At 36.3% G+C, this 72,089-nt stretch overlaps 1 long non-coding RNA gene across 2 annotated transcripts; it reads left to right on the top strand.

Moving 5' to 3' along the window:
* Positions 1-23,888: 23,888 nt before the first annotated feature.
* LOC123814032 lies at positions 23,889-66,114 on the top strand. 2 transcript variants are annotated; one of them, XR_006784827.1, is made up of 4 exons: positions 23,889-24,132; positions 44,202-44,304; positions 50,713-50,816; positions 65,984-66,104. It is a non-coding gene; the product is annotated as an uncharacterized LOC123814032 (long non-coding RNA). The 2 variants fall into 2 exon arrangements; XR_006784828.1 differs by lacking the exon at positions 50,713-50,816 and having other exon boundaries at positions 65,984-66,114.
* The last annotated feature ends 5,975 nt before the right edge of the window (positions 66,115-72,089 follow it).

Genomic DNA, 72,089 nt, shown 5'->3' with positions numbered 1-72,089 from the left:
CAATTTGTTAAGTATATGATTGTCTGACCACTGTGCTGTACATCTGAGACCAATACAAACTAATGTTGAATGTGAACTGTAATTGAAAAATAAAATTTAAAAAATCACAGTGAGATATCATCTTATACCTGTCAGGATGGCTATCATCAATAAATCAACAAACAACTGCTGTCAAGGATGTGGAGAAAGGGGAACCCTTCTGCCCTGTCAGTGGGAATGTAGACTGGTGCAGCCACTGTGGAAAGCAATATGGAGATACCTCCAAAAATTAAAAATGTATCTGCCTTCTGACCCAGCAGTCTCACTTGGGGGAACATATCGAAGAAACCCCAAACACTAATTCAAAAGGACATAAGCACCTCTATGTTCATCGCAGCATTATTTACATCGCCCAACATATGGAAGCAGCCCAAGTGTCCATAAGTAGATGAGTAGATGGAACAACTATGGGAAATTTACACAATGGAATACTACTCAGGCATAAAAAAGAAGAAAATTTTCCCCTTTTCAACAGCATAGATGGACTTGGAGAACATGAAGCTAAGTGAAATAAGATAGTCAGAGATAGACAAATACCATGTGGTTTCACTTATATGTGGAATCTAATGAACAAACTGAACTAACAATCAAAATAGAAACAGACTCATAGATACAGAGTAAGATGACAGCTGGTGGGGAGGTTAAGGGGTGAAGGGATCAAGAAGCAAGAAGAAAAAGGACTTAGGGACATGGAAAATAGTGTGTTAATGTGGGGGGAGTGAGAGAGAAGTAGGTTAAATGGTAATTGAAAAAATACAATAAAAAATTTTAAAAAGAAAATGAAAAATGTGCATATTAATTTTTAGAAAAAAATTATATGGATTTTTTGCTTAGTCTAATATTTATATATGCAAATAGAGGTAGAGATACAGATATAGATACTGATACAGATGTACAGTTAGATACAGATATCATACATACACAAACACACACACACACACACACACACACACACTAATCCAATAATTTGGAATCCATTTTGTGCTTTCAAAGGCAACAGTACTGGCATATCTAAACTGGCTGAGCTTGCTTATGCTTTAAGGTGATAAAGGGTGATTCTGTAAAGGGTGATTTATGTAAAAATGGCCTCTAGAGTAGGCATGGGATAATCCTAGAACTTCAGCGAGATGATGGGTCCTTCAAATGTTACCTATATGCCAATTGCTTCATTGACAAATACAGCAATCAAAGTGTACAGGAAAGTATTTGACAAGTATTTTTCACCCATCACATCAGAAGTCAATATTTGTGTTCTCACAATTGTCAGATAGCAAGTGCTGGTCATTCCCAGCACCTTAGTAGATAAATATGTGATAGTAGGCATTTAACTCAGGAAAAATTGACATAAATAGCTATTGACACTGGCCACCAGTTAAGAAGAATGAAAGATCTTTTGTGGAGCATATCTAGGACCTAACTTTATTCAGTATGTGATTAACACAGACTGCAGACAGCTCTAGCATCTGTGTATGCACTGTATCATTGCTAATTTTTTCTTATTACATAGATTAGTAGATTTGCCAACATTAAACATTATTCTCCAAATTATATGAAGGCTTGAGAGTTCTTGGGTCATTCTTTGTGATCTTCAGAAATCTGTTATAGCCTTGGGACTGCATTCCTGCAATATCACTGAAAGGTTTGTACAGTTCAAATTATCACACCATGAACTACAGCAAATCATAATTTAAGTAGCATTGCTGATAATCATTTACAAAATTATTTTTAAATATATTTTGTTGATTATGCTATTACAGTTGTCCCAATTTTCCCCCTTTACTCCACTCCACATAATACCCCTCATTCTCCCCAGCAATCTCCTGTTAGTTCATGTCCATGGGCCCCACATATAAATTCTTTAGCTTCTCCACTCCCTATACTGTTCTTAACATCCCCTTGTCTATTCTGTACCTACCAATTTGTACTTCTCAATCCCTGTGCCTTTTCCCCCATTTTATCCCCCTCTTCCCTCCCAACTGATAACCATTCAAATGATCACCAGATCTGTGATTCTGTTTCTGTTCTCCTAGTTTGCTTAGTTTTATTTTTAGATTAAAGTGTTGATGGCTGTGAATTTATTGCCACTTTAATGTTCATTGTTTTGATCTTCTTCTTCTTTTTTTAATATAATTCCTATTAGCATTTCATATTATACTGGCTTGATGATAAGGAACTCCTATAGTTTTACCTTGTCTGGGAAGCTCTTTATCTGCCCTTCAATTGTAAATTATAGGCTTACTGGATAGAGCAACCTAAGTTGTAGGTCCTTGCTTTCATCATTGTGGATACTTCTTGCCAGTTCCTTCTGGCCTGCAAAGTTTCTTTTGAGAAATTGGCTGAGAGTCTAATGGGAACTCCTTTGTAGGTAACTCTCTTCTCTTGCTGCTTTTAAGATTCTTTCTTTATCCTTAGCCTTTTGCATTTTAATTATGATGTGTCTTGGTGTGGTCCTTTTTCTGTGCATCTTGTTTGGGACTCTCTGTGCTTCCTGAACTTGTATGTCTATTTCCTTCACCAAATTAGGGAAGTATTTTTTCATTATTTTTTCAAATAAGTTTTCAATTTCTTCTTCTTTCTCTTTTCCTCCTGGCACCCTTATGATTTGAATATTGGTATGTTTGAACTTGTCCCAGAGGCTCCTTAGCCTTTCCTGTTTTTTGTTTGTTTGTTTGTTTGTTGGATTATTTTTTCTTCTTACTGTTCTGATTGAATATTTTATTTTCCTTATGTTCCAAATCATTGATTTGATTCTCAGCTTCATTCATTCCACTGTTGATTCACTGTAAATTTTTCTTTATTTCATTTAGTTTAAACTTATTTCTGCCTGGGTCTTTTTTATGCTGTTGAAGTACCCCATGATATTCTTGAGCTTCATAATAACCAGTGTTTTGAACTATGCACCTGCTAGATTGTTTATGTCCATTTTGTTTAGTTCTTTTTCTGGCATTTTGTTCTGCTTTTTCATTTGGACCATATTTCTTTGTCTCCTCACTTCAGCAGCTTCCCTGTATTTATCTCTTTGTATTAGATAGAGCTGTGTTGGCTCCTTGTCTTACAGATGTGGCCTATTGTACAAAAGCATACCCATAAATTCAATGGGGTGGAGCCTTAGGTAATTGCCAGGTCAGGGCAATGTGTGTGACTCAGGTTGATGGAATCTTTGATATGGTGTCACCACTCTGTGGTTCTCAGTGGGGAAAGGCTCAGAAAGGACACAGTGCTGCTGATTTACCTCTGGAGTTTTTTCCAGGGGGAAGCTATTCTCCAGCATTTGCTCTGATGCCAGACTCTCCAATTTTTCCCTACATTCCACTGGTGCAGTTCCAGCTGCTGCTTGGTGCTGAACCCCAGAGAGATTGAGTCTGTGTAAGTCTTGTCTGTTATGGGCCATTTAAGAGGAGTCTCCTCAGAATCCCACAATTTCTTCCACCAGCCCAACCCCCACTGGTTTTTAGAATCAGGAGTTATGGAGACTTATCTTCCTGGTAGTGGAACCCTGGGATGGGTGGTCTGGTGTGGGGCTGGGCTCCTTTGCTCCCAAGGTATCCCTCTAGATTTTTACCCACTACACATGAGTGTGGGGTCCGAATCCCATGTCTCTGGGTCTCCACACCTCTCCATACACCTCCATGTTTCTGCTCCTCCTACCCATCTGGATGAATGTGACTTTAATACCCTGGTTGTCTAATTTCCATACAGCTTGATTTTCTGATGATTCTGCATGATATTTTTTTGGAGTCTAGTTGTAAATTTTGCTGTGGTTGTGCAAGTAGGTGAGCCATGTTTACCTATGTCTCCATCTTGACCAGAAGCCTTACAAAATTCTTTAAGAATAACTTTCACTCTTTAGGTGTTTGGGACTTGAAATTCCTAAATAAATGGTATCTTATTTGAATATATCATTAATTATCTGATATTGCCACATGTCAGAAAACCACAAACATTTGAATCTTGCCCCCATCTCCAAATTCTTTGGATGGATACCTTTCTAAAAATGACTTAAAGTCTAAATCAAGGTGTCTTCCTTGCTGCTTATTTTAACTTGCACATACTTTGTAATTATCTTAATCCCACAGCAATTACTCTTTGTACCATTTATTTAGATACTTAATTATGAAGTGCTTTGTATTAATACTTAACACTGTACAAGTGTCACTTCAGTTTTCCTGAAATTGCAAGTTCCTTGAGTTCAGCTCCTATGACATATTCTTTTGTACCACTTTGTCAGCAAATACAATCCTAATTTCACAGTATGTGCTTAGTAAATAGCTATTAAATTAGTCTGGTTGCATAGGCAAAGGAGAAATACTAAATCCTCACTCTTCTCCTCATTTGGAATAATGTGTAGTGGGATGTTGAGAGTAACTTTTCTTATTGCTTTGAAATTGGCTCTAGAGTAGGGATTAGTAAATTCTTCTCTAAATAGCCAGGTAGTAAATATTTCTGGCTTTTTCATTAAAGTTTTGTTTTTTTTTTGAATAACCCTTTAGAAACCATTCTTACCTCACAGGCCATAGAAAAATAGGCTACAAACCATATTCACATCATATCACAGGTCATATATAATTTGTCAATCTGTGCCCTACAGCACACAGATGAAAAAACATGTGCTCAGCACCCCTGTCACAAACACCACCAACAATGGGAGCCAAACTCATCTCCTTGGGGCTTATTAAAGGGAGCAAAATCTACTCATCTATCTATCTATCTATCTATCTATCTATCTATCTATTTATCTTTCTATCTATCATCAGTTATCTTTCCATCTATTTATCTCTCATCTATCAAGCAATCATATAACTGTATGATTTATCTATCATTTATCATCTATAATAAGCAAAACTCAAATATCTATTATATGTCATCTACGTATTATCAATCATATATCCATTGGTCATCTATTGACTAGTCATCTATCTACATATCATTTATCTATTATTTATCATTTGTTATTGAGCAAAACTCAACTATCTACCATTTTCTATCTAATTATTGACTCAGGCATGGGGAGAGAAGAGGGAGTCAACAGCATCTTTGGCCTGGCTTATATGGAATGCTATATTGGTTTTGAGATTATTTCATACCTTCTCTAAAGTGGGAGGAGGGTCTGGACATGAAGACTCCAAGAGAATCTTTTACAGAAATGGGAAGATGCCTCCAAAAAAGGATGCTGGATGTCTGCTTAGGGACAGACATCCAAATAGAAACTTGCTGATGAACTTGCTGATCTGCCCTGAGCCTACACTCAGGAGAGAAGAGTAATAGAAGAAAAACAATAAAATTCCCATTGGTTAAAGGAAACCTATGGGATGTAGCTGGGTTTAGGTCAAGAGACTAACACTCCATCTGGGACTTAAAAGCAAGAGTTTTTGGAGTATACTTCAGAGGCAGAAAATAATATTTTAATAGATTTTAATATAGTGCTATAATACATAGCATTATAGCCAGCTTTCCCATGGAGAGCTGTGCAGTTGGAGGCTTTGCAATGACCTCTAAGGAACTTACCCTTGTGTCCCTGTCAGCCAGCATGACCTGGCTGGTACATTAGTCCCTGCACCTTGTCAGGGCTACTCAAAGAAGAGGTGGCTAGCAACAGAATGAAGACTGTACCAGGGGAGAGTAAGTTTGGGAATGTTCATTATTTTCTCTCACTCTCCTCCCCACCAGAGTCAACAGACAGAAAGAACTTAACTTGTACAAAAGGGTGGAAGATATGTCTAGAAACATCTACTGTTGTGCACACATACACACTCCTCAAGGACTTATCCTAGCTGAAGACTGCCCTGCAGGTAAAGGAAAAGATGCATTCTAAAATAAGATGGAGACTTATTTTAAACTAGATTAATTGCTGTTAACTGCCTAAGATGTTAAGGGAGAAAAGCAGGGGCAGATTTCACAGCACATAGTTGCAAACAGTGATTGGGAAAAAACAGTGTTTCAGATCTGTACACCCACTAAGTAGAACCATACATATTTTCTTTCTTTGTCTTCCTTCCTTCTTTCTTTCTTTTCTGCTTTTGTTCATTCATTTGTTCTTTCTCTCTTCTGGTCCTTCAGCTTAATCTTTTCATGAAATCTATTTGTCATTGCTAGGACCTGATGTCTCTTAGAAAATCCAGGAGATATATTGTCTCACATTAGTTTCCCAGAATCCAATATGAGGGGAAATTTCCTGTTTAAGTGATTTATTAACAAAGCACTTCCAGGGGTAGCCTGTCAGGGAACAGAAAAAGGAATGGGGAAAGCAAAACAGGGAAGAGGAAGAAGCCAAGCAAGGGGTTTTCTCAGGCAAAGTCTCCCAAAGACTAGCTTCAGCCTGATCCTGAAGACAACTATGGACTGTGAATTCTGCTTCTGAGAGTTTTCTCTCAAGTCGAGGGTTGCTGGGGCTGTCACACTACCACACCAGAGAGTCATTGGTTAAGGGCCAGCCTTGGGGGATGTAAGGACCCAGAACTTCTGGCTATAAGCCCTGGAAAAGAGGGCTCTAGGAGCCCACAGGCAGTCCTCCAATGGGGAAACAAAAACTGTAAAAATGAGATCCAGGAGGAATGGACAGAAAATCAACATTATCTGCAACCCACATTGGAAAATGGTAGAGTGGAAGAGCCCTTGGAGGTTGCAAGACCATGGAATACCTTGATTAGTTGTAAATTGTATGTCACACACACACATGCACTCATGCATCTGTGTTGTTACCAATAATAAAGAACAAAAATTTATAAATTGTTTTTCCAAATAACCTGTTTAGAATTCAAGGTTATTTTTATAATAGTGTCACTCACTAGTAATTTCATGTGCTTTTTTATTGGGAAAGACTTGGAGGTACAACTAGGCCTCAGAATGGCATGTGCCTCAGGGACTGGCTTATTCTGCTTCAGTTTACCCTAAGGTAACATGACTGTGGTTCTGATGATTGTTGTGGCCATTGGAAATGGTTTAGAACTTATGACTTGTGGCTTTATAACTACTTTGGATGTTTTAAAATTTATTTATGAATAAATTAAGATTTATTTCTAAATAGGCCTATATATGAAGGTATACTTCTTGCCAAAAAAATATGCTAAATATTATTATTTTAGTAGAATCCATCAAGCAGCCTGGTAAAGAAGTAAGAAAGAATGTATTAATGATTAAAAGTGTGCAGTTAAATTGCCTGAGGTCAAATCCTAGTTTTGCTAGTAAGAAATTGTTCTTCAGTGGACAATTTGATTAACATTTTATAGCTAAATACCCTCATCTATAAATTGAAATATGATGGAAACTGCTTCAGCAGGTCGTTGGAGATTAAAGGAGATAATATGTGTGGAGTGCTTAGGAATGGTGCTAGCATATAGCAAGTACTCCATACATGTTCATTTTTATTAAAACCATGGTTTCAAGAGTTGGAAGGACCTCTGCTAATTCTATCTCTGCCCTTGAGCCAGTGAGCCCATGTTCTCAGGAAAGTGGATATAATTTTAGGATGACTGGATTTCTGTGGGAATTAAATGCATAATATATAAAATACCTAGCAAACCTAAAGTGCATAATAGATACACCGTTTTTTTAATTGATTACACAAGTACTCTCCACCCATGTAGGAGAAATGGTTGTACAACCTTAGCTTGAATGCTTTCAGATTCACTCCGTCATTCAATGCAGCTTTGCATACATACAAATGGAAGTCTATATTAATCTTATGACTTTGAGAATAAAACAGTAGGGACCTCCACAAAGTTCTAGTATATGCTCCCTTAAATTAAATTGATATTTGACTCTATCTAACCACAAACTTATTTTTTCCTAGAGCAATATAAATTTGAGCTCTTCTTGAGTTAATGCAGTTGGCTAAAAGAACTGAGAAGTTTCCCTTATATTTCCCTTATATTAAGGACATTTTAACAGAGAATAAGTGTTCATGGGTTTGGCAACACATTAGGTGGAGTATTTCCTGTGCCTTGACTGTTGCAAGGCTTCAGTGCAAAAAAAGGCAAAGGATTCACAGGGCACTTAATACTGTTATAAAAGCCAGGCAAAGCTAGTCTTTTGAGTCTGCTCTGTAGCTTATGGCTGGTTGATCTCCAGATCTCATTTTTGGGTGTTCAAAACGGTCTGGATGTTATTAACTGAACTGAGTTGAGGCTGGGGTTGGACAATTAGATAGTTCCTTTTAAAAAGTGTTTGATTTGGGGTGAAGGTTGTTGCTTAGAGTATGAAGCATGAAAAAGTCACGTGTTTTATTTTCAATTGCATTAAGGGCTTAGAACAAAACATTACACAGGGAGCAAGTTCAGGGTCTCTATTTGAATTGTAGCAGCAGCCCCATGAAAAGTGGATGCCCTCTGTGTTAATGGCTTTGAGCACTAGTGTGGCAGGCAAGACAATGAGAATATGCTCCCTGGTTTATCCCTGCCTTCCAGGAGACTCATGTTTATTGCAGCATTATTCACAACAGCCAAAATGTGGAAAAAAACTGTCCATTAACAGAAAAATGAATAAAGAAAATATGGTATATACATACAATGAATTTATCCAGCCTTAGAAAAAGAAATTCTGAAGTATGCAACAACACAGATTTCACTTATATGAAATATCTAAAATAATCCAACACATAGAAGCAGACAAAGCTAACAAAAGCAAAAATAAATATGTGAGGTGATATCAAACTAAAAGTTTCTATACAGCAAAGGAAACCATCAACAAAATGAAAAAGTAACATGGAATGGGAGAAAATATTTGCAAACTACATATTTGATAAGGGATTAATACCCAAAATATAAAAAATCATACAACTCAATAGCCAAAAAATAATAATAACAATAACCAGATTTAAAAATGGACAAAGGATCTGAATAGATAATTTTTTTCCAAAAAAGATACACAAATGGCCCGGAGGTACATGCAAAGATCATCAAAATCACTAATCATCAGGCAAATGCAAATCAAAACCACAATGAGATATTACCTGCCACCCATCAGAATGTGTGTTATCAAAAAGTCAAGAGATAACCTATGCTGATAAGGACGTACAGAGAAGGGAGCACTTGGGCACTGCTGGTGGGAATGTAAACCAGCATAGCTGCTGTGGAAAACAAGATGGAGTTTCCTCAAAAACTTTAAAAATAGAACTATCATATGATCCAGTAATCCTATTTCTAGATAGATATCTAAAAGAAACAAAACCATTATCTAGAAGAGGTATCTGTACACCTTTGTATATTGCAGCATTATTCTTAATAGTCAAAGTATGGAAACAACCCAAGTGTCCATCAAAAATTAAGTGAATAAAGAAAATGTGTCATATGTATAATAAGAGGCTTTAAGGGGATTGATTGTCTCAGTCAAGAATCTTCCAGCAGCAAATGGCCTTAAAACTGGCCTGAAATGAATGTATTAGCTCTTATAAACTGGAAATGCAAAGAAAGAGAAAATTGGAGCAAAGAATAAATTAAAAGTGTAAGCACCCCTCCCTGCACCACAACAAACAAACGAACAAACAAACAAAAATATACCACCTAGAAGCAGAGTATAGAATGGTGGTTGCCAGGGGTTGGGGGGGAGGGGATACTGGGAATTGTTAATCAGTGGGTATAAAGTTTTGGGTATGCAAGATGAGTAAGTCCTGGAGGTCTGGTCTCCAACATTGTGCCTATAGTTAACACTACTGCATTGTACACCAAAAGCTGTGTTAACAGGGTAGATCTCACATTAAATGTTCTTAACCACAATTTTTGTTTGTTTGTTTGTTTTAAGAAATCTCTATTGAAATCTCAATGGGGACCATGAGAAGAGGTCTCAGGGAAGGTTACCAGCAGGGACCTTTGCTCTGCACTCACATTTCCTTTTTCTTTCAGACAAATGGAGTGACCTCTCACTTTCTTCCATCCATCCTCTCAACATCTGGTTCAGTTACACACCAATATATAAAAATATATCATATATCAAAGACAGTCACATAGTTAGCTGACTTTTTTCTTCCTTTTACCAGCATTGACCAATTTCTCCATTTTTTATCTCTATGACAACAACCAGGAGAAGGTGACTAGTGTGACATGTTAAAATTCCAAGGTTGCCTTGTCCAAACAAGCGAAAGCACACATACACAAAAACCCTCATAAATGGAAATTTCTGGTTCTACCCTAAAACAAAGTGCATTTGTGCAACCCCAAGTTGCTTCATTAAGCATACAGCATCCTCCAAATTATTTCTTGCTTCCATAATAAAGTGCAGTCTTAGTCTGAACAGAGACAAAAAAAATCTTTCTGTTTCCAGGATAGTTTCTGTAATTGTGTTTCCATAGCTGTTTGCCTTTGTTTTTGTTTATACCTCATAACCCCTTTGCCAACTGCTGTTTTAAGACAAGTGGAGTACAATACCAATTCCATTGGTGTTGGAAAAGACCCTGGAGACATTCTCATTCACAAAGGAGGAACCTAAAACCTACAGAAGGTAAGAATTTACCCTGAACAGTTACACAATTATAAACAGCAAAACTATTTTGAGATGTCAAAGTTTTATAATGTCCACTTCTCCATCCAGATAGATGCGCATTATTTTGGTTGACATTGCTGCATCTGGGTCCTTCCCTTGTTGATGTGGCTTTCTACCCCAGGCTTTGGTAACTCTTGCTGAGCACTACAGGCACAGGGGCTTTGGGTCCCAATTATATTTTCTGATATATAGCTTTTTCTCTTTCATCCTCCTTGTTTCATAACTGCTAAACCCAGAAATCACACCATGCCTTCTCTTCAAGGAAGCACATAGTCTTCTACTAAGAAGCACCCTGGACAAGCCCTCAGATGGAATCAGTCTCTTTTCCTACTTTTGACCTATGCTTTTGTCTTCCTCAAAGCTGCTCCTAAACGTCCTGTTCCTTGGTTTCTGCCTTTCTCAAAACAGGCTGCAGAGTCCATCACAGTATTTTAGCATCTTCTACATCATCACTGACTTTGGACACAAGCAAAACAATCCTTTTCAGTTTAAGAAGACAGAAGATGAGTATGAGAAAGTATTAAATCCCAGAACATCACAAAGTTCTCCCAAGTCCTGTTTCCAATTAAGTTGAAGCCAGTTAAATTCTAGATTTTTCTTTTTCTTTCTTTTTTTTTTTTGCCTGAGCCAGGAGAGTCCCAAGAGCCATCCAGATTTTTCTTACTTTCTGCATTATGAATAAGCACATATATTTCTTCTATCAGAAACCTCCTTTCTGAACAGATAGGATTAAAGAAAAAACTGGGGCAGAAGAACAGCGTGCTGCTGTTAACATGCATCTTAATAATTTTAGTGGGTATGAATATTGTGCCTTTAGATATTTTTCATTCTCTTAACTAAAGTAAACCAATACTTTTGTCTTTCTACAGTAATACTTTTGTAAAACACTCTTATTTTTAAGTGGGGGAATAGACTGTATTAAACTTTGCTCTTGAAAATTCAAAGAATATATAAACACAGTCTAGGCTCTGAGCAGTTCTGCCACAAACTTGGTAACTTTGTTTGAACTCTATGTACTCACTCTACTTCATTGACGTTGAAAAATCTGGAATATGGGATATTTGTGCATGTTAACAGTTGAAACTATATATTCTTGGAATCATTTCTCTAATACAAAGGCAGTACTAAGTTGCTATAAATATTTCTTTTCTGTAATCCCACACTTTGCTCCTCCAGAAAATAATTTCTCCACCTGAAATGTTTAGTCTCATTTGATCCATATTTTCTATATACAAGATATAATGTTAAGATAGTTTTGTTATTTTCATTAAATAGACAAAGACCTTTAGATAAAACTATATATTGTTTATGAAGTTTTGACTATAAATAAGAGAAATCTCAATGTACAGTGTTCTAAGCAATTATGGGAGATTTTACCACATCCAGCAAAACATCTTAAGGCAGAATGGCTCTAGGACTAATTAACTTATCAGCTTAATGACATCGTAAACAAGCTGGAATGTTTCCATCTTTCTGTCCTCCCATCTTCAGCATTGCTGCTTTATCAAAGACCAGTTGAGCTCATGGTCACAATTGTGCCATGCAGATGTGAAAATGTATAGTAAATAAAGAGAAAAAATAGAGCCTTTCTTTGGCTTCTTTTCAAAAGTAAAGATTTTTTTCCTATAAGACCCTATCACTAATGAAAAAGAAAAGAAAAACTCAGACTACTCATAATCAGCTATCACTACAGGTTTGGTAGCTGGAGAAACAAAGTTAAAATGTCAACAAAATAAATGATTCTTAATTTTTTACTGGACCAACTATAACCCCTTTTACACACTTATGGTCATATTATTCAAACATTATTTTGCACCACTAGCCATCAGAGAGATGCAAATTAAAACCAAAATGAGATACCACTTCACACTGGTCAGAATGGCCATCATAAACAAAGCAACAAACAACAAGTGTTGGAGAGGTTGTGGAGAAAAGGGGACCCTAGTGCACTGTTGGTGGCAATGCAGCCTGGGGCAGCCACTGTGGAAAACAGTATGGAATTTCTTCAGAAAACTAAAAGTGGATCTGCCTTTTGACCCAGCAATTCAACTGCTGGAATTATATCCTAAGAATCCTGAAACAACAATCCAAAAGAACCTACACACACCAATGTTCACAGCAGTGCAATTTATAATAACCAAGAGCTGGAAGCAACCTAAGTTGAGTGGATCAAAACACTGTGGTACATTGACACAATAGAATATTATGCAGCAGAAAGAAAGAAAGAGCTCCTATCATTCACAACACCATAGATGGAACTGGAGAGCATTATGCTAAATGAAATAAGCCAGGAGATGAGAGACAAATACCATATGATCTCACTTATAAGTGGAACTTAATCAACAAAACAAACAAATGAGCAAAATAGAACCAGAGACACAGAAATAAAGAAGAAACTCACAATAACCATAGGGGAGGTGGAAGATGAAAAAAGGGGAAGGAAGAGGAAGGGTCATTAAGGAACATGCATAAAGGACCCATGGACAAAGGCAAAGGAGGGTAGGATTGAGGGAAGGAGCTGGGGGTGGGGGGGGTGGGGGAAAGTTGTGGTGGGAAATTGGACACAACCATATTGAACAACAATAAAAAAAAGAAAACCCAAGAAAAAAAATTTCTTAATATCACTACAAGGTTGATGGATTTATAGAGAATACAAAGCCTTTTAATTTACAATTATATATAAAAAATTTTAAAGGCTAACATCTACCTCTTCTGCCATGGCTTTCTGCTTTCTCCCACCTGTTTGCAAAGCTCCTCTTCTGTAGTGACCACAGGCAATTCTTTGAGGAGGTCTTAGGTTGTGCCAGTGGGTAAAAGAAAGTCTATAATTATGATGTCTTAAAGAAGTGGGGTTAATGGACCACTAGCTACTGGCTGGTTTAGCATTTTCTTTCTTCCTTCTCACAATGAATTCTTACTGAACAATAAGGTCTGATTCTAAATTCTTAGTTTGTAGTGTAATTTTCCAAAACATTGGCTGAGGTCTTTTAGTGTTTCATTAGACAGACCTGCATACCAGGACTATGACAATGCAATCACTGTAGAGGGGAATGACCTCAGGCCTAGCATTACCATGGAAATGGAAAGAGTCAGTTCTCCTTTCCTTTTCTGTGTAAGTCATAGAGCAAAAACAGAACTGGGATTTTATCAGCAAAAGAAAAGTGAGGAGTGGCTGTTTGATAGCCATCCAGTAAAACTTTCTATATTTTATTATCTGAGTGTTAAGTACAAAAAGATAGTTGGTCCCTTGAAAATGCATGGCCATATCTTCCCATCTACATTTCTGTGCAACTGTCTTAAACTTAAACTGAGTACTTGGGCATTGAAGGAGCAGTCTTACTCTTCCAGGGCCCCAATAACAAGATGAACTACAAGATGAACCTCTGACCATTAGTGTTATAATATTACCAAAATTTACTAGTAAATACTTACATCATAATTCCTTCAGAGTTTAAATAACATCAACTTTAATCATACAGATATCAAAGGCAGTGCAATGATAAATAAGAGTTACTTCAGGGAAAGCTATCCCAACCCAAGAATTTGTAGCTTAAAATATACATTTAAAAAAAAAAGTGACCCAGACACAGGTCATTTTTTCCCTGGTTCAGTCCAACTGGATTGAAATTTATTGGCACAATTCACAAACCTAAAAGATTTTGTGTCTTGAAGCATGAAAGCCCCAGATGGTTTTATTGGCTCAGACATCTTTCTATGATTATATTTTGTTAGAGCAGTCACCTAAGACTATAACTAACACTCATTTAAGTTTGTTCCTTCCAATTGTGTCCAAAAATGATTGCATCAAAGAGGAAAATAAGGCAATAACAAGTGGATGTTTTATTGTGAAATGCAAAATGAACCACATAATTCAATAAAATTTCAGGGCCAGAAATAACTTACATGGCAGTGGGTTGCAGACATTGGTTTAATTTGATGCAAAAAATTATTGGGTGAAAGATGATTTAGAGATGATCCAGACTTTCACTAGCTTCCAAATACTTACACTTAGAGAAATGGAAAATCTATATGTTAAACATTTCTCCAAGTCCACTTAACCATCAAAAGCTGTCAGTCTAAGAACCAAAATGGAGTATTCTAGTGATAGCAGGAAATTAAAATTTTTGTGGGTTTTGCACCTTTTTCAGAGACATCTGTTTATAGTCATCCTTATGGTTCACTATTTCCATAATTTTAAAACAACTATTTTCAATTTGGGGGCCAAAGCATGTTTTCTTCCTTCCTGCCCATCTGTATTTTTTGGAGAGTTGGGCAGAATGCTAAGTTAATATGAAATAGAACTCACCAAACAGGCGATCATAGCCACAACTGGAAAACAGGATTAGCTTGCTTTCTTCAGAGTCTCCAAAAAAATCCATCTGCTTGACTTCTGTATGTCTCTTTTCGCTTTTGGTTAGAGAGTTTTGTCCTTAACAAAATCTCTTCTTTAGAGAAGAAACACAGACACATGTAATATACACACAGATACACACATAGTGTACATGTATAATTACATCAGTCATTTACATCCTAATTTTAATGAATATTTGCATTAAAATGTTTATATATAATTGTAATTTAAAAGGCTTTATTTTATGTGTAAATTAAATATAATCCAAATGTCTCTGGACCACCAATTTATCAAGCTACATTAATTATTAGAGCATGAATTTTACATGTCTTGCCCCATCTGCTAATCAGGACTTTTCATCTGCAAATTCTTTCCCATATGCCCAATAATCCCTAACAGGTATCTCCTGTGTGTTTGTGAACAGGTCCATCAGACATAATCACTATGTGGTGTTTTCCACATTCTTCCTTCCTGCCTCTTTCTGATCAGTGTCCATTCCTTCTAAGAATTTGGCATGATTAACCTCAGCCAAGTCTTATGTGGCCCACTGGGAGAATGCTAATGCTATGCTGAGACTATACCGCCAATGGTCTATGCCCTCAAATTTTCCATCCTTGAGGTGCTTACCATGTGTTGGTGTTTAGTAGAAAGTGAATGGTTCCCTCTGTTTGAGACACACTATGACATCCAGGAATCCTAAACATCATCCTTATGTTGCCCTAATTTTATTCTTCTTCTGTACCCATTTATTAATTCCCTCAATTTCTTTAGTTAAAGTAAATACACAAGATCCCCATTTAAGTCAATTCTTATAATTAGGAACTTGAGGGAGTACCTTCTGATGTCAGGGATTTACCATCTTGTAGGAAGACAGGAGTAAAACATACCAAAATAAATGTAATAAAATTACATTTATAAAAGACTACTATTTAATAAATATTACTATTTAATAAAAGACTACTGTGTGGTCTTAGAATAGTGTGCACTTAGTGGCATAAACAAGGAAAAAATTTGGGGGCTAACTAAGATGAAGAGACTTGAAAGATTGAAGTTTAATAAAGAGAATCAGAACAGCAGCCCACTTTGAGTGGACTAGAGTGGACAGCATGAATAAATGAACAGAGGTAGGAGATGCTGTCTGTGTGTTGTGGGGGGTGGGGAGGGACACTGAGTCCTCTTATGTGAGTCCTGGTGTCACTGAAGAAAATTCAGTTGACTTTCTTCTGTGGCAATCATATTCACTACAGTATCTGTCATGCCCCCGGCTCAATGGCATTCCAACTTGGTGTTTCAGATCCAAACATCTTGAAAAGGAAAAATTGTTTTCCACGATTGCTTATTTATACTGGAATAATGTAATCACCAGAAGCTGCCCAGGATAGATTCCTGTTGATTTTTTAAATACTTGTGGATACAGATGTGTTCTCATTTACTATTCTTCTAAAAAGGTATTGCTTTGGAAATGAGAGTAAGGTATAAGTAATGTGTAGCAAAGTGTTTTGCAAATAGTGAATGCTCAAAAAATATCCAGAAAAGAAAGAAATTGCCATAAAAAGACATTGCTTAACTCGATCTTGTCTTGAAAAACTGGTTTGCAAGCTATGCTCCACAAGGGAGCTTGAGCCATGGAGGAGTCACCTAGGGAAGACCTTTTTCCCCCACCACACACTCACATTCTTCAACTAGAAAATGTTCTCTTTGATGTGTTTAGTATAAAAGGGCTCTGGATGAGATTTCCTTTAAGGGAAATAAGGATCCAATGGTTTAAAAGTGTTGAAAATTATATTCTTACCATAATTGAATTTGGTCCCCTGAAGAGGGACAAGGAACATTTTAAAATTCTGAGGGAATTGTGATTCCAGAAGACTCAGTAACTGGATTAAGACAGCTTTAAAGTAATGTTTTCAAGAAAAGGAAAAGGGAAGTATTATGATGAACAATAAAGTAAGTAAAGATGACTGTAGAGGAGATTAGTGGTAAGTTAACAGAAAATAAGAAGTACTTGTCTTCTTTAATATTTATAGGCTACCCAGTGACTAAATGTTTTAACAGTTAAAATTAAATTTTAGGACTTCTGGCCAAAATGGAGGCACAGGTGGACACACTGTACCTCCTTGTACAACCAAAAGAAAAACAACAATTTAAAAACAAAAAACAACCAGAACTGACAGAAAATCGAACTATATGGAAGTCTGATAACCAAGGAGTTAAAAAAGAAACATCCATCCAGACCAGTAGGAGGGGCAGAGACAGGCAGTTGGGCAGAGAGGACTTGCAGCAAGTCTGCAGCTGACAGACCCAAAAAAGCAACGAATTGTGGAGCGGGTCAGGCAAGGCTGCAGCTGGCCAGCAAAGCAGCAGGTGGTGGACTGGCAAGGCAGAGGCTGCTGGATCCGGTGATCCCACATTCCTGTGCAGATAAACTGGGAGGGACACCTGGGGAGTAAGACAGGCCTCACAACTCCGAGTTCCAGCATGAGGAAATAAAGCCTCAAACCACCAACTGAAAACACCTCTGGGGGTTGAGGCAGCAGCAGGAAAAACTCCCCGCCTCACAGAACAGTTCATTGGAGAGACCTCCAGGGTTCTAGAATGTACACAAGCCCACCCACCTGGGAATCAGCACCAGAAGGGCCCATTTTGCCTGTAGGTACCTGGGGAAGTGGCTGAAATCTGGCAGAAAGCAGAGTAAGCGCCATTGTTCCCTCTCGGATCCCTCCCCACATACAGCATCACAAAACAGCCACGAGGTTTGCCCAGCCCTGGTGAACACCTAAGGCTCGACCCCTTATATGTAGCAGGCGCACCAAGACCAAAAAAAAAAAAAAATGGCCCAAATGAAAGGACAGATCAAAGCTCCAAAAAAAAAAATACAACTAAACAAAAAAGAGATAGCCAACTTAGTAGACACACAGTTCAAAACACTGGTAATCAGGATGCTCACAGGATTGGTTGAATTTGGTCAAAAATTAGATGAAAAACTGAAGGCTATGCTAAGGGAAATAAAGGAAAGTGTACAGGGAACCAATAGTGATGGGAAGGAAACTGGGACTCTAATCAATGAAGTGGACCAGAAGGAAGGAAGAAACAACCAAACAGAAAGGAATGAAGAAATAAGAATTCAAAAAATGAGGAGAGGCTTAGGAACCTCCAGGACATCTTTAAACGTTCCAACATCAGAATTATAGGGGTACCAGAAGGAGAAGAGGAAGAACAAATAGTAAAGGAGAACTTCCCCAATCTAGCAAAGGAAATAGACTTCCAGGAAGTCCAGGAAGCTCAGAGAGTCCCAAAGAACTTGGACCCAAGAGGAACACACCAAGGCACATCACAATTACATTACCCAAGATTAAAATGAAGGAGAGAATCCTAGAAGCAGCAAGAGATAAGGAGACAGTTATCTACAAAGGAGTTCCCATCAGACTGTCAGCCAATTTCTCAACAGAGACCTTACAGGCAAGAAGGAGCTGGAAAGAAGTATTCCAAATCATGAAAGGCAAGGACCTACATACAAGATTGCTCTATCCAGCAAAGCTTTCATTTAGAATGGAAGGTCAGATAAAGTGCTTCTCAGATAAGGTCAAGTTAAAGGAGTTCATCATCACCAAGCCCTTATTATATGAAATGTCAAAGGGATTTATTTAAGAAAAAGAAGATAAAAAATATGAAAAGTAAAATGACAGCAAACTCACAGTTATTAACAACCACATCTAAAACAAAAACAAAAGCAAAGTAAGCAAACTAAAACAGGAACAGAACCACAGAAATGGAGATCACATGGAAGATTATCAACAGGAGAGTGGGAGGGGGAGAGGGGGGGAAGGTACAAAGAATAAGTAGCATAAATGGTAGGTAGAAAGTAGATGGGAGGGTTAAGAATAGTATAGGAAATGTAGAAGCCAAAGTACTTATATGTATGACCCATGGACATGAGCTAAAGAGGGGGAATGTGGGTGGAAGTGGGTATGTAGGGCAGAGGAAAATGAAGGGGGGGGGGAATGGGACAACTGTAATAGCATAATTAATAAAAATATATTAAAAAATTAAATTTTAGATTCTAACAAATACTATCTTATGTAACTCAGACAATTTATAGTAAGATTCATCATTAGGAATGTAGACTAGGAGAATCTTTTTAGACAGAAACAGATCTATTAATGGGAAAGTAATTAATAGTGCTATGCTATACATCAAATACCCTATTGGGAATGGTTAGAAGGGATGTAACAATACATTTGAGCAAATATGAGAAAAAAGCCTTGGAAGAGGTTAAATTGTACAATGAGAAATGTCAAATAAAAGTAAGAACCAGATGGAAATAATAACTGTATTGAGATTAGCTTGGCCCATGGGAAAGAATTTGGAATAAGATATATAATCACAATATAAGTTGGAATCATAAATAAAAAATGAATATAGAATAGAAAAAGATACATTTTGGTGAAGATTTAGCCAACTGTGGGATTGGTTTTGTCATTTATTGTGAGCATTTAAAGAATAAATTTTGAACAAAATTATTATAGTTATCTTAACCAATAATCATGATGGTTTATAATAATAATACAGTTAATGCAAGAATTTGCAAACTAATTTGTTATTAGAAACAAAGTATGATTATGATTATGTTTTGCAAACTAATTTGTTATTAAAATTTGCAAACTAATTTGTTATTAAAAATAAAATATGATTATGTTTTATCAATTAGAAATTTTTATTTGGAATATGGTTGTTGGTATTTATCTTTTGAGTACTAGGAATATAATAAAATATGTAATAATTATATCATTCTTGTGGCATGAAAAGGTAAGTGGTAAGTGATGCTCCTGTTTTTTCCCTATGAGAAGCAAAAAATAATAACAAATAAATACCCTTTCTGTATGATACTTACCCTTGAGGATCTTTAGGCAATACTTAAAAGATGGATTGAAAAAATGGTAAAATAAATTTAAACTATAATTATTAACCTGGTGTTGTTAATCAGGATGCATTAATGTTGGAGACTTTATTAACAGCCTGAAATATTTGGCTACTGTTGTGAAAGTGATTCACATCATCATACTTGAGAATTTAAATCATTTTGCCAAGAAGTGTCATCAGGATAGAAGAGCAGAATATGGACTTCTTTCATATGATGCAGAGAAAAGGGATTTTTAATACAAACTTGATTAACTTTTGACAGGCCCCTCAACCCCCACCCAGCCACCATATTTTTTTTATTTGATAGAAGAAATCTACACATAGAACCATTTGGCATTATGAATTGGCTCATTTGACAATTTTTTGGCCACAGGAAATATATAGAACTTATAATAAAGCCCTACGATCAGCATATAGATACTGTGTTAAAACTATGAGATATTTTGACCAAACAGACATTGTGGGACAAAAGATGGGAGACAATCAATTCTGAAAATTCTCCTTTGCTTAAGAAAGTGAATCTATAGGCTGAAATCAAAAGAAAACCAGTGGGACTACATCAAACTAAAAAGCTTTTACACAGCAAAGGAAACCATCAAGAAAATTACAAGACAACCTAATGAATGGAAGAAGATATTTGTCAATGATACACCTGATATGGAGTTAATATCCAAGATTTATAAAGTACTTACAAATCTCAATACCAGAAAACAAACAAACAACTCAACTGAAAAATGGGCAGAAGACCTGAATAGACAGTTCTCCAAAGATGACATATGGAAGGCCAATGGACATATGAAAAGATGCTCAACATCACTAGTCATCAGATAAATGCATATTAAAACCACAATGAGATATAACCTCATATTTGTCACAATGGCTAACATCAATAAATCAACAAAAACCAAATGTTGGTGATGTTGTGGGGAAAAGGAGCCCCTATGCACTGTTGGTGGGAATGCAGACTGGGGCATTCCAATTAAAAATGGAACTGCCTTACTACTCAGCAAGCCCACTTCTGGGTATATATGTGAAAAAACCTGAAACACTACTTTGAAAGAATATATGCAACCCTATGTTCATTGCAGTGTTACTTACAACAGCCAAGGTATAAAATCAATCCAAGTTCCCATCAGTAGATGAGTATATAAAAAGGTGGTGGTACATATATACAATGGAATATTACTCAGCCCTAAGAAAGAGTAAAATTCACATTTGCGACAGCATGGGTGGACCTAGAGGATATTATGCCAAGTAAATAAGTCAGACAAAGAAAAGCAAATACCATATGACTTCAATTATATGTGGAATCTAAAAAACAAAATAAATGAAGAAACAAATTGAAACAGACTCATACAGAGAACAAACTAATGGTTATGAGAGGGGAGAGGTGATGGGGGACTGGATAAAAAAGCTGAAGGGATAAAGAGGTACAGATTAGTAGCTACAAAATAGTCATGGGAATGTAAAGTACAGCATAGGGAATATAATCAATAATATTGTAATAATGTATTGTAATATATAGTGGATACTGGAAATATCAGGGAAATCACTTCGTAAAATATATGATTATCTAACCACTATGATGTACACCTGAAACTAATAAAAATAATATTGAATGTAAACTGTACTTGAAAAAATTTTTAACATATGTAAATCCTTGCAATATTTCAGAAACTTAAATAAAACAAGACATGTAGTCACCAATGGAAAAAGTTAGATTGAAATATAATAAAGATGACTTTCCACAGGAAAAGAAAAGCAGCAAAGCCCTGTCAATTTTTAAGCAAACTGAAATTTACAGACACCTGGAAACACCACAGAATTTTCTAGGTTATTTTCTTCTTAAATGCCCTGAAAATGAGATGTGGATTTATAGTCCTTACTTTGCTGACTTGCAGGACTTATGAAAGTTTACCTCCTTGACGTGAGAGCAAAGGATGTGATATAATATAAATTCTACCTGAAGACTGGAAATTTTGCTGCTCCTTGAAATAAATCTATTCTAATCTAGCAAAATAAGTAACAGGCATTCTGATTTGTGTTAGTGTTACAGACATTTGTCGGTCAGTATTTCCAATATTTTAGGTAGAGGAATGAAAACTCAAAATTGATTAATAAAAGATGATTTTTCACAGAGCCACATAAGTTCATTCCACAGTATTCACTTCTTATTGGAGCCAATAATTAGCTGTGTTCTTATTTAAATTTAAAATTTACCATGATTACAATTTACATTTTGCTTATATGCACAATTTACCTTGTTATAATTTTTAAAGCAAGTAAATTTTTCACATTAAATTGAGAATGAGTGGCTTTTTAAAGGAAAACACATTTTATATTCTGTCTCTACAAAGAAAATGAATATCCAACGCAATAAAAAAGATAGTATGAAGTAGTGTGTGTGCATGTGTGTGCATATTACCAGGGAAGGAATAAATACCTCTCATAAGATTCTCAGAGATTCATGACCCGAAAAAGTCAAGGCTGCCAACAAAAAGTAAGTTCACAGTCATGTCCTTGGTTCCAGTCTATCCAACTTTGTAATAAATATTAGGTTGAATTATATACAACTGTCAATATACAAATGGCTATTTGACCTACAAAAACAGCAGTTTCACAGGGCCCAGCCTAATATCTCAAATGAATTGGTAGGAAGCATGAAAAACTAAGAATAATATGTTAGATCCAGGATCAAGTTTGAAAGAAATCTGGGCATTCTGAAGTATGAGACAGAAAGTTATTTCAATAGAAAAGGAGAAATATAAATGTGAAGTCCTACACTGAGCTGGATAAACAGAATTTTTCAAGTATAAGATGGCAGGAGTTATTTCACCATGCAGGTAAAAGAAACTTCAAAGACTTAAATGACAATAAACTCAATAATGGCATGGCATGGATGCTTATGAATGTCAAAGCAATCTTAGCATAAGAATCATAAACGTACACTTAGTATTCTCATTGTGCAGGACTTTGTCTCAGGTATTTTTAGCTTTACTTTCTGATTCAATTCTTACAACAGCAGTTTGAAGTAAGTATTAATGACTCCATTGTATAGGTAATGAAACCAAGCCTCAAAACACCTGCATAACTCATCCATAGCTAGGAAGTTTCAGTGCCCAAAAATGTGATAACCATACTTATTAATAATAATCATTGCTAAAATTTACTTAGCTCCTCCTGGAAGTGAGAAATGGTGAAAAGCATGTTTCTTACATTATTTCACTTAATACTGACATTAATACTTACACAACTTTACTAGGTTATTATAGCCATTTTACAAATGAGGACATTAAGGTTCAGAAATCTCATCTAGCTTGATAAGGTCTTTATACTCCAGCACGAGACACAAAGAGGACGCCCTCAGAGTGTTTAACCAGCTCCATGACTAAGAAAGGTCAAATCTCTTATTTCACATATATCTGCAAAAGGTTCTACTTCTTTGACCAAATTATGACTGATAGACATGTATAATCTTATCTATGTTTAGGTTTATATCAAATTCTGAGAGATTACACACCAAAATGTACATCAGTGGTTATATCTGAGAAACAGAGTTTGCAGCGATTTTTGAGTTATGTTTGCTCATATGTATACTCTAAATTCTTAACAGCCAACATTATCATTTAAGGCCTAATAACTTTTATAATGAGATAACTTTTAATTCTTCTCATTACTGAGTTCATTTATTAGAAAAAAATAGTATACCTGAATTCATCAATTTGAGTTCTAACATGGTACTGTCAGAGTATGCCAGCTCTTCAATTTGAGACAAATCAATAAAGTATGTGGAAAAGGGTAACAAAAGCTAAATTTTGTACTTAAAAAAGCAAACTAGTGGAGCCAGAATAGTTATCTGCCTTATAAAGGTACAAGCACAGTTGTATCATTTCTTTCTGTGAATGCCCTGGGGGTGGACTGGGGTGGGAGGTTCGTGCTGCAGCCATGTGCTTCCGCGAGCAGGAGGCCTGGACTGGAGAGCCTGCTCCTGCAGGACAGGACCAGTTCACACCACAAGGCTGAGGGTGTGGCCTAAGGGGAATTGCCTGCTGTGGCTGGAAGCAGAGAAGGGTGAAAGGCAAGTCGTAGTGACACATTCAAGCAGGTGATCCCAAGGTTAGTGCCAGCAAACAAACAGTAAAGGAAAAAAATGGGAATGAGAGAATCAAGTAAGAAGTTCAGAGAGAAGGAGGAAATTAGATGAAGGCAAAAAAATGGGAGGAAATGGATGGCAGAGGGCAACTGAGCAGGTTGCAGGTAAAGCAGGAGAAGTGAGGAGAAGAGGATAAGCAACAAAGAAAACTGTGAGGAACAGAGCTCACCCTCTCATCGCACATCATTTCCTGACTCAGGTAAAAAACTACTCCCTTTCTGTGTTTCTCACTTTGATCCTTTCCTTTCATCTCTCACCCTCCTCACTCCACTAGTTCCCTTTTGTCCTGTGAAATCTAAAATTGGCAAAGTAGGGAAAGAAAGGGGGTATAGGAGAGGAAAGAGGTAAGGAGACTCTGAAACTGTACCACGTCAGTATAATGAATTAAAAATTTGTAAATGAAACTACAAATAAAACACATGCATAATACATAGAAACTTAAGGTAGGGCTTGGTTGAGTCCTGAACACCACTGTGACCCATTCCTCTTTGCTTGTCTAGGGCTCCATCACATATGTGGAAAGAGCACAGTCTTCATTGGGGCAGAGTTGGATGTACTCACAAGCTTGTGTTCATTGAAAACAGAAGTGTAATTTAGGCACAATCCCCTTGGCTAAAATAATGTTAGAATGTTATATACATGTAAGCATAATATATATATGTAGATATAATGTTATTTCATTATCTATAGTATATGATTTTAAAATAAAATTATTATTTAGGGCAGCAGTCAGCAACTATAGCTCAAGAGTCAAATAGTACTCTGTTTTTCTACAACCAAAAAGCTAAAAATTTTTATACGTTTAATGGTTGAAAGAAAAATCAAAAGAAGGATAATATTTTCGGGCACATAAAAATAATAGGAAATTCAAATTTCTGAGTCCAAAAATAAATACTAGAAGAGAGTCACACCATTCATTTACATATTGTCTATGGCTGCTTTCACCTGACAATGGTAGAGCTGTGTGTGGTACTGGCAAGAGAGACTGTATGGCCCACCAAATGCAATATATTTGCTATCTGGCCCATTACAGAAAATGTTTGCCAACCCCTGACTTAGGGCATTGCTTGTTGAAAGAAAAAGGTATATTTTCCTACATTGATTCTCATGGTCTGGAAGAAATAAGGTACCTCCAAAAGTCAGTGTGTCCCTGTCTCAGTGTCTCCTATTGGAGTGTCTGCCTCTTTTCCACTCAAAGAGCTGTTTCAGAAAAAAAAAATCTATGGGTGTATTAGGCTACCTTGAAGATTTAATTTAGTTTTTTGCCCCTAAACAACAGCACCCAGACTTTAATCCTGGTGTTATTGTCTTTATTTGGTAAAATGGATTTGATAGCGAGTGAGTTAAGAATATATGAGTTTAAATGCCAAGTACATCCTGTTTTTGATTCTCATGTTCACTCTGACTTTTCTGGAGGCTGATACATCAACAAACCCAAGTGAAAACTGCCTTCTCAGACAAATACCCTAGGCAGTAATAAAATTAAGTCTTAATTACTCAGCTCATGAACTAGATTTTCTTGAATGACTAAGGTTCTTTTGGAATATTAAGCAGAATTTTATACTAAATGAAAATACATAGCAACCTTCATAAGGACCTTGGAATCTTTATGTTCAGCATAGAAGATGTTGCAAGTAAATTAGCTACAATTTCAACACAGAGTTTCTGTAGAATTTTTGAAAACAAAAAATAATGTTAAAAATATAGATTATGTGATTTTTATTTAGTTTACAACTATAGGAAGGAGATTTCAGAAACCATAAAAGTAATGAATGCTTTAAATTATAGTCTTTTCAGAAGACTAACTGAACACTTCACTTACACTCACTTTTTATTTTTTATTTTTTTACACTCACTTTAAAAAATATATTGATTTTAGACAGAGAGGAAGGGAGAGAGAAAGAGAGGGAGAGAAACATCAATGTGTGGTTGCTTCTTGTGTGTCCCCCACTGGGACATGACCTGACCCTCAACCCAGGCACGTGCGCTGACTGGGAATCAAACTGGTGACCCTTTCGTTCACAGGCCAGTGCTCAATCCACTGAGCCACACCAGGCAGGGCACTTAAACTCACTTTTTGAGTTACACAGGAAATCTTTTTCAATAATAAAATTACTATTTATTACTATACCTTTTAAATCAAAAAGTTATAATTTAAAAAATTATTCTGATATTTTCATCTTAACAAATGTCCCTCTTGGTCATAGATATACTCACATTTTACTCAGTGAAATTATTGGTATATTAAAATTCACTGAGGAGAATTCTATCTGATTGTATAAAGTAAGTATCACAGCTATTTGAAAATCAAACTCAGCATATAAATTCAACTAAAGAAATACGTAACTAATATTTCTCTATTTTGAAATGGTAAGTATGCAGCACTACAAATACACCATTAAATACTTTCACAGCTGCCTTTGTGAAACTTCCTATTTTGTTATTCAAATTTATTGGTTTCCTGTAGATGAGACTATGCTATAATGCTATGCTATGCTATAAACAAAGCATGATGTTGATACCAGAAAATGAAAGCCAAAATAATTTTTCTTTCATACATTTGTTTTTTAAACTGATTGCTTCTTGGCATCCATCCTTCAAATAAGTGAAGCAGCAGATCTAGTAAGCAATATCAAAATAATCAGAATTATAAAAAGCATAAGTAAAGCTAAAGTAGAAGGTTCAGACACTGTTTCACTCATAGCTTCAACCTATTATCCTGCTAGAAGCTGAATTACCCCATTTACCACCAACATTCCAATTAGAGCTTTGGGGGTAACCTTTTATAATTAATACAATATTTAAAAATAACTGGTAATTATGTAATTTATGAAAGTCACCACTGTTTATGACAAAGCTAGTCAGGGGAGACAGGAAACACACATAATGTAACATAACAGGGTGGTTGTAAAAATGGTCCAGCCACTTCTCTGCTATTACCATTTGCAGAACAATTAGTAATGGTTCAGTTCAGTCTCAAGCTCATCACTTAACGACATGCTTATCTCTCACACTGCTGGTTCAGGTCTTTCTAAGAGAACTAGTTGATGATGTTAATGCAGTAAAAAATGTGACATTCTTAGACCTTTTCTCAGAATTAGTGTGAAACAAGTTAGGGTCCAATCCATCAAAAAGAAGATTGCTTCCACAATGGGTTGATGCCATAATTAAGAGCAAATGTCTGTGGACAGAAAGGATGTTGCTGTAATTTGAGAGACACACTGGTGGCTTTCTCATTCAGTTATTGACTCTGTACACAGTGGGTTGGTGAAGATGTCCTATTTTGTATGGAGAGTATTGTTACTATTAGTCTGGTTACTCTCTTTACAAACCTTAGAATTGTGATATGTGGATTTAAAGTGGGCACATGCTGTAACTTCTATATTTAAAAATACATATTTACATTTCATCAGAAATTGATGTTATTTATGATTATTCAAACAATTAGAACATGTCTACAATGATAGACAATAATTCTTAAAACTTTAACTTAAAAAGCTTCTGCATGGCTAAAGAAAACGTCAACAAAATGAAAGGGAAACAAATCCTATGGGAAAACATTTTGGCCAATGATACCTCACACAAGGGTTTGATCTCTAAAATATAAAAAGAACTCACATGACTCCACACCAAAAAGACAAACAATCTAATTACAACATGGGCGAAGGACCTGAACAGACACTTCTCCAAGGAGGACACACAGATGGCCCATAGGCATATAAAAAGATGCTCAACATCACCAGCCATCAGAGAGATGCAAATTAAATCTACAATGAGATATCACTTCAAACCAGTCAGAATGGCCATCATTAATAAATCAACAAACAACAAGTACTGGTGAGGTTGTGGAGAAAAGGGAACCCTAGTACACTGTTGGTAGGAATGCAGACTGGTGCAGCCATTGTGGAAAACAGTATGGAATTTCCAAAAAAAACCTAAAATGGAACTGCCTTTTGATCCAGTGATTCCACTGCTGGGATTATACCCTAACAATCCTGAATCAGCAATTCGAAAGAACCTATGCATCCCAATTCACAGCAACGGTATTTACAATAGCCAAGTGCTGGAAGCAACCTAAATGCCCATCAGTAAATGAGTGGATCAAAAAACTGGTACATTTATACAATGGAATACTATGCCACAGAAAGAAAGAAGGAGCTCCTACTGTTCACAATAGCATGGATGGAACTGGAGAGCATTATGCTAAGTGAAATAAGCCAGAGGGTGAAAGACAAATATGATATGATCTCACTTATAAGTGAAACTTAATCAACAAAACAAATAAATGAACAAAATAGAACCAGAGACACAGAAGTAAGTAACACATGACAGTAACCAGAGGGGTGGGGTGAGGGAGATAACAGGGGAAAAAAAGGGAAGGGGCAAGTCAAGGAACATGTAACAAGGATACTTGAACTTGGATAATGGAGTGGGGATTGACTGTGGGAGCAGTGGACGGTGCGGGGGCGCGTGTTGTGGAAAAGGGAGAGCAACAGGGAAAATGTGGGACAACTATAACTGAACAATAAAAAATTAAGAAAAAACCTTAACTGGGGAACAATTATTCCTTATCCTTTTGCAAGGTGCCATTTAAGCCTATTTGCTTTATAAATTATGTTAAATATTACTGTAATGCATATAATTACAAGGCTTTGTTTTAATTGGGTCTACTAATTAGGTGTTGTTGAGACTAAGAGATCAAGAGATGCCATTGAAATGGTACTTTGTTGACTGCAGCTCCCAAGTACAGGGGAAGGGGTCCCTGCATAATACCACAGTGGGCTACATGGGAAGCACCAGAGTCAGTCAGCAGGTAGAGAGAGGGGGATAAGGAGGCACAGGATGATTAGTTTGAATAATTTCAGTTGCCCCTGGGGCATAGGAGTGATTCCCAGTTCTCTAGCATCTGCCTCTGGGGTGATAACGGGAGGTGGATAGTGGCCCAGAGGATGAGAACCTGTCAAAGAGATGGTTGAAGATGTGAGCTCTAGACTGATTGGTTTGCATCTGAAGAGCACATTCACTGGCTTTTCTTTATTTACATCCAGGAATATCTTTGCTAAGAATTAGCTAACCCTTTGAGAGGCAGCCCCTCCAGAGTTAGCAAGGCCCCTGATGTCAAAGAATCAGAATGCAGAAAATAAAAGATAAGGTTAATACAGGTATTCACCCATCCTCACTGCAAAGTGTTAAATTCATTTCTTTTTACTATGAAAATGGCTCCAATTCATATTATTACTGATAAAACTGAAATAACTCATACAAACTTTTGCATATTACCATTCTGTGCAAAATCCTTTTGTATCTTCCATCATTTTTAGCTCATGTCTACTGACCCAGAAGAAGAATCATCTCCACCCTAATTGTAAATGTTGGTCTCCATCTTACAGCTTTAATGCCAATTCTGAAGCAATTCTTCATGAATAATTCTCTCTTTCTTCATGTATATTTTGAATTTTCTTATTATTTCATCTCTGTAGTCCTATCCTCTCTACTTATAATATGTTCAGATCTTCTGTATCTAAAATCTTCCCCTCTATAGGTTTGGCCTATCAAGCAGTCACCAAAGCACTCTCTTTTCCTTCACTGTCAAAACTCTTAAAAATTAGTCTGCATCCATGGTCTCCAAGGCCTTGGTATTACTCCTTAACCCCTTATGGTTTCTGCTCCATGTGGATACCTCTTTTATTGTGATAAAATTCAGCAAATTTTTCTGAATTCTCGAATCTCCTTATTTGATTGCAGGATTTGAGGCTATTGGCCTCTTGCTTAAACTGTCTATTCCTTTTGACTATTGTTGTATCAAATGACCTTTTTAGATTTTAAACTGTTAGGTCACTTTCAGTATCTTCCCATTGCTTGTTTAAACTTCTCTACTTGTAAAGAAAATATCTTTTTCATGTCTACAGTCACATTGTCAGCCACTTATTAGACATTCATCCCTGGATTTGTCCACACAACTTTGAACTCAATCTGTCCCATTTTGGTGTCAGCTTCTTTTGTATCAGTTTGCTCCCTTTTCTGTTTTTCCTCCCTGTCAATGTTAGCACCTTCTCCCAGCTCAAAATGTTAGAATCGTCTTTGCATCCTTTAAATATTTGTCTGCCACATTGTAGCATTTGGCATTTAAATCTTGCCTGCTCTGTCTCAATGCATATTTTCACATTTTGCTTCCTTCTTTCCATTTTCACAGTTAGCATCCTTGTTTAAGCTATTATTTAATCACATAAGCTCCTAACATGCCTCTTTGTGTTCAGTTCCTCCTCTTTTAGTAACAATTTATATAGAATGTTTTAAATGTCTGGCATGCACACAGCATCATTTGCAATTTGCCACTATCAGTGCCTACATGGGTACTTTCATTCTGCAACCCATGCCCTAGCAAATAGTCTTTATAAACAACAACAAAAACAACAACAAAGCTCTAAGTCACGGACTAATGATATTGGAAAGATTAACAATGAAAATGATAAAGCTGACAGTTGTGATATTTTCCTAAGTCCTCTGGTCAATGAATAATTCATGCAACCTTTACTTTCTGTTCCTGCCATGCCTGCTTATGATAGCAAGAGATGTAACGAAGGCAGTGGCCAAGGATTTCCATTCTGACTTCAGTTCAGAAAAAAACAGATTTAGCCTCACTCCTTGTATCCTTCTAATATACCAGAACCTCCTAGAAGCCATTTTGGTAATCTCTGCAGCAAGACATGACCACTCATTTGACCCACCCTAGACTTTGTGTAAAGCATTTTATGGCCCTTCTCTTACTCTATCTCTTAGCTAGTCTCCTTTTTATATACAGGGGCCAGCAGAATTAATGCCTGTTTGTGTGTGGTTGGTAGGGTAATAATATGGGTATAACAGTGTATAGTTTTAATTTGAATAGTTCACCTAAAATATCATGTGGTGGGCTTGAGTGTGATACTGTTATGTTACAGAATGACATGCTTATGATTTTGTGACAAAAAGAATGTTTTATTTGTGTTGGACCCTGTATATTAAGCAATTTGAGGTCAGAGACACTAATAGCACATCTTTGTATTATCATTTATAGTTTACTTTTGATAGTATTTTGTATTAGTTTTAGGTGTATTTTGTTGTTATTTCCTGAAGCAATGGCTTGGACAGAGTAGGTGTTCACTAACTAAATGAATGGTCTTGAATTTCCCCAAAATGTGTCTAAATAATATATGTTCTGATAAAATTTTCATGAGATTAATTAGAGGTGCCATAGAAAAAGCAAGGTGATGTTACAATCCATAAAACAGACAACCAATCTCTGTACTATTGAGAACTGATTAGACATCTGTAGATGAAGGAAATAGAAACACTCTGTGTATATATATGTATGCACTGCATACAGGGGAAAAGCACATGTTTGGGAGTCAGATGACCTGGTTTCAAGTGCTACCTCTACCAATTACTAGTTTGTAACCTTAGGAAAATTATCTTAAAAATGAGAATGATACTAATAGCATCTACCTTACAGGATCTGGTGAAGATTAACCGAGTTAACGTGTGTGCATAAAGCATGTGAAACACATTGTGCATTGGTATGTACCTCAAGAACCTGTCACAGCCCTTAGTCACAGGAGAAAAGTTTGCTTCTCTACTTCTCTCCTCCAATTCCCCAGAGGTGGGCTTGGAAAATCATCAGGGTTCTGCATGGAAGATGTCTGGAAGGGTGAGGTTCTAAACTGAAGGGTAAGTCACTGAGGGAAGTTGCAAGATAGTGTGAGGAAGCAGAGCATTAGAAGCAGACAGAGGTAGGCTGGAATCCAGCTCTGCCAACATGTTCCAGCTCCCAGAACCTCAGTGTACTTATATGTAGTTATGAGGTTGGGGCAAGGATTCAAGAATGAGGCCTGGCCTTTACGGTGAGTTTTCTAGAGCCCAGAGGAAAACCCTTTCCTCCTCAGAGTCCTCAGCAGAGCAAAACATTCCTTTATCAGGATCAAAGATGATGCCATGATAACCTAGTCAAAGCTTCCCTTTGTACCAAGGTATATAGAAATCTTATTGCTCAGAAAACAAGACATTCTGCTAGTGTAGCTGCATTGTTTGTCTCTCCAAATGACAAGCTGTTTCTTGCTGTTGACCATAAAAGTCCCTTTTTACCTCTAGTGAAATGACTGTTTTATCCTTTCATTTACTTTTCATATGTGTTACCAAATCCTCATGTTAAAATTTTTTTTAATTAAAAAAAGCTTACACCTATCTATTATCTTAGAGAATGATCTAGGACTCTTGTTGATTCTGAGAAATGCAACATTACTTTTAGCATATAAATATCATTTTTGAAATTTCAGGGCATATTTTTATGATGCCTCATGGTATCCAAACAGTGTGTTACTGTTTAAACTTTCTCTGAGAGATTGTCCATAGTAACTGGCAGCTTTTCGAAGACAAAAATCTGCATGGTCTCATTGTGACTGTTCATATTTATAAGTCGGAAAACATCCAAAAAGTTCAAAGCCAGCAAATACATATCCATACATATGATCTATATAGACAGACCAGCACTGTCTGGAGGAAATTGGGCAAACCTGGAATGACAGAAGTCTGCTCTGACTTTCACAGCAGCTACTTGAAATTCTGGAGGAGACTCAGCATTCTTTCAATGCTCATCACTTTACAGAATTTAAAAGGCCTGGAGTTAGATCTTGACACCCTCTGTGGCACATGGTGGGTTAAGCCCTTTATTAAAGCCTTGGGTATTAATTTTGATATTTCCATATTTTTAATGTCACCTTGATTTGGATATTTGTGTTCTGGTGAGATGAAGTTGATTAGAACTGATGCTGAACAATTATAAAAAAGACAAAAGTTACTTTTATTGGCCTTTCCCCATCCTTCAGTCAGCATCCTCTCTCTCGTGCCTGCTTCTCAACTGCCAGGTTTCCCAAAGCCTTTATGATGTTAAGGGCTTCCATTAATGCTGGACCACCTTCCCTAAAAATGCTTTGTGTTCCAGTCCAGCAAAATTTTCCTATTGAGTGTGGCCATCACTCAGCTCTTACTTAAAGATGCTATGACTTACACCATCCATTCTAAGGAGTTAAAGAGTACTTTGTTAGCTTGGGCTGCTACAATAAGACACTATAGACTAGGTTGTTTAAACAACAGACATTTACTTTTTTATGGTTCTAAATGATAGAAAGTCCAAGGTCAAGGCAACTGCATATCTGGTGTGTGATGAGGGCACTTCCTGACTTGTAGATGGTCATCTTGCCATATCAGCAGAAAGAGAGAAAGAGGAAGCAAACTGTTTCAGATCTCTGCTATAAGGGCGCTATTCCCATTACAAGGGCTCTACCATCATTGCCTCATTATCTCCCTAAGGCCTTGCCTTCAAACATATCACATTGGAGAATTATGTTTCAATCTATGAATTTTGGGGTAACACAAACATTCAGTCCCCAGCAGTATTATTACATTAATAAGTTATCTTTCCCTCTTATGAATTAGAATACTCTTCACTTCTTTGCCTCTTTGAAAAATTAAGCTCACTCCACACAAGTATAATTTATTTGAATCTTTCCTAATTCCTTCTGGGAATAATTAGTTGCCCTTTATTCTGTCTTCCCATAATACTTTGTATAAGTAGCCTACACTGCTTCTTATAAAACTTTATTTTATTATTTTATTTTGTTTAATTATTTGGGGCCGGGGGTTGCATGTCCTCCTCTTCTCATTAAATTCTGAAATCTTTAAAGCCTGGAATGTCATCGCATTTTTCTTATATTTTCACTAGCAAGCATGAAGTCTGGCACTTAGTAATTGCTTACTAAATACTCATTAAATATATAAGTGATTATAATAATGTGAATTTGAAGTCCTCTCAGATCTCCCAAGATATCTTATCTTTGGGAGGTTAAAAACAATCTGACGTTGATTCACATAAAAGGATGTTTTGAGCAGATATTATTTTCTGAAAAGTCAATCCAAAGACATCAGCTTGCCCAGAGCAGAGTCATAGCCATTTGTGGTACACATACTTTACACTGATGTCAGCCCTGACATCAGAGCCCGTAGCCATAGCTCCTTTTGTTGTGAGGCTGTTCCTCTGGCCAGAGTGATTGCATAAGATTGCTTGCTCTCTCTTTCTCTCTCTCTCTCTTTCTCTCTCCCTCCCTATTTGTTTGTTTGTTTGTTTTTTATTTTTGCCAGAGAAAATTTAGCTGCACAATATTCCAGTCCAAATACTTGACATCCCAAGTTCCCTGTAAGTGTAAAATATACCCTTAAATGAGTAGGAAAAAGATATATTTTATCACAAAATCTATTTATTTCCTGAGTCTCTTTTCCTTTTGGAAAATGACAGCAATTAGTGATTCCAAAATCTAGCCGGCCAGAGGGAAAAATATTTGAGGTTAAGTAGGCCTTTCTCCGTCCCTCCCTCTAGTCACATCACATCACATCAGCGGCATCTATACCACTAAATAGTTTAGGCTATGACCAAAGACATTCCACAGGCTGAAGTTACACTTCAAACAGAAATGAGAAGAATTCATGTAAAATGAGATATTCTCATCTTTCATACAGATGTGATTACCTCCAGAGTAACAAGAAACAAAAGAATAATGTACTCCCATCCCTCATCATCAAAATCTCCTTATTTCAGGTCTGAACATGGTGAGAAGGGCATGATCAAAGATATTTGTGGTGGTACCTTACTGGATATTGTTTCTTATTGCTACAGAAAATCATGTTAGATATCCATTTTTGTTGTTGTTTTTATGGAATAATAAGGAGTTACAAACAGGAGATCTAGACTTTTGTGGGACTCTAAATGCATGCAAAGTTAGTCATGCAAAACAGGTCATATAGATGTTTGAAACATTTGTTTTGGTAGATATGTAATTCCTAAATATTTCCAGAAACAAATGTTGAAATGTGCAATATTTAGGATTGTGGTTAAGAGGACATAATATATGTTAAGAAAAGAATGTCGCAGGTTCGATTCCCAGCCAGGGTGCATGCCTGGGTTGCAGGCCATGACCCCCAGCAACCGCACATTGATGTTTCTCTCTCTCTCTTTCTCCCTCCCTTCCCTCTCTAAAAACAAATAAATAAAATCTTTAAAAAAAGAAAAAAAAGAAAAGGAGGGAAAAAATGCATCTGGCCTTACCAATATACTCTAGTTTATTTCAAACCTACCTCTATTTCTTCTGCTTCCCTTATTTCTCTCCTGTTCCAGATGTCTTTCTTTAATTACTTTGTCTGTATGATGATTCAGTTAGCTTTCATATTATCTAATTCCATGTTTATAATATTTTGCATGAAATACTTGTGCTCAAGTTTCTTCCATCCCATATTCTAAATGTTTTTAATTCATTCCTTCAGCTATGCTCTTAATCTTATCCTCTCCTAATTTATCCGAGACCCTGCCACCCATCCTCATTAGATAACTGCAGCCTTTTTCCTTTTTCTCCCCTGGCACCTTCTCCATTGCCCCAAACAGGAAGATGGCAGCATGACTGATCAAATGAACCCACATTCATTACCATGTACAGAATGTTGTGCTATTAGCTTAATTCTCTAAACTTCATCTTTTTCCTCAATTTAACCTGTGTTTACTGCACCTCATATTAAAAACAAGAGTAAAATAACTGATAGAAAGTAGTAGCCCTATGACCATACCTTTCACCTGCTTGTGGGAGCTTTATCCCTTACCAAATCCTTCCAAAATCCTTCCAAAAGTTGCACTATGTTCCAAGACCCTATTCCTCCCACCTGCCACATGGCATGCAACCACTCAGTCCCTTCCTCCTCTAGCCTTCCATAGTGGTGCCAGTGATCTCTGAGGATTCTGAAAGTGCCATCTATGCCTACATTGCCCACTGTTGCCTTCCAGAGGCTGTAAGGCTGCCAATGCCCAAGGCTCCAAGTATCCATGATTGCTAAAGCCAAAGACATGGATGACATCCACAAAAAAGATGCCTTTGTCTCCAACCTCACTGCCATTGCCATAGCTAATTTCCTATTGCCTGTACTGCTGCTGCTTCTACAGGGACCAATGATCCCCAGTGCTGTGGACAATTTGTATGCCAGCATCCCGCGGACATTTTAGAGAAATGATTCTTAATTTACATCAGCTCTATTGTTACAGCCCTCTCTCTAGGACTTGGCAGGGCTGCATGGGGATTAAACCAGAGGTTGTTTGACAGACACCATGCTGTCCTTGAAATCATTTCTATACACTCTCCACAAATCACATTTTTATAACACAAGCCTGAATAATAATCAAATGGCTTAAAAATATTCAAGTTTTATTTTCACTCATGTAATCCAAAATGAATTTTGCACCACAAAACCATCCATAAATCCTGGGTAATGATGGTAGTTCTACACTCTCTGGCATTTTTGGCATCCACATGGTCAAAGGTGGGTCAGGTCCCAGACAATGACATGGAGAAAAAATGTGGATGAGTTATGAACATTGGCTTAAGGCATATATCTTTTCCACTCACAGCTCTGGGCAAGAACTTTGACACATAGCCACATGTAACTGCAGGGGAGATTGAAAAACAGTCTAGCTGTGTACTCAAAAAGGAGAGAATTGATTATCTTATGCAACTAACAGTACTTTTCATGAAACAGTTCTAGAGTCCCTATAGTGAGATTCCAGATCTTAGTTTGGGTACAGATTCATTTCAGGAGAGAAGCAAGGTGAGTAGCTTCCATGTTTCTGACAGACTGTGGCAAAAACAGTTGGGTTGTGGAGCAGACAACCACAGCAGTGACTTCTGAATTCCATGGGTAGTTTCCTCCTTTGGCAGATTCCTGGCAAAGGCTGAGGTGTCATCCTGGAACCAGCAGCCATGATGCCATATTTCTGATTCCATAATAAAGTTTCTGATTATGGCAGAGGCAGTACCTCCCCTAACCCAATTCTGTTGGAAAGACTTGGAAATGCTTCCTGGAATCTCAACATAGAGTTTTTCTTCAGCCCTTGCATTGGTTCTGGCATGTAATACCATGTAATAACTTTCTGTCTGCTTAGGTAGAATGGGTTCTATTATTGGCAACTGAGGTCTGAGCAATATACCTGCTCTGTCTCCAAAGGCCTAAAATCTCCTTGGATATCTCTGGCTCACTTTTCCACAATGCACATACAATTTATGTTGAATTCCAAAAAGCATTTATTGAGATATGAATCCCCAAAGTGTGTTAGAAAAATTATTCATTTCTCTAATATTTCTAATACCCTACTCTCAAACCTTAATACCCAATTGCCCTTCATTCCATAGGCCCTAGAAAGACCTGTTACATTGGGAGTGGGGAGGAGAAATCCAAGATGCCTAGTGAGTGGAGCCACAACAGAGCTCCTGTGGCAACCTTCTGTAAAATGTACTGTTTTAAACTTCAATCAAAATGTCATTTATTATGCAAGGTGAAGTACTTAGGAGAAAATGGATTGATGTATGCAATTTACTTTGAAATGCATAAGAAAAGTAAATGAAATAAGGAATGAATGGATATATATGTGATAAAACAAATTTAGTAAAATGTTAATGAAGTAGAAATCGAGTGATATATATATGTCTGCATACTTTAAAGTTATTTAAGCTTTGCTGTATGTTTGAAATTTTATAATAAAATGTTAGAAAAATATTGTTTATTAAAAGTTATATACATCTTGAGAAAAAGTAATAATTTTCTCTCTTTGATTTATCTGTTGCTATGAATGTATTCATTCATATTTTCCCTTGCTCATCACAAGCATAAATATAAAGATTTAATATCAAATATGTTAATACTTTATTGTATTTTGCAAATTTCTTTTTTACTGTGTAATGTAGCATGAATATTTTTTCAAGTCAATTCATATAGATGTCACCTTTTTAAAAGGTGCATTCTATTTTGGAATATGACTTACCCAATTTGTTCAATTATCCTGTAACTGGTGGTCATTCAGGTTGTGTCCAGTTTTTGGTCGCTGAGAACCATGTGATAAATATTTTATACATATGTCTTTAAATATTGGTATTTTTATATCTAGTAAATGAATAGTTGGAGGTGGATTGTTGATCAGGGAGGCATACATATTTTATATTTTAATTAATTCTCCCAGATAACTTTCTTGGAAGGTTGTTTGTAGTCCAACCAAGAGAGAATAAGAATGTCTCTTTTTCCCAGTCTTATTAGACCAGAGATTATCTGTTGCTCATGGGTATTTTGATAGTGATCAGGATGTTTTAGAATTTCTTCCAGAGGAAACAAGACTCAAGAATGTAGATAACTCCAAAACAATGATTTACTAAGACCACATAGTTTATTAATGCCAGGATAAGGGCAGGAACTGTGGATTTCTCATTTGCAATGTGTACTTCTTCCTTTCTTTTGAAGATACTAAATAAGAGGATTTATGAGTGATAATTTTCATTTTTTATCAACATAAACATTCTATATTTCAATCAAATGTAGTTACTTTCCGTCTCTCAGCTTGCTGATGTTTTAGTTCTGTGACCCTAATTGTAGGCAGTATGGTCAAATACAGAGTATAAAATATAAGGGATACCAAATACGTTACCAAGTGGAGAGTGACAGAAGTCTGATATGTCTTCCTCTCATGCTGCTTCCAGACAGGCAAGGGCCAAGGTGGTGATGCTAAACACAGAGAGTGCATTAATGTGCACCACCAGCCTTGTGCAAAGCTCCTACACTCAGTTGAAAATTTAGGTAAATTTCTCCACTTCCCTGTTTGCTTTTTCCTTATATGTAAAATAAAGAGATGCCCTTCACATATGAGGAAACAAAAATTCAACCAAGCTTCTACATATGTTGTAAAACATTATTTAAAAATTATTTATTCTGCAAAGAAAATAAATAAAATGAGGAGGAACAAAAACTTCGAGACAAATTATATTACCCATTATATCTTAGTATGGTTCTGAAATATTTGACTAATTCTCTTGCCTTATCCTGAAATACCTATTTTGAAAGTACTTTTCTTCAAAGGGTGGAGCAGCTACTCAAATACTTCACAGCAAAAGGTTAGGTAATTTAAGATACATACTTATTCCCCAAAACAGAAGTGGTATACAACTGTTTCCCATTCACAGATCAAATCATTGAAAAATGTTATTTTTATAGAAAATCTTCTTATATCGCATCTTAAAGCAATCTATACATCTTCTTTCTTTCTTTTATTGCCCAGTTATATTTTCTTTCTTTTTTTTCTTTTTTAAATGATCTGTTAATGTATTTTTCCAATGCCAGAGAAGCATAAAGCCAACCATAAATGATGACAAGCCCTAAAAATTAATGATGTTGTATTTTAAAAAGGCAAACACTATTGGAGACTAAATGAATGAAAGTGGGGCTAATAATTCAAAATTTCCAGGTAACTAGGCACACTTAGTGTTGATGATGGTTGCTCTAAGTCTTAGAAAAAATTTACTTTTAAGGGGCTTTATCTTCAAGTTCTAAGGTGCCCCAATGTCTGGAATGTACTCAAATCTTTCCAAACATTCTAAATCAAGCATTCTGTAAAGAGAGGGTGGCAATGCAGGCAGGAACCAAAACACTGGGGAATGGACATTTTCATTCAATCACAAACCATATGGAAAATATGTTGATATGGTATTAACTTGATGTGTTTGTGGATCAGTGCTCTTTGAGATCATGGTCATTTACTGTATTTCTTGTTCCCATGTACAATAAATAAAGTAGAAGTGTAGAGACTGGGGTTGCCTTCTCTCTGCAATACTTTCTTACCCTCCCACCAACAACCACACACAGACACACACCCTGGGAAGGCCCTGGAATAGGCCGTCTACATTCACTTTTCTTCAGTTACCTGTTCAGCATTTTAAGTGTATCATTCAGCATATCAGCCTATGAAAAAGGCACCCTGAGGGCCACTTGGCCTGCTTCAGATTATCTTTAGTTCAATTAGCCCTAAGATTCTTTAACTAAGGGTGTATTGGCAATGTCTGGACACATTTTTGGTTATTACAACTGAAGAGGAGGTATGCCACTGGCATCTAGTGGGTAGAGGTCAGAGATGCTGCTAAACGTCCCACAAAGTAGAAGGCACCTACACCACCAACAAAGATTTATCCAGTCCAAATGCCTAATGTCAATGTGTTCATAGTGCAGAGGTTTAGAAACCTTGATCTAGCCCACAAGGACTGGCATGTCACCAACAGGTTTGGGGCCAATAACTTGCTTAACCTTATTTTCACCATTCACTCTCTCTCTTTCTCTCTCTCTCTCTCTCTCTCTCCCCCTCTCTCTCGTGTATGCATGTGCACCCGTTACTCCTTCCCTCCCTACTTCCCTAGCTCCAAGTATGGGAGACAGACCACTCAGTTCCCAACTATAATAATTCAGATATTGCAGTCATAACTAATTCATCTTTAGAGATATAACTAGTACTAGCCATTTCTTAAATTTCTTAGTATTCACACTTCTTATGAGTTGAATGATTAAGATAAGTAAAGTGAATGATCCCAGGATAAAAATCTACTTTAAAGCATAACTGTTTGATTTGGCCAAAAGAAGATTTATACTTGTGAGTACACAAAACACAGAATTTATTCTTTTATTATTACTTATTAATGATTGTATCATTTTCCATATGAATAACTATAAACCTACTTTTGCTACACCCTGTCTTATTATTTAACTCAATATGATCAACTCAAGTGTTTTCATTTTTAGGTTATTTCAGGTCAAAAAAAATCAAGGAAAATGTAAAAGCCAACCATAAAAATATATTTTAGATTCTTTTTTTTTAAACTCATAAAAACACACAAACTTTTTCAATATGAAGAATAATTGTATAGGAAAATTTCCTGTTTCGTTTGACATCTGTGGATTAATTCAACTAGGCCAGGTGGCAGGAACATCAGCCTATGTAACTTTGTGTCAAAAGTAGACACAGGTATTCTCTGGCTCATGGAAGTTACCACTTACACTAAAAAATAAAATAAAATAGTTGAAAATGTTGACAATAAACATTTGCTCATAAGTTAAAGGTAAATGTCCTCTATATTCCTGGAGAAACTGTATAATCTGAATTCTGCAGATTTGATCTTTGATATATGGTACTAAAAGGAAGTAAGAAAATTATTTTTACTGTGTCAACAAATCCTGGCTTTCAAGCCAATTAACATACTAAAATAATTCTATCTTGAATATTAGAAGTAGAAAAGCATTTCTTCTTCTTCATATTCTTGCTATTCTAGCCTTAAAGCACTCCCACATCCATTCAGGACCAGCTACATAATTTTTGATACTAAGTGCAAAATGGAAAGACAAAGCTGCTTGTTTAAAAATCAAGAATTTCAAGATGGTGACAGCAGAGCGTTAAGCCAAGTACGAGGCCCTTGTCAGTGCCAGGCCCTCAGCAAGTGCATGTGACCCACCCACAAAGCCGACTCTGCTTCCAAGTCTCACCCCAGTGTATTCTTTCAAGGTCACATGCAGAAAATGCCACGTTTAAGCTATTACCCTTCAGGGCCTCCACATTCAGTTAAACAGCTTCTGCACTGAACAACTCTAAGGTCACTCATGTCAGAGGCTGAGGGAACTGCATGCTCTGAAACCGTGGTATGCAATCTGCATGGGCAGATGTGCCAGTCCTAAACACCAGTCACAAAGGGATCCTCCTCTCTGTTTTAACAAAGAGAGTGACACTACATAGTTACTACCTTTCTCATCCACCAAAAAATGAGAAATGATTCAACTAGTTTTCAAATTCAATGACTTTTCCATCTTTCCCTCTATACTCAGTGACTGAAGAGGGTGTTTTGCATTTATTAAACCTTAGTTCAAAAACCATAAGGAAATTCACTGGTATTTTTCTCAAAAACAGAAATATATTTTATATTTTTTCCTATTTGAAGCATTCATTTTATGAGATTTCCATGACAGTGTAACCCATTTTTGCATCATAGTGTTATCATGATTTACCTTTTACTCGAGGAAGCACTAAAGTTTATGAAGCTCTTTGGTGTAGATCAGAGGAACAGCCCCATGAACACTCTGCCAGCACAGTAGAGTTAATGAATATTAGAGCTGGAATTGATTGAAGAGACAGTCTTTTCCTGCCTTCTTAAATAGATGAGGAGCCAAAAACTGGACTTGCCTCCAGTCACACTGGTAGATATTGAAAGAGTAAAGACTAGAGATCTCTCATCCTAGAGACCTTGATTTCCAGGACAAGCAGGGTATCACATATGTACTTAAATCAGACCCATCCTGAGAGAAAAGTGCTAATGCTTCTGTCATCAAGAGAAAGTCAATGTCTTATGAGTAACTATAACTGTGATTCAGATTTGACAGATGACACATTAGCAGTTACCCTGTTGGATCCTGTGAACTCATGTTACCGTGTGGCACAACTGCTGGAAATGGGTGCTGTCTGTCTCTGCGAAATATTTGCACCTTTGTTAAGATTCTTTATGTGTTCTCACTGTAAACCCTCTCTTTCCAGGTGTTTACAACAAGCTCATAAGCATTCTGTTCACATGCAGACATCTGAAGCACAAAAACTATCAGCAATAAAAAGAATTTAGAAGTAGTTACTAAAAATTCAAAAATATTACAGGGACTACATTTTATCAAACAGAAAAGGGAATGTTTACAAGTCTTAAACGGATTATTTTGCAATATATTTAAATTTTATAATCTTGAGAGAAACATTTTGTTCTTTTTCCATATGCAACAATCAGAATTATTGCCATCTGAATTGATTTCACTTTGTCATTGTCTTTCTGTTTCACATGAAGTAACTGGTTTTCTCTCCCACTGTAACAGAAGGAAGACAATCTCTATCACCAGAATGAGTGCATATAAATTCTAAATGTAAAGACACAAAGCTTCTTTAGAAATTTGTGCTTCCTTCCATATCTATTATAAAGAGTTAATTGTTTGTTGGCCAATTCATTACTTGCTGATATTCTTTGCCCAAATGGATTATAGGATTCTTTCTTCTGAAAAGTATTAAAACTGAATAGCTAATAAAATTTGACCATCAAATCAATGATCGGGTAGTAACTAATGGTCTGATATCTCATAGTATTAGCATAGGTATCTAGTTAGGTATTAACAAAAGAGAAGGGGGACAGACACTTAATTAACCAGATGAACGAGAAAACTACAGCTTCACAGACAGTCCAGGGAACAGCTGCATAGCTGCTCCGAAGAGATTACATCCTAGGCAGGAAAGACTTGCTTTCCTATCTCCCCAGGCAACAACTGGACTGTTCCTAAAGATTAGTTGGGGGAGAGGAGATACACTGGGAGAGAATAATTACTCTACTGAGGCTTGAACAGTGGAAGCCAGATGAGGAAACAAAACCAGTCATGCACAATAGGAGTCATAATTGTGATCATAAAGGGGAGGAGTCTAGCCTGGGAAGATCAGAGAAAAAGATCCTATAGGATAAGGGCATGAAACACCAGAAGATACAGAAAAGGGATTGGATGAGGGGACCCAGTATAGCACTGGAAAGATGCAGGAAAGAGATGGGAAGAAAAACTACTCTTGCCCAAGCCCAAGGAAATATCAAAGCTTAACAAATGGCCAGAGGCATTCTCTCTCTTTAGCAGATGCTCAGGCCTATCACAAGCCAGATGGGAACAGAGACTGTGCTGGACTACTGGAGCCTCAGGTGCCAGGCTATGGCCACAGGAATGCTGGATCCTGGCCCTCATCTTGGGCTTGGTGGGCTCAAGTGCAGGCCTGCATCCTGAAGCTGGACTTCTTCTGCATCTAGACAGAGCTCAGCCATCTGGTTGTGGATTGAGACCTCACCTAAGCTCTTCCTTTGCTTTTACTCCAATAAATCTTGCCATTGCACCTCAAATCCTCTTATGCTTGTATCCTTGAAATGCATTTCCTGCAATACTATGGAAGAATCCTATTGCCTCCAGCAACAGTAGTTCTAAAAAAGACATTTATAATTTTTACAAAGGCTAGTTTTCCTCTTAAAATGACATATGTGCAACTTGGTGAGCCAACACTATTTCCATTATCAAAAAGAACTGACTTGAAATAGTATGTGAAACAGGAAGAGTTTCTAAAACAGTAGAGCAGATATTTCTTCATGTTAGTATAGGTTGCATTATTAGCCCCAGTTCTTCCTCCTTCCCAATAGGCATATACTTTGTCATGTAATTTTGCAATTCTGTTCTTGACCTTGGACTTGACTATCTGACTTATTTTGGCAGTGATGAGAAATGCAGTTTTCCAGTTGCTCTTTTGTACCTTTTTCATTGCCATTAAGAACAGCTTGCTTTGCTTATCCCAAGTCAGGAAGGAAGATGAGAGACTGGTGGTAAGAACAGAACGGCCCCAACTGATCCACAGAGGGACAGTGAGAGGAAGTGTGGTGCAAAGCCCTGCAACGTGAAGGTGAGTAGCCCAGTCAAGCCCAGCCTAGATCAGCTAGACTCCCAAAGTCCTGCAGACACATAGGTGACAATAAATGACTTTTGTTTAAAGCCGCTGGATTTGAAGTAGTTTCTTATTCAGCAGCATTTAACAGATCCATTGGGCTTCCACTGTCAAATCCAGGAACAAGACGTAGCGGAAATGAACACATAACGGAACTTCTGCTAGAGAGCAAAATAAGGCCAAAAAAAGTCTTAGGTTGGCGTGCCTGTTGTTCTCAAAACACAGAGGAAATTGCTTCCATTGGAAATCAGAATAGTTAAAAATGGTCCACATTTGTTGAGTTTGCTGAGAAAAGTTACCATTGCTTTGCAAATAGTAACTTCCAAAATTTGTACACTCTGGAAATTTTTCTGAATTTGGAGACTGGAGGGGTTCCTTGCCATTCTGAAAATACCTCACTTTGACTAATCTGCACCACTCACTTAGAATTACAGTGCTTTTTCCCCTCAACATAGGTTGTTTAACTCTTATTTAATACAATTTCATAGGGAGTAGATGACTATTATTCCAACCTAGGGTAATTTTTATTTTGTTTTGTTTTGGTGCTTAGAACACAGGTTAAAGATTTTGAGATGAATAAATGAAAACCTCCGATTCTGAATAATTCTCATGAATATTGTAAATATTTGACTTAAATATCAAAATCATTTCAATTGTACAAATAGATGACAATACATTCTTATGTCTATTGGTTCCATAAAGCTTCTTCTAAGACATAGATGGTTCCTCATAAACATAATGTCTCTAATGATTTAGTTCAAGTCAGAGACTTGGCTTCAGCTTTGCTTTGAGAATGAACTGAGCATGTTTACTCAAAAGGTCAATGGTAGTGTCACAGGTTTGATTCCCAGTAAGGGCACATGCCTGGGTTGCAGGCCATGGCCCCCAGCAACCGCACATTTGATGTTTCTCTCTCTCTCTTTCTCCCTCCCTTCCCTCTCTAAAAATAAATAAATAAAATCTTTAAAAAGAAAAAAGATCAATGGTGCAAACTGAACATATTAACTAATGAAGGTAGAAGCACGTAATTGCAAGTATTAAATTAAGTATCTGAAAATGGATTGTGCCCTTGTAAACAAATAACTATTTTCATCTACTTCCTATTCTGTAAGCACAATGGCTTTAGCAGTTTTTAAAAAATCAATGTTTCATTACCTGAAGACCTTGCCGAGGACTGAGGATATTTTTCTGCTGTTGACATCTCATTAAGATTATTTAACAACTATGCAATCTATTTGCTTCCTTGGTGCTAAAATTGATAAATTTTTCAAAATATAATCCAGAGTTTTCAGAGAAAAACTCCTAGTTTTTTGACCCAATGTCAATGTCTATCACTGAAAGGTATGAAATAAAACAATAAATGTGTTCAGTCAAGAGGATAGAAAATATTGATATATTAAGCAATAAATAAAGCCTTGCCTTAATGATGCTATTAAAAGAATAATATGAATATTTTTAATAAGGTCGTTTTTAAATTGCTACTTCACAATAATTGGATATTGATAATATGTGTTTTATTATCTTTTAAGAATGCATTAGAAATCATGAGTATTTTGTTTGCTTTTTTCCAAACATAGAGAACAGAGGCATTGTCCAGATAATTTTAGACAGAAAGCAAGATTTCTCTCTGTTCATTTTTTACAGAAATTCAGACTTATGGAAGTTTGCAGGGATAGTGTCTAGAATTAGAATTCTCAGATACCCTTTATCCAGATTTTCTAAATGTTAATATTTTACCCTAATTCTTAGTACATACATATATTAGAACTGCTTAAAGATAAGTTGCAGATATACTCTAATATTTACCCCTAAACATTTCAATATGTATCTCCTATAAGATGATTATCTAACATAATCACAGTATAGTTATCAATATCAGGAAATTAAGACTGATACAATATCAGATACTCTATAGGCCTCTTTCAATTTTGCCAACTAACTCAACAATGTTGTTTACGGCAAAACGAAACAAAACAAAAAAACCCCTCAGTTTATGCATTAGATTCAGTTGTAAAATCTCTTTAGTCATCTTTAATCTGGAAGGGTTTCTCAGAAAATTTCCATTTCACCAATATTTTTTAAGAATACAGTCACACTATTTTGTAGAATGCCAGTCAGATTGGGTTTATTTGATGTTTCCTTTTGATCAAATTCAGCATATGCATGTTGAGTCAAAAATATCATAGAAGTGGTTTTGCTTTTCTCAGTGCCCTGGTTCCTATTAGAGGACTATTTAAAAAGAAAGATTAGGACTCTAGGAAACATGTATATGCATGTGTGCACATGCACACACACACACACACCTTTTTCTATATCTCAGGGTTTCTTAACCTCTCGGCACACTGCTAGTCTGGGTCAGATAATTGCTGGAGGTGCTGCCCTCTGCACAGTAGGATGTTTAGCGTCATCCTAGTAGATGCCAGTGGCATGCCCTGCCGTCCAGATGTGATAACCAAACTGTTTGAAGACATCTCCAAATTTCCTCTAGTGGGTAAAATTGCCCCCAGCTGAGAATCATTGAAGATCTATTTAAAACCATCAATTCACACTGATACCTGCAATTACAATCCAACTGCACAGGGATCATTCTGTCTTCTCTCTTTCTTGTATTGTAACTCTTTTCTCCAACAGTGAAAAACCTGGCTCCCACCATCCACTGTATATTTACTTATCTATCATTCCTTGAAAAATATACATATATACATATACATATATATACACACATATATATTTGCATCTGTGATAACCCATGCTACCAAAAAATAAAAATAAAAAGTTGAATTTTGTCAAAGACTTCTTTTACCTCTATAGAGATGACCATATGATTTTTCTACTTATATCTGTTAATATAGTTTATTATCTTATAATTTTTGTAATGTTGAACCAAATTTGCAATTCTAAAAGAAACCCACTTGGTCATGGAATACTGCTTGCTGGTGTGTTGCAAAGTCCATTTACTTCATTTGGAACTTCTGCTTCAATACTTAGAAGTGGCAGTGTTCTGCAATGTTTTTCATACTATCAGTTTTTTTATACCAATATTACCTTTTCTTCATAAAAAGAATAGAGAAATTTTCTTTCATTTCTAATTTTCTGAAACAATTTCTGAAGCTTTGGGATTATAGTAAAATCATCCAGGCCTTAGTGGTTTTCTGACATGTTAATTCTTTGACAACTCTCTCTAGGAAAATTGATCAGAATAACCTTTCTGTCTTTACTGTGATCAATCATGGTAAATTTATTTCCCTATGAAATTTCCCATTTAATGTAATTATTTTTTGTTTTTTTACATATTATTTTTATTTTTCCGTTACCATTTATCCCACCTATACCCTCTCCTACCTCTGCCCACTCACGCCCCCTCCCACAATCCCCACACTATTGTCTGTTTCCATAAATTCTTTCTCTCTCTCTTATTTTTTTTTGCTGGATCCCTCAACCCCTCCAACACCACCCCCCACTACCCCACCAGAGCTGTCTGCCTGCTCTCTCTCTCTGCATTTTTCTCTATTTTGCCTATTCGGTTTGTTCATTAGAGTCCACACATAGGTGAAATCCTATGGTATTTGTCTTTCTCTGACTGGTTTATTTCACTTAGCATAATGTTCTCCAAGTCCACCCATTCTGTCATGAAATATAAAATTTTCTTTTTTCTTGCAGCCAAGTAGTATATAATTGTGTAAATATACCATAGCTGTTTTTAATCCATTTTATCCACTCATCTGCTGATGGACACTTGGGCTTCTTCCAAACCTTGACTATTGTAAATAATGCTGCAAGAACATAAGGGTACATGTATTATTTTGAATTAGTTTTTCAGGTTTCTTTAGATAAATTACCAGAAGTGGAATCACATGGTAATAAAGCATTTCCAGTTTTAATTTTTCGAGGTATCTCCATACTGCTGCACCAATCTGCAAAACCCACCAACAATGCAAAAGTGTCCCCCTTTCCCCACATCCTCTCCAACACTTGTTGTTTGTTGATTTATTGATGATAGCCATTTTGACAGGTGTGAGATGGTATCTTATTGTGGTTTTAATTTGTATTTCTTTTATGATTAGTGACATTGAGCATCTTTTTGTATGTCTATTGGCAATCTGTATGTCCTCTTTGGAGAAGTGTCTATTCGGGTCCCTTGCACAATTTTTAATTGGATATTTTGGGCATTGAGTTTTATAAGTTCTTTACAAATTTTGGATAATAACCCCTTATCAGATACATTGGTGAATATTTTCTCCCAATCAATGGGTTATCCTCATTTTTTTGATAGTTTCCTTTATTTCCAAAAACTTTTAGTTTGATGTAGTCCCATTTGTTTGTGTTTGTTTTTTCTTCCATTGCTTGAGAATAAGAAATAAGAATCTTCCATCTTCATGTTTGAAGATCCTCAGTTTAAGTTAGCCAATGGTTTTCTATTTTTTAATTAAAAATAAATCAAGATTTTGATTTATTCATTGATTTGTTGCTTTACAATTTTCTTTCTGATTTTCTACTTTTATCTATTATTTTTTCCATTTACTTTCATCTAGTTTAATTATTTTTTCCAGATTTTGTTCTAAGATATTAATTCATTTAATTCAGTTCTTTAATGTATATTGAAAAGGTGTTTTAGGCTATTTCAATGATCTCTAACCCATAGAATTTAATATGTACTATTTTCAAATTAATTTTTAGAAATTTTTTAGTTTTTGTGTTTTTTTTCTTTTTACACCCAAGAATTGTTTATCAAAAGGTCTTTAAATTTCTCAATGAAAAAAACCTTTCTTTAAACTATGCTAATATTTGTAATTTATTGCATTTTTCATCAAAAATGGTTTTTGTAATATTTCTACTCATGTAACTTTCTGGAGGTCTTTAAATATGACCAATGTTTGCAATGTACCATATGTGCTTGAGAATTAGGTATATTGTTTATTACTAGCGTGTAATGTTCTATATCCATCCAAAGATCTGCCCCATTCATTGTGTTGTTTAGATTTCCTAGATCCTTATTTATTTTTTGTGACTCTGATCTGTGTTGTACCTAGTGGTTTCTCCTACTATTAGTGTGTTTCTATGTGTCCTTCTACTATTTGCTTTATAAAGGTGATTATTTTGTTATTAGGTACATAAATATTTATACCTGTTATCTTTATATATGTTTATTTGTGTTTTTAGTGTAAATTGTACTTTTAAAATTAAAAAGAATCTCTTTTTATCACTTCAAATACTATATTATTTGAGTTCTATTTGTCCAATCTCAATATCCCTGCCCTGCATTCTTATTGTTTTTATTTTCCTGTCACACTTTTATCCTTGTCTTTTTTCTTCCTTTGAGAATCTCTTATATAGAGCATAGAATTGAGTCTTAATATGAGAGTCAAATTAAAGTCTATTTCTTTTAACAGGTGAATGAAGCCCATGGTTTGAAGGGAGCATTGAGTGTAGAGGTTGTGTGGAAATCAATTTTTTCCTTTGTTTGTTGGTTTGTTTTTCCTTTTGCTTTGTAAGATCCTAAACCTACCCACCTCCTGTTCATTTTTCCTTCCCTACAATTTCCTAATACTTGTCCCTTCTTGAAATCCACTTCTCTCCCCTAGAGGATTCCTTTCTTAAGAATGCCTCCTCACCTTTGGGGTGCACCATTAGGTACCTATCCTGTAAGCAGCAGTCTGACATATTGTATAATTTTTCAATCATAGGGTTAATTTTCTCTTAATAGCAATCATACCAGCTTTTCTCTTGTCTCTTCAGTGCAGTTTTACCCAACCTGTCTTAGTTCTCTGTAAGGGCTGGCAGCAAAAGTATAAAAGTGTATGAGATAGTGTGCTAGGTATTGATATTTATTTTTCTACTTAGAGTTCATTTCAATTTTTAAATTATTATATCTTTATTTATGTTGAATGCCTAAGTTTTGTTTGCTTTGATTTTTCACTGTTTATTTCTCCCCCTTTGCAGGAAATGTTGGATGGTTTGTATACATACCACTATATCATTACCTGGACTATTAAGAACAATGAAAGCCCATGATTCCCTATGTTCCCTGAACAATTATGTCTTACATATGTAAGAAATGCTTTTGCAACTACAAGTAAGAGGACACTCAATTATAGGGAGGAAATTATGCTTTTCTTTAGGATGTTGAAAGATGTGAAACAATGTTGAAGACACTTAGACAATGAGAAAATGTTGGATATTCTACAAAATCAACTGCTTTCAGTAATATCAGCTCTTTCTGTCTTCTGTAGCTTTTCTTGCTTTGCATGCTGGCTTTCATTTATATGCATGAAGCTTCATGATTGCAATATGACTGCCATTGTCTCAAGTTCAAGGCAGAAGAGAAGAAACTTGTTTAGTTTTAGCAGCCTTTGTTTCTTTTGTCAGGAAAAGAACATTTTCTTATAAGGTGAAGATCAGGCCTCCACTAACATCTCATTGATCAGAAGTGTGTTACACACCTTATTCTACCTGCAAGGGAGGCTATAAAAGTGAGTATTTAGCTTTTTTCAGGCTCTATAGGAGAGGCAAGCAAGGGGCCAGTGAGTTGAAATGAATGAGAGCTGGGTTAGCCAACACAGAGTATCTGTAGCACTTGTACTTCTTTTATGCACCTCATATCTCTTATTGGGTTTCAGGTCACATAACTAGAGTTGAATTGACATTTGGACTTGACCTAGTTAATAATATGTATGTATGAAATATATGCATATATAGATTTTCATACTTATGTATATTTGTTCTAGGAAAATCAATGATTGTACTTATTTAGTGGTATTATTGAAATAGAGATTAAGTGTCCCCATTTGACATCATGTTAGGAGTCTTTCAATATTGTGATGAGTAGTGTCATTCTTAGACAGAACAAAGGCCCAAAAGCTCCAAATTTACAGCAAACATAATACAGGAATTTAAACTATGAACACTATAAGCAGACATTTGAAACAGAGAACATCACCACCATCCTACCCAATTGACATGTCAATAAAGCTGTTGCTTACTTAGCAATTACAATGTGTTTCTATTAGGATTATTGCACAAATGCACTGAAATGATGAGTATAAATTTCCTTACACAGTGCTCAATAAATATTAGCTATGGCTACTACTCTTATTAGTGCCACAATATTCTGCCAAGTACAATAGTAACTGCTTTTTATATAATTACGTATTCTTTGCAATAGTTTTATGAGGTAGGCATTGTTATCACTATTTTACATATGAGGAAACTAAGCTTATTGACATTAAATAACTTGTTCAAAGTAACATAACTTATAAGTAGAGAGGCCAGGACCCCAAATCAATTGGATTCCAAAGATGGTGCCTAACAATCACCATCTAAGTTCTGTATTATTAGGGAAATGCTCACACAAGTAACAACCCCTTTTGTCACTTCCCTCTCTGCTATTCTTCACTTCTACACCACCCCATCCTATTATTTCTTAGAGTAAGGACATTAAAATTAGCATATCTAGCATATCTTCTCAAGAGGTCTAGATTTGGTTGCATTTTTTTAATCTGTCCTGGTATAACATTAATTACCCTTTATTATAATTATTTTCACATCTGTCACCCTCAAAAGATAGGAAATTCCAGGTATGAATAGATCAATTTTTTTCCTGATCTCATGGTGTTTACAGTACTCCTCAATTGAAAAAATTCTTTGTGAAGTAAAGGAATTTAGCTCTTCATCAATCACATACCTGTCATAATTTTTCAAATTGAATTTTATTTTACAAGTATTGGTTTTTGTTTTTGGCCTCTAGCCAGGCTAATCTGGAAAACAGAGAAGAGACACAAATGCCAATATTAGGAGTAAAAGAGAGGACATCAATGGAAGTTCTGTACACAATAAAAGGAAAATAAGTTTTATTCAAATCTATGTATATAAATATATAACTTAGGTGTGAAGAACCAAATCTTGAAAATATACATACTACCAATGTTTAAACTTATCCAAAACATAATACAATGAAGATTTCTGTATCTATTACATTTAATTCCCAATTACAAAACTCCACAAAGAAGACTCTAGTAGAGATGACTTAACTACTAAAATCTATCAAATGTATAAGAAAGCAATAATATTAATTCTACAAAAACTCTTTCTGAAACTAAAAGAAATGAGATCACTTCCCAATTCTTTTTATGAGACCAGCACACTGATATTAAAACCAGACAAAGACAACACAAGAAAGAAAACTGTACCCCAATATTTCCCAAGTACATAGGTACAAATCTTCTTACAAAGTATTATAACAACAAAGTAAACAATATTTAAGTAAGTACATCATGACTAAGCTATACATAATGTGACAAAAGTTTGAATCAACAATTGAAAAAAAAACAATGTAGAGTACTATATTAACACATCAACGAATAAAAAACATAAGATCCTTTCCATAGGTAAAGGATAAGCATTTAATAAAAGTTGATATCCATTCATGGTAAAATTAAGAAGGAAAAAACTCAGTGAACTAAGGAGAACTTTCTTTCTCTCATAAAGGACATTTTGAAAAACCCACAGCTAATATCAGGTTAACGATAAAAGGCTAAATGAACTGTCATTAAGACCAAAAAAACCAGGCAAGGATTTTCCCTCTCAACCCATTAGTCTGGATTATTTGGAGGTGCTACCTTATGCGATAAGTTGGAAGGAAGGAAGGAAGGAAGGGAGGGAGGAAGGGATAAAGAAAGGAGGATAAAGAAAGGAAGAGAAAGAAATATCATTCAGATTGGCAACATAGAAGTAAGACTGTTTTTGTTCCACCTAACATGATTATCTACTTAGAAAATTCCAAGGAATTTATAAAAATATTTACTAGAATAGATATGAGTTCTTTAAGGTTGTGTTATATAAGTCATTATACAGTATTTTAAGAAATCAATTATATTTATACTAATTATGAATAACTGGAAAGTGAACTCAAATAAATACTGCCACTAACAACAACATTAAAAAAAGAAAAAAGCATGAAACACTTAGGGGTAGATCTAACAAACTATGTGCAGTATGTGTACACTGAAAACTATAAAATATTTCAGAGATAAATTAAAGAAAGCTAATAAAGTAGAGAGATATACTTTGTTCAAGAATGAAGTAATTAAATATTGTTATGATATCAATTCTATTCAAATCTGTCTATATATTCAAAATACTACCAATCAAATTCCAGGAAACAATTTTTTAGAAATTTGAAAGTGATTCCAAAATTTATATGGCAATATAACAAACCTATTGTACCTGAAAACAAAGAATAAAGATGGAAAACTCATTTTACCTGACTTTAAGTTTATCTAAAACTACAGTATCAAGGCCATATAGTATTGGCATAAGGGTAGTACCAGTGGAGAAGAACAGAAAGTCCAGAAATAGACACATACAAATACAGTCAACTGATTTTTAATGAAGTTGTCAAGTAATTCAAACAAAATGGACATTTTTTTCCAACAAGTTTTACTCTACAATGGACATCCATATGCACAACTGAAACAAAATTGAAATAATATCTCAACCCTTACTCCATTATCTTGAATCATATAAAATTAACTAAAAATATATTACAGATCTAAATGTAAGATAGAAAACTCTAAAAGTTCTGGAAAAAAATAAATGTGACCTTGGATTAGGTAAATATTTTTAGATGATACAAAAGCACAAACCATAAAATAAAAATAACAATTTCTGTTTGTTGCAAGACACTGCCAGTAAAATTAAAAGACAAAACACAGATTGGAAATAAATATTTGCAAAACATTTCTAAAAAGAGCTGTATATATCTAAAAAGTCTTAAAACTCCGTAAGATAAAAAACAATCCAAATGAAAATAGCCAGATGGTTTGAATAGAATTTTCACCAAAAAAGATATAAGAATTGCAAATGATTGCAAATAAGTACTTGGGGGGAGATGTTCAACATCATTAGTTATTAAAGAAATGTAAATTAAAACCGCAGTGAGATAGTATGTGTGTGTGTGTATTTATATATATATATATATATATACACACACACACTATACATACACATATACTATATATATTATTAGAATGATTAAAATGATAAAATCTGAAAATACTAAGTGTCAGTGAGAATTCAGAGCCACAGAGAACTGGAATTCTCTCATACGGTGGTGGTAGAAATACAAAATGGTACAGACATTTCAGAAGAAAGTTGGCATTTTCTTATAAAGTTAAACCCTTATAGTTTTAAACCCATTTTCTTATAATGAACCATGCTCATTAGTTTTTGATAGTTTTGCTGAAGACAGAATCAATACCTCTTTACCAAAATTGGTTCAGATGTCAAGGCAGGTGATGTCACATATGTACCAAGAGAACATGAGAAAGTTTATTACTCACAAAATGAGACTTTCTGGGGAGAGGAGGGCACACACCCAAGACTGTCCAATGAGACGTAAACAAAGGGAGGGCTGATGACTTCATTTTTATTGTGATTAGGATACAGGACCAAGTTGAAGGTTTCAGAATAGTTTGAACTTCTCCATTAGTACCAAGTGAAGGAGTACACGGGCTTTTTCATGGTTTACAGAGAAGGATGTAGGAAAAAAAGAGGTCAAACATCAAAAATGGAGTCAGACACCTTATTATGCTTACTGTAGGACACGACAATCCCACTCTTAGATATTCACCAAAGAGAACTTATAACATATAGCCATAAAACCTATATACAAATGTTTATAACCAAAACTGGACCAACCTCAAAGTCCATTAACTGATGAATCAGTAAACAATTTGCAGAACATACATACAATGGAATAGTACCTAGCAATAAAAAGAAACATTTATAAGTTCATGCAACAGGATGAATAAATATCAAAAACATCATGCTGATAGAAGCCAGATACTAAAGGCCACATACTCTATAATTACATTTATATGACAATCCGGGGAAGACAAAACTATAAAGACAGAAATTGGTTAAGTGGTTGAGGGAACTGAGTTCAAGGAAAACGAGAACATTTCAGACATCTTGACTGTGATGACAGTTACATAGCTCTATATTTCTCAAAACTCAATAAAATCTACTTATGGAAAGTGAAATGGTATAAAATCATGTGACCATAAACTTGAGTTAAAAATAAACTTCTATAAGATAAATAGAATTAATATTACTGTCTTTGAAATCCAGATAAGTGAACTCAAGCTTACGTGTAAATGGTCTGCTAGAAACAATCCAGGTGGTAAGTGGCAAAGGCAGGGCTTAAATTCAAATCACTGAATTCTCATCCCAAAGTTGTTCACAATATTACATTTTTTAATCAAATACAAGCACATTTACAAACTTTGTCTTCAACAGTGTAATGTGAAAGGGATTTAGATTTGTATTGTGTCCTTCCAAGGGGTCATATTGGGTCCATTAGACTAACAAGTAAGAATAACAGCAATTCAAAGTTTTAGTTCAAAACATAAAAAAAATTCTGCTTAAACAATGAGGCCTCTCTGAATATGGGCTGCTTGTTGATAGTGTCAAGATATAAGCCAATAGGCCACAGAAAGTAGACCAGGGGAGATGACCAAGGAATTCAAAGACTAGGTGCACAGTTGCACTGTAGCAGGTCTCTTAAGTTTCCAGCTGTCACTCCTGCTATGTAAAGAGGTGAGAGACATGTACTGTATCTGATAATGTAAAGAATGGTCCTAAGGCCTGTGAGTGTTACAAAGACAGGAGAGACACAACTGCTAACCTGAACATGCATATGGTAAAATGTTGGAGTCTATCTACAGAAAGTGATTGCATGTGTGACATGTTCTAAAAGCAAGTACACAACATGATGGAGTTAAACATATTTCTTTATAAAGTCTATATAAAGGAAAACAAAGATGATTATCTCTTCAACTAACAACTCTTTGCACAACATTTTGTGCAAATTGTCATAGCCATTAAGAAAAATCTACAGATAATGCCTACCGATTAAAATTAAGCTACTTTAATTAATAAAAGACTGAATATATTTCATTTTCTTACCATTTATGGATTTAAATTTAAATTGCTATGTTAACATGGTGGGATTAGTGATTCGGATCTTTTTTGGCATGACTGTAAATTATTTTAATTATAAAGCCTTGGGGATAGAGAAATGCAGCTAATTACTGTGTATGCAAGAATAGTATAAACACCTACTAGCTGGGGCTCAATTAGAGCCCCTGAACTCAGGGGCAGACTTTAGTCCAGATCATTTGAAAATTACAGCATCTTCCCTTATAATTATAAAATCAATAACTGATGAGGTAATTAGTATATCTGGTAATCAAGGTAACAGCTTTTGCAGATCTAATTAGAGTATATTCTGTTGCTTAGAATACATGTCAAAGTTGTTAAACTAATCTTTTTATTAAAGATGATGACTGAACCTTAGGAAATACACACACAAACACACACGCATACATATATATGCTGTTATTTCTCACTTTACAAACAGTAGGAGCCAATGAATAAATCAACACTCATTATGATTATAATTTTAGAGTACAGTTAAGACAAGGCAGCTCTCTTCTCAGGAAGAGCTTCAATTTGGATGCCTAAAACTCTGTCAAATGTCTGTCCCATTCTTTCCATCTAACTTTCAGATGTATTTTGGAGACAAACTCAAGATATTTACTAATGACAAAGTTAGTCTATCACCAACCAAAATGTCTGTTTGTGGCAGCTTGGCTCAGAGTCGCATAAGCCTTGGTGAAGTCCAGGCTATAATACATAGACTTTTCACAACCTTTACAATATCTTTAAGTTGCTTTTGCCTGCATACCTTGTCTTTGGATCACAGTACCTTTATTTTTCTTTAGAAAGTCCTCCTACCCTGCTAGCATGCAGTCTGGGGAACAATAAATTTTATATCACAACCTACCCTGCCACAGGTTGGGTGCAAGAGCAGGGTGATCAGTACCTGTAAGCTATTCTCTGCAAGGATGGACATGTGAACCAGGCAAGGCTGAAAAAGAGAATTCAGTTAGGGGGACCATTTTTGCTGCTGAGCCAGAGTGCATATCAGAATTAAGCCATCAGAGGAAACCAGAGCTAAGTGTGTGTTTAGAGAGAGAGGTAGAGGGAGCACTTATGACTTCATTTAACTCTTTAGATCCAGGTATGAGTAAAAGCCAGATTCACCCATTGAAATTCCTAGTAACTAAGACCAAAATATCACCTGTTTGCTTAAACAACCAACAAAAGAATCTTGACTAACACAACCTACCTAGTATTTCTATGCCTTTGTCTCTTAATTTGTAAAATCAAACATAAAAATTACTGTTTTATAGGGTTACTATAATTAATAGAGTTGTGCTTTACCCATTTTTTAATATTTGTGATGACTCTGCAAAGTGTTAATTTTATCTCTATTTTACAGATGATGAAACTGAAACTTAGAGATATTAAGGAATTTTCCCAAGGTAATATATTGGTCAGGATAAACAGCATTAATTAATGTAAAAAAGATTGCAAAGCTTCAGTGGCTTCATGCAAAAGGATGAATTTCAGTTTCATACAAAGTCTAGTTGTCATACAAAGTTTAAGTAGCCCTCCTGGGCAGCTTTCTTCTAACTACTGGTTCAGGGGCCTAGGCTCCCTCCTTATTGGGACTCTGCTATCACGCACCTTCATAACACACCAGCATGATCCAGCCAGCAGGAAGAGATGGAGTCAAGGGCCTAGAATGTGGGAAGTCACACTAGATATACAACTATCTCAACTCAGAATGACACATAAAACTACTGCTCACATCCTATGAGCTGAAAGTAGTCACAAGATACCCTCTAGCTGCAAGAGTCACCTAGACTTTCTGTTTGCCCAAAATGAAACTTAAATGTAACATTGTCTGTGCCATACTCAACCCTGGTTAATATGGGTGGAGCCTGGATTTCATCGTAATCAAGCTGACTTTTGAGTATAGGTTGTTAAGCACTATGCCTTATCATATTAACCTTTTGTCAGCACTTATTAAATCTATGTGAAAGTGCTAGGCATGTGGTGGGTGTTTAATAAATGTAAGGTTTCTTCTAAGGTAGAAAGAAAGAAAGAGAACAAAGGGTAAAAGGAAGGAAAGGATGAAGAAGGGAGTGAGGAAGGAAGTATAGACTGGTCACAAACAAATAAGTTCTCTTATTTTGTATTTTTTTAATCTCTAAAATCATTAATTTGGTAAATTAGGGGTGGAGAGAATACAATTCATAATATTTTTAAATTATAATACTTTAGAGAGACAATAACAGCAGAAGTGAAACACCAAGTTATATACAAACTGGCTTGCTCCTAACTCAGCTTACCTAAGTAACAACTCACTAAGCACAATCAGATGTGAAGGTGTCTGTCAAACCAGTGCTATTGTTTAGATATTCCTTGAGTTTCTATATTTGCATGTATAATCCAAATTATGTGCTAGGTGTCTCCTCTGCATTTATGCTTGAAGTTAGCTCCCTTTGAAGTTTTCTGCAGTTATTTAATAGAGGTTTTAAAATACTGTCTCTCAGCTTCCAGTCAAGATGGTGGCATAGACAGACATTACTCACCTCTTTACACAACCACATCAAAATTACAACTAAAATGTAGAACAACCATTGCTCAGAACCAACAGAAATCAAGTTGAATGGAAGTCTGACAACTATGGAATTAAAGAAACCACATCCATCAAAACTGGTAGGATGCGCACAGATACAGAACAGGCTGGTCTCTCACCCAAGTGAGATTAATAAAAATTTGGGAGGGTAATCGAAGAAGCGAGCAGGCCTAGCCTTAAACAGGCCTCCCTACACAGGCTTCCACTGCCCGGATGGTAAGTCCCCACAGCTTTTGGCTGCAAAAGCTGTGGGGATTGAGTCTATGGAAGAAAATGCTAGAGCCCCAAGCAGTTCCTCTTAAAGAAAACACACATGAAGTCACCTACTTAGACTGACTTCTTCTGAACTCCAGCACCAGGGTGGCAGCTTGAAGGGTAATAGAGGCATACTGGGAGAGGCTGAAGTGTCTGGCATCAGGGCAGGCAGAGGCCATTGTCCCTTTTCTAAACCCTCCCCCAAAGGTCCATGGAGCTAGCAGTCTGGTGCCATATTTGAGTCTGTCTCAAACTGGCTAACACTGTTTGACCCTTGGAGATCCCTGAGACTCTGCCCCACCAAACTTACAGGCTGATCCAAACTGCTTTTCCATATGAATGGTGGGTCTTGATTTATGCTTCACAACTTCCTAAACCCTCTCAAACAAGCAACATCTGGCCTCAGTGAGCCCCAGGCCCAGCACTGAGGTTCCAATGATTTGGAACATAAGGGAGCAAAAAACTAGCAATCAGAACAAGAAGAAGAAAAAAGAATCCAAAAAAGTGAGAATAGTATAAGCAGCCTCTGGGACAACCTCAAAAGTTCCAACACTAGCATCATAGGGGTGCCAGAAAAAGGGAATGAGCAAGAACTTGGAAAGCTATTTGAAAAAATAATGGAAAAAGAAATGTCCCTAATTTGGTGAAGGAAATAGACATACAGGTCCAGGAAGCATAGAGAGTCCCAATCAAGTTGAACCCAAAGAGGACCACACCAGAATACGTCAAAATTAAAATGCCAAGGGTTAAAGATAAAGAAAGAATTTTATAAGCAGCAAGGGAAAAACAGAGTTACCTACAGAGGAGTTCCCATAAGACCATCAGCTGATTTCTCAAAAGAAACTTTGCAGGGAAGAAGGGGCCAGCAAGAAGTATTCAAAGTGACAAAAAGCCAAGTATTTACAACCAAGATTACTCTACCCAGCAAAGCTATCACTTACAATTGAAGGGCAGATAAAGTGCTTCCCAGACAAGGTAAAGCTAAAGGAATACATCATCACCAAGCCATTATTACATGAAACATTAAAGGGACTTATTTAAGAAAAAGATGAAGATAAAAACTATGAACAGTAAAATGAGAACACACAATTATCAACAACTGAATCTAAAAAACAAAAACAAAAATAAACTAAGCAAACAACCAGAACAGAAAAAAACTCATAGGTATGGAGATCATGTGGAGGGTTATCAGCTGGGAGGGGGAAATGGAATAAAAGGGGAAATGGTGTAGGGATCAAGAAGCATAATTGGTAGGTACAAAATATACAGGGGATGTTAAGAATAGTATAGGAAAGGGAAAAGCCAAAGAACTTACATGCACAACCCATGGACATAAGCTAAGAGTGGGGGAGTGGCTGGAGGGAAGGAGGGTACTGGATGGAAAGGGACAAAGGAAAAACAATTGGGACAACTGTAACAGCATAATCAATAAAATATACTTAAAATAAATACATTTTACCTAAAAAAATAAAACACTGTCTCTCATAAGTCCATCTGATTTTTTCATGCACCTTCCTTAATTTGCCACCCTTTTGCTTCAGATAACCCTCATAAGCTCTCTACTGGGCTCTATCAGACTTAGTTGGCATAACCAGTGGACAATATTGAACATAGGTGAGAGAAGAAACAATGCTATCGTATCTATTTCTCCAAATATGTACCAGTCCTTTTCTAAAATCCCTTCAGCACAGGAGAGGCTAGGCTATAACTTTCAGCCAGACCCTGTGGGTAATCAATGAGCTTAAAACTCCTGTCAAATTCAGATTCATTCTAGAGATTCTTATTGGTCAGCTCTTCATTTGCCTCATGTGCTGACATCCTCAATCGCCCTACCACATCTTCCATCAACAGAAATGTTCCAGGCATCTCAAGGCCTTGGACCTGAACCAATCTACCTCAAAGTATCCAAATAAGATTTCTCCCTTCAGTGCAAGGCCAGCATTGATGTTCTTTCTCACAACTCCTTTCAACATCATACTGGAATCTCAGTTAATGAAATAAGACAAGAAAATTAAATAAAAAGTATACAGGTTATAAAGGAAGAAATAAAACTGTTTTTGTTCACAGATAACATGGTCTTCTAAGTAGAAAGTGCAAAAGAATCAATAACAAAAAAATACTACTGGAACTAACAAGCAATTATAGCAAGGTCATAGGCTACAAGGTTAACAACATATGAAGTCTGTCTGGAAAAAGTCCAGTCATTGTTAGTATAATGAGAAAGTTTGTGCAAAATCAGTAGAACCTGGCAGCCAAGGAGAGTGAACTGGAATGCACATGCATGAACAACGACTTCACTGTACTAGTCAGTGGGGGTAGTAGACACCCTTGAGTGAGCATGTGTACTGTGTGGTGATTGCATTCAAAGTGACTGAGTGAATACAGCAATGAATCTGAATCAATTTTTTTGTTAAGCTTGAGCATTCCTCCACGGAAACCATTTGGATGATTCAGAAGGCTTTCAGGGATGATGCAATGAGTGCTATGCAAATAAAAGTGTGGTACAAATGCTTCAAAGATGGTCAAGAAGCTGTTGAAAGTGATCCATATTCTGGAAGTCCTGCAACAAGCACAACACCTGACAATGTTGATCATATACGGGCTACAATCAACCAAGATTGTTGACTGATGGTGCAAGAACTACAAGCTGATCTGGGGATTCCAATAACTATTGTGCCCAAGATTTTGATGCAGGATGTTGGCATGCAATGTGTCATGGCAAAATTTGTTCCATGGTTTCTGCTATGAGAGCAGAAGGAACATCATGCTGGGAGAACTATATGAGGTTCCAAGGTGCCTACTTTGAATGGGACTGAGGTATCATTTTTCCCATGTACAATGTTTCTTGTATCTTGTGTCTTCTTAAATAAATGTCTCTATTTTTCATACTACATGGCTAGATACTTTCTGGACAGACCTCATATTAAAGTCAATTGCTTCTTTTATACCAGCAATAAATTAGTAGAATTTAAAAATTAAAATACAATAACATTTGCATTACCACTCCCAAAAGTGAAATACTGAGGTATAAATCTAAAAAATATGTACAAGATCTATGTGAAGACATCTCTAAAACTCTGATGAACAAAAACCAAAGAACTAAGTAAATAGATATTTGCTGTCCATGGAATAAAAAGGCTCAATATTGTTAAGACATCAGTTCTTCCAAGCTTGATCTATAGATTTAATACACTTTCAATCAAATCCCAGCAAGTTATTTTGTAAATATAAACAAGTAGATTCTAGAGTTTATATGGAAAGGCAAGGAAATAGAATAGCCCACATGATATAGAACAAATTTGGAGGACTGACACTAGCTGACCTTAAGACTTACTATAAAGCTACAGAAATCAAGACAGTATGATAACAGTGAAATAATAACACAAATAGATTAATGGAACAAAACAGAAATTCCAGAAATAGACCCATATAAATAGAATTAACTGAACTTTGACAAAGGATCAAAGACAATAAAATGGAGCAATGATAGTCTTTTCAAAAAATGGTGCTGGAACAATTTAACTTGCACATGCAACAAAATAAATCAGACACAGACTTTCCACCCCTTACAGAAATTAATTCAAAATGGATCACAGACCTAAATGTAAAACACAAAACTGTAAAACTAGAAGATAACACAGGAGAAAATCCAGATGACCTTGGGTTTTGTAATGACTTTTTAGATACAACACCAAAGGGAAAATCCATGAACAAAAGAATTTATAACTGAAGTTCATTAACATTAAAATTTTCTTCTCTGCAAAAGACACTGTCAAGAGAATGAAATGACAAACCACAGACTGGGAGAAAATATTTGCAAAAGACATATTTGATTAAAAAATCTGATAAAACTCTGGCAAGGATATGGACCAACAGAACTCTAATTCATTGCTGATGGAAATGCAACATGATACAGTCACTTTGGAAGACAATTTGGCAGCTTCTTACAAACTGAACATACTCTTAGCATATAACCCAGCAATTATGACTCTTGGTATTTACCCAAAGGACTTGAAAACTTAAGTTCAAACAAAACATGCACATGGATATTTATAGTGTCACACCTATATTCGTAATTGCTAAAACTTGGAAGCAACTAAGACATCCTTTAGCAGGTAAATAGGTAAATAAACTGTACTTCATTCAGACGATGGAATGTTTGGGGGAGTAAAATGATCTATCAAGCCATAAAAGAAAGTGTAGAGAAATCCTAAATACATATTACTAAGTAAAAGATACCAATGTGAAAAGACTACATACTGTATGATTCCAACTATATGACATACTAAAAAAGGCAAAACCATGGAGACAGTATAAAGATAGATCAGCCTTTGTCAGTGGGTAGAGAGCAGGGAGAAATAGAGCACAGAGGATTTTTACAGCAGTGAAAATATTCTGTATAATAACAGTGTATAGATGTCATTATACAACACCAAGAGTGAATTCTGGTGTAAACTGTGGACTTTGGGTGGTAACGATGTGTCAGTACAGGTTCATCAGTTCTAACAAATGTACCACTCTGGCAGAAGATGTTAACGGGGGAGGCTGTGAGTGTTTGGAGGTGGGGGAGTATGTGAGAACTATTTTCTGCTCAGTTTTGCTGTAAACTTAAAATTGCTCTAAAAAAACAAGGCATTTTTTTCAAAGGGGCACATGCTCAGAATGTATTAAATTAGAATTTTCTGAAATCCTTAAAATTGTCCAGTGCTTTAAACAGACCCTGCGTCTTGGACTTAGGGTATTACTATACTTTAACAATAAATGAGCCAACAAAAAGTGAACATTTACATGAAAATATTTCAAAGATTACCATACAATCTCAAGATATCATAAACACAGACCAAAAAGAGAGAGAAAGGGCTTTCACCATTTTAGGGGATCACTACGATACTTCTGATACTCAATGAATTACAAGTAAAACACTCAGTTCTAATGTGTGACACTCCCACCAATACAAACACACACACACAAACAGGATTTAACTTTCCAGTGCTTACTTAATTTCTGACATAATTTTCCACAATAAAGGCAGTCCTTGAGGAGACAACCCATTGATCAATAAGAGAAGACATTTTACTGAGCTGAATTCACCAATATGGGATGCCTTTCTGCAATTACAAGTAACACTGACTTTCAAATAAGTACTACCTCTTATGGATAAAAGTTACTTTCTAACTGATAATGTTTCCCATCTGGAAACACAAACTAGTTTGGACTGTAATTTTATTTTCTTATTATGTGTTTGTCGTCAAGGTTATGGTATCAAGTTTAAGCTGGTTTCATGAAACAAGTCAGAAACTATTCCCTCATCCTATAATTTATGAAAGAATTTGGGTAAGATTTGAATTATTTCTTCCTTAAATGTTTAATAAAATTTTCTAGTGAAGCCATTTGAGACTGGAGGTTTCTTTGCAGGAAATTTTTTAATTATACATCCAATTTCTTTAAGAAATATAGGGCTATCGATAATTCCTAGGCTTTTTTTTGTTTGGGTCAGTTTAGGTAAGCTGTGATTTTCAAGGAATTTAACTATTGCATATGTTGTTAAAATTTCACTGTGAAGCTTTTGTCCTTATAAGATCTTTCATGCCTGGCACTGCCAACTGCAGCAGTCCTCCCTTATCCACCAGGGATTCGTGCCAACCTCCCCACCCCTTGGACGCCTAAAACTTTGGGTAGTATCAGACCCTACATATACTATGTTTTTTCCTATATACACATACTTTTTCACTTAAAGGAAGCACTTTATTGTTTCTCTTTGGAAAATCCAAATTGCCAGCATCACTACTCTTGCACTTTGGGGCCATTATTAAATAAAATAAGGGTTACCTGAGCACAGGTATACTGTGCTCTGGTAATACTGCCAGAGTGGCTCTGATAACCAACACAGCTCCTAAATGACTAATGATCCAGGAGTGTATACAGTGTAGATACCCTGGACAAAAGCATGATTCACATCTGGATGGGGCTGGGCGAGTTAGTGAGAAATTTCATCATGCTACTCAGAATGGAGCACAATGTAAAGCTTATGAATTGTTTATTTCTGAATTTTTCCAATAATATTTTTGGACTGTGGTTGACCATGGGTAACTGAAACCACACAAAGCAAAACTGCAGATAAACAGGGACTACTATAATCTTCTCTTCTTCTTTCCTCTCCTCCTCTCTTCTTCTCCACTCCCCTCCCCTCCCCTCCCCTCCCCTCCCTCCCCCTCCCTCCCCTCCCCCTCCCCCCTCCCCTCCCCTCCCCTCCCCTCCCCTCCCCTCTCCCCCTTCTCTCCCCCTTTCTCACCACCCTTAGAAGGTGTCAATTTCATTATTCTATTCAAAGGATTTTTCTCTTTTGTTTTTTTCTTCATTGACTTACCACTTACTAATATCTTCTCCTTGTATCTACTTATTTGGGATTAATTTACTCTTTTCCTTAGCTGCTTAACTTGAAACTTTTTTTCTCATATACGCATTTAAAGCTATAAATTTCTCTCAAAGTTATGCTGTATAGCAGGGGTCCCCAATCTCTAGGCCACGTACCAGTACCAGTCTGTGTCTGTCAGGAACCGGACCCACAGCAGGAGGTGAGCTTGAATATAATGAGCTTGAATCATCCCAAAACCAATCTGCCCACCCTGGTCTGTGGAAAAACTGTCTTCCATGAAACTGGTCCCTGGTGACAAGAAGGTTGGGGGCCACTGCTATAGAGGCATCCCCCATATTTGGATAAGTTGTGATTTTATTATCATGCAGTTTAAAATATTTTCTAAATTTACTTGTTATTTCTTCTCTTACCTGTAGCTCATTTTATAGTGTGTTAATGTCATTTTCAAATTGATGCAGGCACCGGTCAGCATTGTCCACGGCATTGTGGATGAGACAAAACAAACTCACATGGACTACCGAGTCCTGGGGAGAAAAAGGGACAGCACGGCTACCCTCTCAAGGGGAGAGCACCTTGGAGCAGCCTGGCCACTCTCTCAAGAGGAGAGAGCTCCGACCCTCACCTTGACAAGCTTTTATTGGCTTTCTAATAGGATACATCAGAACAGGTTTTCATTCATTATACTTAGGTTTGCTTTAGGTAATTACTTTTTACAGATAGCAATGGAAAAGATGTTACTGATACTTCTTACAGATTAACAAGGAAAAAAATTTGCAAATGCAAGGGAACAATATGAGTAATTGGTCTGGTTACACTTCAGTCCTTGGGAGCATTAGCACAGACTTCAGGAGGTTACTTTAAAGATATGCAGTAAGCGTTTGCTGCTTGAACTCAGGGTGAGGAGTTTTAGCAAGAGCAAGTCACAAAGCAGCCTAGTTATAATTCAGGCCTGATTCACAGGAGAACTGGTCTGTGGATTTGGCATCCTGTGTGCTACCACACGCCTATTGGGCTTTTCAATAGGATTAGGCTACATTTGCCATTGCCAGGCAGATCAGCTCCCTTTGTTGAATGTTTTAGGCTTTTCTAGTTCATTATTGTTATTGATTTCTAATTTAGTTCTGGTCTGGTCAAAGAACTCATTCTGTACTATGTCCATCATTTTAGTTATTGAGCTTTCTATATGGTCCAGCCTATGGTCTACCTAGATAAATATTTTATGTGAATTTAGAAAAAAATATGTATTCTGCCATTGTTGGAAATAGCATTCAATAGAAAGTTATTATGTCAAATTTGTTGAATGTATTGTTCAAGACTTCTTCATTCTTATTGTGTTCTTATCTATTTGTTTTAGCAATTGCTCATACAGTGGTATTAAAATTTTCAATATATTTTCATTTATCTCTTTAAATTCTATCCATTTGTGCTTCTAATAGTTTGAAGTTTTGTCATCATCAGGTACTTACACAGTTAAGATAGTTACATCTTTTTGATGAATTTACTTTTTCATTATTCAATGCTCCACTTAAATGCTTGCAATAGTTTTTGTATAAATACCCAATTTGTCTGACATTGAATATCCATAAAATCTTTCTTGTGACTAGTACTTGTATGAAATATATTTTTCCATTTTTCAAATCTGTTTCTCTTTATATTTAAGATGGTGCCTCATAAATAACATATGGTTAAGTTTTTGCACTTAAAAAATCCCTCTAATAATCTGTGTCTTTTAAGTTTTTGAGCCATTTACAGAAATATGGCTATTGATTTTTAAGTTTTAAATTATTGGTTTTTAATTATAATATATTAAGTTGTGCTTAAGCCTACCATTATGAGATTTGTTTTCTACTTGTCCTATCTGTTTTTTGTTTCTTGGTTACTCTTTTCCTTTTTGGATCAAATTTTCATTAATCAATTTTATTATCCTTATTGGTACTTTAGCTATATTTCATTGTCTTAAAGCTTTAATGGATGCTCATATGATGACAGTATGCATCTTTAACTCATAATAATCTAACTTTACTTAATTCTGTGCCACTACAAGTATAATGTGACAACTTTGTAATATTACACTTTGATTTACCTTTTCTGTTCTTTGTGCTGGTGTGTGTATGTACAACTTTATATCAATTACATAACCCAAAATAGATTATAGTTATTTTTGTTGGTAGTTGACTATTAAAATTATTTTTAATTTAAACAATTTGCTATATTTATCCACATATTTTTCCATTTCTATCACTCTTTATTCCTTTCTGAATAAGTTTCTGGCTAGGTGAGTCTCACCTAATCATATGTGCACTTTGAAAGCAGAGAGTTTCCAAGAACATATTCACTGATACATCTGAAAAGGGTTAATGTCCAAAATTTATAAAGGATTTACAAAACTCAACACCAAAAAAACAAACAACCCAGTTAAAAAAATGGTCAAAGGACCTGAATACACAATTCTCCAAAGAGGACACACAGATGGCCAATAGGCATATGAAAAGATGCTCAACATCACTAATCACCAGAGAAATACAAATTAAAACCACAATGAGATGTCATCTCACACCTGTCAGAATGGCTATCATCAATAAATCAACAAACAACAAGTGTGGCAAGGATGTGGAGAAAGGGAAACCCTTTTGTACTATTGCTGTGAATGTGGACTGATGTGGCCACTGTGGAAAACAGTACAGAAATACCTCAAAAAAATTAAAAATAGATCTGCCTGTTGTCCCAGTGATCCCACTTCTGGAAATATATCTGACAGAACATAAAACACTAATTCATTGCAGCATCATTTACGATTGCCAAGATATAGGAGCAGCCCAAGTGTCCATCAATAGATGAGTGAATGAAACAATTATGGGATATATACACAATGGAATTCTACTCAGCTGTAAATGAGAAGAAAATTTTACCCTTTGCAACAGTATGAATGGACCTGGAGAATGTTATGTTAAGTGAAATAAGCCAGTCAGAGAAAGATAAATACCACATGATGTCACTTATATGTGGAGCCTAAAGAAAAACTGAACTAACAAGCAGAACAGGGACAGACTCATAGATGGAGAGCAGATGATATCTAAGGGGTAGCGAGGTTAGGGGTTGGAGGGATTGAGTAAAAAGACAAAGGGACTCACGGACATGGACAACTGCATGATGATTGATGAAGGGACGGAGGTATAAAGAGACTAAATGGTAATGGGAAAAATATAATAAAATTAAATTAAAAAAAATAAAAATAAAAAATAAAAGCAGAGAGTTTTCACGTAGCATAATAGCCTCCAGGTCCATCCATGCTATCACAAAAGGTAAGAGTTCTTTATTTTTTATTATTGTTTAGTATTACATTATGTAAATATACTATATTCTTTTTATCTACTCATCTATTGATGGGCACTTAGGCTGTTTCCAGATCTTGGCTACTGTTAATAATGTTGCCATGAACAAGTACAATGGTGTGGGGACTGCCTGAGGGGGTAGGGGAGCTGAGTGGAGGGGGCCAAGGGGAAACACCTGGACAACTTTAACAGCATAAACAATAAAATATAATTAAAAAATAAATCAAAGCAGAGCGTTTTCTCTGTTGAGCCGTGAGTGATGGAGGAGGAAGTCAGAAAGATTCCAGGCATAAGAAGGAGCTGAAATAAGGTTCCTGGCTTGAAAATGGATGAGCTATGTGGAAAGAACCTGAGAACAGCCTCTAGATGTTGAGAACCAGCAAGGAAATGGAGACACTAGACCAAGGGATTTAATTCCACTAATAAGAATAAGCCTGGAAGCACATTCTTCCTCCAAGATTCAGAACAAGAAGTCAGCTCTGACAACACCTTGATTTTGGCCTTGTGAGACCTGAGTAGAAAATTCAGCCTTGTTATACTGGGTTTGCAACATACAACTATGAGCTAATAAATTAGCATTGTTTTAATCCAGTAAGTATATAGCAATTTGTTACACAGTAAAAGGAAACTAATACAGCCAAGACATAAAGAGGAGCTATTCTACCGAGATTAAAGGTGGCTTTTGGCAATGGCTACCTGCTTGGTATCTCAATAATACTAATGATACTGTTACAGGGTACAGCCAAGAGGGGGGACCCCAAATAGGCATTTGAAATGGGGTCCAGAACTCAAGGTGTCCAAGAGATTTTAAGATGTCTTCATCCCTTCCCCCACAGGTGTGAGTTGGGGGAAGGGGCACACAGAGCAAGAACATGCAGGGCAGCTTTGCAGCTAATCCATGGCGTGGTCATTTAACATACCTATAGCCTTTGGCTGGTCACTTAGATATGCTAAATAGCTATGGCCATGCTCTAGGCCAGGAGGATGGAAAGGGACCTCCCCCCAAGATGGGACTGGGGGGCAGGTCCCCTGAGTTACAGCGCCTGTGTGCGAGCTTGGAGAAGATTGGCTCCATGACATGGGGTCACACCTGCCCAGACCCATGATGGCGACCAGAAAAGCTGGAGAAGACAGCATATTGAGGGCAAGTGTGCCCGAGTGTGGGAGGAGTCGGAAATGGGGCTGCAGAGGAAGATTGACACAGGGATTTAAACTCAGACATGGCAGCCGTTGAAGGGAGAAGCACGTGGTTTTGGCAGAGTGGGGACTCCCCCTTTCCACAGCTTTGTAGAGAGGGAGAAGCACGCGGCCTTGACAGAGTGGGGACTCCCGTGGCCCTGGGAGAGAGAACTATGTGCCTTTGCCAGAGTGGGGACCCGTGCAGCTTTAGAAGGGGGAACCACCACCTGGTTTTAGCAGAGATCCCAGCGACTCAGCTGAGGGTGCCAGGAACCCAGGGAGGTCTCCCAGTCGAGATGGAGTTCTAACTGGGAAGAACCAGAGGACTGCCTGAGACATGGACTTCTATTTCCTTTCCTGAGATATGGTATCCCAGCCTGGGCAAAGGGGGAAGGAAGGAAGGACTGTGTTTGTTTGTGGGTGTTTTAAGGGACTTTAGGATTTTTGATAAAGACATTAGGTCACTACTTTAAGTTTGTATAGCATTAAATAAACATTTCCTTTCCTTTTCACAAATCTCTGGCATTGAGAGATGTCTTTCCTCTGGCAGCAGACATAACGGACCTGGGGGCTTCTTTCAATAATGGTATACCGTCCCAGGCCCCCCTTGTTTGTTCTGTAACAATACCACACTTCACAAAATACTAACTGCTCTCTTCTACTAGTCAAAAGTCACCCAAGTCACCCATGATCTAAAAAGTATGAAGACCATACATTCTCTAAGACAGTCTTCTCCTAAAAATCAACGTGTCTTCCTTTATTCTGACACAGCATAAATGCATCAACATAATGTAGAGCTACACCAGCTGTTGAAGAATCACTGAGGTCAGAGTGGTGAGAAGGGCTCCTTAGCGGCTCAGGATGCGGAAGTAAACAGCGCTCCCGCATAGCCGTGATTTCTTAGAAGACGTCCGCCCAGAGAATCTGTGCATCTCTTTCCTGAGAGATCCAAAATCTGGTTCTTAGGGACAAAGGTGACATCCGCTAGTACCCATCTATTTTGCACAGGTGTCTCAGTATTGTAATTCAACATCTGCCTCCAGGGATTGTGTTGAACAATCTTCTGGTTTTAGCTAAATTGCTTTAGAAGATTCTTATCGAAAACCCAGGGGCATAGAGGCATTTTTAAAAAACATTTTTAAAAGCATGTTTTCTTCTAGCATCTCTCCCTAGCACATAAACAGTGGCCTGAAACACAATTGTGCTCTTCAGAGCCTTGCTTCAGACCTCTCTGCTCACTTAACACTGTTCTCAACCTGCCCAGGACAGCCTGGAGATTATGGGTGGGAGTCAAGGACAAAGACTTCGGAGTCCAGCAGTTATAGGTGTAAATGCCAATGTTATTATTTAATAGCTGAGAAAATAACAACATATATGAGTCTCAATTTTCTTATTTCTGTAAGAAAAAGAATAATTTCCTTGCAGAGCCAAGATGAGGATTACCAGAGTAATTCCAAATTTTATCACTGTTCTTAATCAATACATAGTGCCTATTTTTATTAGTATTTATTATGAAATCTAATTTATCTTTCCAGTTCATTTCAAATTTTACCAAAAAATTCTTCAATTATACTTATTAAAATTTTTCTCTTGAGGCTATAATTTATTCAGAGCCCTGTTGCTTTTTTTTTTCAGTAGTTCTTTACTCATCATCAAGAAATTAATACTAAAGTCACCAGTCTGAGTTAAGGAAACTCTCTCTAATGAAGCTTTAATGGCTTAAAGTGAATCTCAAAAAGTATTTTAAAATGAATCCTTTAGCTGTTAATGGGGAGATTTAACATTTTCAGTAGGGTTTTATTGGTTTAGACAATAGAAACCACATTATAGTAATGACTTTTCCATATTTAAGTTGCTATAACCACTTTATGACAAATTTTGTTTAATAGTAATCACTGTTATAATGATAACAGTAGTGTTCATTTTCCAGGCTTTACAATGTCCAGCAAATGTGCTTTTTACACATGAAAACCATACTTACAAAGGTATACTTCATAAGAGTCTGAACTAGGCCATTTAGTATTTTATAAATTCAAAGCAAAACTATTATTTA

This window comes from Phyllostomus hastatus, unplaced genomic scaffold, assembly GCF_019186645.2.
Source record: "Phyllostomus hastatus isolate PE091 unplaced genomic scaffold, TTU_PhHast_1.1 phas_contig_1, whole genome shotgun sequence".
In the NCBI taxonomy this organism is placed as follows: domain Eukaryota; kingdom Metazoa; phylum Chordata; class Mammalia; order Chiroptera; family Phyllostomidae; genus Phyllostomus; species Phyllostomus hastatus.
Note: the sequence above shows the minus strand (reverse complement) of the source record. Positions and strands in the feature narration are given on the sequence as shown.